At 38.2% G+C, this 72,089-nt stretch overlaps 1 protein-coding gene and 1 pseudogene across 2 annotated transcripts; one reads left to right on the forward strand and one right to left on the reverse strand.

Moving 5' to 3' along the window:
* Positions 1–9,930: 9,930 nt before the first annotated feature.
* LOC112415850 (SIN3-HDAC complex-associated factor pseudogene) lies at positions 9,931–10,729 on the reverse strand (annotated as a pseudogene).
* A 2,735-nt stretch (positions 10,730–13,464) lies between these two features.
* Positions 13,465–54,693, forward strand: SLC25A36 (solute carrier family 25 member 36). 2 transcript variants are annotated; one of them, XR_003006389.1, is made up of 8 exons: positions 13,465–14,019; positions 31,057–31,221; positions 35,242–35,319; positions 37,431–37,531; positions 41,443–41,545; positions 45,539–45,605; positions 48,472–48,761; positions 50,790–54,693. XR_003006389.1 is itself a non-coding variant. In XM_024769019.1 (7 exons), the coding sequence occupies exons 1-7, from the start codon at positions 13,979–13,981 to the stop codon at positions 50,981–50,983; spliced, it is 936 nt and encodes a 311-aa protein (XP_024624787.1). In that variant the 5' UTR covers positions 13,798–13,978; the 3' UTR covers positions 50,984–54,693. The 2 variants fall into 2 exon arrangements, 1 of the variants encoding a protein (XP_024624787.1); XM_024769019.1 differs by lacking the exon at positions 41,443–41,545 and having other exon boundaries at positions 13,798–14,019.
* Positions 54,694–72,089: the final 17,396 nt, after the last annotated feature.

Genomic DNA, 72,089 nt, shown 5'->3' on the forward strand with positions numbered 1-72,089 from the left:
ACTCACCATGATGATGAATCTTGGTTGAAAACTACATTTTAATGAAAGGTATCATGGACTTTCTTCATCCTCCCCATTCCCCTACTCTCCCCTCACCCCAGCCTACTCACTACTCCTGAGAGTGTGCACTCAGTCCAAGCCACCAACTGCAACAGACCCCTAAGGCATCTCCTGTTTCCTTTCTTGCCCTCCTTCCACCCAGCCTCCACACATTACCAGAGTGATCTTTTGAAATTGCAAACTGGGTCCCTTAACAGATACACACTACTATATACAAAACAGATAAGCAACAAGGACCAACTGTATAGCACATGGAACTATATTCACTATCTTATAATAACCTATAATGGAAAAGAATCTAAAAAAGAATACATAAATATATATACATATAACTGAATTACTCTGCTGTACACCTGAAATGAACACAACATTGTACATTAACTATACTTCAATTAAAAAATGGTTAAGAGAAAAAAGACATAAAATACAATTGATGTTTTAAAATAATCTATATAGCTTTCAGTAAGAAAATTATTCAATGTATATTGATTGTATGCTTAGTTTATGGCAATTACTTTAGGAGGCATAACTGAAATTATCATGATGTAAGGTGAGTATTGATATTTCATTTCTACATTTGAAATAGCTGAATGTCACAGACTGTTAATTAACTTGCTTGATATCACAAAGTGGCAGAAGTATAATTCAAACCCAGATCTTTCTAATTCCGAAGTCTGTATCTTTATTATTTCCCTAACCAAGTGGCTCTATTTGTAAGTTTGCAGGGTGGGGCAATGGGGCAGGGGAAAGTTACATAAAAGATAGGAAACTGACTATTCAAATAAAATGCAGTATTTGACTCTGAGCCAAAATAAAGAAAGGAAAAAGAAAACTGGGTCCTTGCACTACTGGTGCTTAAAAGTCTCCAGTGGGTTTTCCTCTCACTTAGAATATGCAGACAAAAAATGTCGCCTGCCATATCAGTAAACAAAGGATGTTGCAGCCATCAAGCCAGCAGCCACTACCCCCAATTGTGCACCCTGAGGGGATTCAGGATGGAAAAAAACCAGGATACTGGCCCTGGATAGTGAAGGTGCTTATCAAAGGAATGATTTCAATAAGCCCAGACTCTTGCATCTTCCCATACACAGAAAAGTGCTAAATTCATTAAGATGTCCGGTTTTCTTTAATTAGCAGTAATCTTTTGATGTCTGACTACCTGTTTTTTGTTTGTTTGAACTCCTGCATATCCTGGCCCCTCCCTTATCTTTTCGGAGCAGTTCCTCAGAACTCTCTGAGAGGCTGAATCCCCAGGCTTAAGTCCTCAGTAAGGCTGCTGAATAAAACATAATTCTCAACTTGTAGGTTGTGCTTTTTTTTTTTTTTCGGTCGACAGACCTACAGGTGCCTGCCTGAGCTGGCCCCTGTCCACCTATCCATCTCCATCTCCAACCTGTCTTTTCTTGTTCACTCTGCTCTGCCCCACTGCCTTCCTTTTTCCTTAAACTCACTCAGAGCCTTTTCACTTGCTATGCCTAGAAATGCACTTCACCCCTGTTACAGGCTGAATTGTGTCCTCCCAAAATGCTTATGTTGAAGTCCTAACCTCCAGTACCTCGGAATGTGACTGGATTTGGAGATAGGGCCTTTGAAGAGGAAATTAAGGTAAAATGAGGTCATGTGGGTGGGCCCTAATCCAATAGGACTGGTGTCCTTATAAGAGGAGATTAGAACAGGGACATACACGGACTGGGAGACATTCATATGAGGACACGATGAGAAGGTGGCCATCTGCAAGCCAAGGAGAGGCCTCAGAAGAAACCAAACCTGCCAAAACCTTGATCGCGGACTTCGAGCCTCCAGAACTGTGAGAAAATAAATTTCTGTTGTTTAAGCCACCCAGTCTGTGGTATTTCCTGATGGCAGCCCTAGGGAACTAATACAACCCCCATCTTCACACAGCTGGTTCTTTTTTATCCTTCTCAGCAGTCAACATAAAAGCCATGTCCCCAGAGAGTATGTCCATCACCACCCAGTCTAAACTACATCTTCCCATCACTTAATTTTCTTCATGGTAAAATATTTCCACAGCATGAAATTATTTGATTTGTTGACCAGTGTATTGTCTGTTGTAAAGTAGAATATAAACTCTGTGAGGGCTGTCACCTTGTCCGTCTCGTTGCTCTGCTAGGACAGTACGTGGCACAGGGTAGCCATGTGGAAAATATTTATTTAATGTCCACGATGCCAAGTGCCCAAGAGGCTACAAAGACAAATATGAAATGGTTCCCAACCTGGGGAAGCGTGGGGCCCGCGGTTGGCCAGGAATCCTGGCTCTCAGGGAGTGCACGAGCCTGCAGGGTGGACAGGGCACGGTCTGGAGAGGCCAGCACAGAGCTGTGCAAGCACACAGCAGAGGAGGGAGGTGTTGGGACATTTCTGAAAGCCCAGAGGAGTGAAGCAACTGTGTGAATGTGGGCAACGCCAGCAGTTCAGTTGGCTTAGAGGGACCTGCGCTTATAGGAAGGGGTAGGAGAGTAGCGGGGCGGTAGACAGGGACTTCACCATTAAATGCCAAGCTAGGGGAGTTGAACTTTCTTCTCTCTCCTTTCGCTTCTGTCTCACTCTCTTCCTCCTTCTCTGTCTCTGTCTCTCTCTCTCTCTCTCTCTTTGCCTCTGTCTCTGTCTCTGTCTCTCTCGTTTTTCTGCCTCTTCCTCTTCATCTCCTCTCTCTCTCTCCCTCTCTCTCCCCCCTCCCTCCTTCCCTTCCCCTTTTCTTTTTTTTTCTTTTTTTAAAATAAATTTATTTATTTTTATTTATTTATTCTGGGCTGCATCGGGTCTCTATTGCTGCACGCGGGTTTCTCACTGCGGCGGCTTCTCTTGCTGCGGAGCACAGGCTCTAGGTGCGTGTGCTTCAGTAGTTGTGGCTCGCGGGCTCAACAGTTGTGGCTCGCAGGCTCTAGAGCTCAGGCTCAGCAGTTGTAACGCACAGGCTTAGTTGCTCCGCGGCGTGGGGGATCTTCCCAGACCAGGGATCAAACCCATATCCCCCGCATCGGCAGGCGGATTCTTAACCACTGTGCCACCAGGGAAGTCCCCCCCTTTTCTTATAAGCAGTAAAAAATAAAGAACTCCAACCTCATAGGTGTGCTGTGAGGACAGAATGATATCATACATGGGAAAGCATCCACCAACATGTCAGATCCCTAACTGATAAAAACTTGTTGAATAAAAGTCAGTTGCGTAACTGTAATAGATAAGTGCATCAACTGGAATAACTACCTAGGGCACCGTACATCCAAAAGCGCAGAATGCTTCCAGCTTTCTCCATCCTGAATTCCCCTCAGGGCACACTGGCACTGTGGGGTGTGACTTAATTCTCTTTATAAGGGGATGATGAGCAATGCTCTTTGTTCTTTTTGTTTACAGTTTTATATATATTTTTTGCCTGGATTTTCATATTTCTGATCCCTGTTACTCCATTTTGTTTGAAAGTGAAAGTCTTACAGAGCCAAAATTATGGAAAAGCTGGGAAAACAACTTTAAGTACTTCCCAATCAATGAAAAGAGGAAAAACAGTTTCGCTGTGGCCAAGAAATTGGATGGCGATGGTTTCACGGACATCCTGAAAGAAGACATTAAGGGATTAATTGAGGAGCAGAGAGAAACATAAAGTAAAAGAAGTTCTTAGTACCTCATACTTCTGGGAGATTTAAAGGCTTTTCCAAGGTAATTCTGACTACAGGCTGTGGGGCTTTCCCCGACACTGATCTTTGACCCTAACTCCAAGGTCAGTGAGACTTCCCAGTCCTGTTTTCTGTTTCTCTTCTGTTCACCCAACTACTAAGCAGGGTAAGAGGGCATGGCCTGAGGTCAAGGATGGAGAAGGTGGAAAGCTGCTGAAGCAGTTCTGGGGTGGGGCGTGAGGGGGGACCCAGACTCAAGGCAATCGGCCACCTATGAAATAAAACTGTTATCACTCTCTTCGCCACCAAATATTTGCCAAGTGCTGCTTTGCACAGCGTTGCTGCCAAACCACAAGTCTATCCTTTTAACTTTCGGCCATTGACTCTGGGTATTGACCCAGTGCCAACTTCTTGCCAGGTACTGTTCAGGGGAGAAAAAATCAACTATACTTTTTGGCTTTGGGGGCTGAAAGACCCAAACCAGCACACGAGAAACCGTTAAAGAACACTCCAAGGGTGAATTCTAGGTTTTCATTTACAGACTTAAAAGGCCCATAGGGTACCCAGCACAATGAATGAACAGACTACACCACCATCATGGTACTTTGTGGTGAAATTTCCCAAAACCAGGGATAAAAGAAAGATCCTAAAAGGTTAAAATAGCAAAAAAACATGTTCTATATAAAGACCAGAGCTACAAATGGAGTCAAGCTAAGCTTCTCAATATTAGCCCTGGATGCTAGAAACCAATGGGGCAGCGACTTCAAAAGTCAGAGTGGGGGAACTTCCCTGGTGGTGCAGTGGTTAAGAATCCACCTGCCAATGCAGGGGACACAGGTTCGAGCCCTTGTCCGGGAAGATCCCACATGTCGCAGGGCACCTAAGCCCGTGTGCCACAACTACTGAGCCCGCGCTCTAGAGCCCACGAGCCACAACTACCGAGCCTGTGTGCCACAATTACTGAAGCTCGCGTGCCTAGAGCCCCTGCTCCGCAACAAGGGAAGCCACCGCAAATGAGAAGCCCACGCACCGCAACGAAGAGCAGCCCCCACTCGCCGCAACTAGAGAAAGCCTGCACGCAGCAACGAGGACCCAACACAGTCCCAAATAAGTAAATTAATTAATTTTTTTAAAGTCGATTAAAAAAAGTCAGAGGGAAAATGATTTTCTATCTAGAATCCCACACTTAGCCAAATTATCAAATATGAAGATAAATTAAAAGCATGCAGAATCTAATAATAACGCCTCCTATGCAACTCTTCTTGGGCAGCTGCTGAAGAATGTACTTCAGCAGAATGAAGCAGCAAGTAAAGAAGAAGAACAAAAACCAAAAACCAAAAACCATGAGATCCAGAAAACAGGTAAGGGGATGTAAATCCCAGGATGACAACTGTGCAGCCAAGAGAGTAACTAGAACTAGTTCAGGATGGGGCAGGAAGATGGAAGAATCCAGGAGGGAGGTCTCCAGAGGGAGGTGGAAGAAAAGGGGATTGACAGACTGATCTTAAAACATTTAGAAAATAATATTTTTAACCATTGATAGATAGATATGATGTAGTATGTGGAAAAAATTAGGACAGGTAGAGAAAACTAACCAAATAGAAAAAAAAAGGGCAATTGTTAACCAAGAAAAGTAAAAAGTCGTGCAAGAACAGCATGTACACCATTTGGCTTTGCAGTGGACAAAATTTATATAGCCATAAGATGATAAATAATTGTCAGTTTAACTAAAAAATCATGATACAACTATTAGGAAGATGAAGCAGGAAAAATGAGTTTAGGAGTGGAGTAAGAAAGATAAATCTGCATCTCTGATAACCTGGAGTGTAATGGATAACATGTGAAATTAATAAATCAAGAAAAACAGCATGAATTGCTATAATTGAGAAATCTGGAACTAAAGAAAAAGTTGAAAGTGGCTACCTCTAGGAGCAAAAATGAGGAGACTGAGGAATCAGTAGGAAGTCTGAAAGTTACTATAACTTTTCTAATACTATATATTTACTTTACAACCATATGCATTGCTTGAAGTATTTTTTTTATTCTGGTAAAATTTCCATAACATAAAATTTACCATTTTAACCATTTCAGAGTGTACAATTCCATGGCATTAAGTACATTCACATTATTGTTCAACCATCATACTATCCCACTCCAGAACTTTTCCACCATCACAAACTGAAACTTCATACCCACTGAACACTAACTCCCCATTCCTCCCTTCCCCAAACCCCTGGGAACCACTAGTTTACTTTCCTTCTCTATGAATTTGACTATTCTAGACATCTCACATACGTGAAATCCTATCAATATAATTTGTTGTTTATCAGCTTATTTCACTTTAGCATAATGTCTTCAAGATTCATCCATGTTGCAGCATGTGTCAGAATTTCCCTCCTTTTTTAAGGCTGAATAAATATTCCATTGTATATAACCATATTTTGTTTATCCATTCATCTGACGATGGACACTTGGGTTGTTTCCACCTTTTGGCTATTTCGAATAGTGCTGCTATGAACATTAATGTGAGTGTATCTGTTTGAGTCTCCGCTTTCAGTTTTTCTGGGTACATACTTAGAGGTGGAATCACTAAATCATGTGATAATTCTATGTTTAAGTTTTTAAGAAACTGCCATAGAGTTTTTCACGGGAGCTGCACTATTTTACATTCCTACCAGCAATGCACAAGGGTTCCAATTTCTCCACTTCCTGGCCAACACTTGGTATTTTCTGATCTTGTTTGTCTGTTTTGTTTTGTTTTTATAGTAGCCATCCTAATCAGTGTGAAGTAGGATCTCACTGTGATTCCGATTTGCGTTTCCCTAATGATTAGTCATGTTGGGCATCTTTTCATTCTCTCTGAAGAAATGTCTATTCAAGTTCTTTGCCCATTTTTTTGAATTGGGTTGTTTGTTTGCCTTTATTACTCTGAGATAAAAACAAAGCATTAATGTTAAAAGCAAGATTCAAATGCCAACAGGCAAGTTGGGTTTCAAAGCAGGGACCCTGGGGCTGCCCTGGTGGCACAGTGGTTGAGAGTATGCCTGCCAATGCAGGGGACACAGGTTCAAGCCCTGGTCCGGGAGGATCTCACACGCCATGGAGCAACTAAGCCCATGCGCCACAACTACTGAGCCTGCGCTCTAGAGCCTGTGCTCTGCAACAAGAGAAGCCACCGCAATGAGAAGCCCATGCACCACAACGAAGAGTAGCCCCCACTCATCCCAACTAGAGAAAGCCCGCGTGCAGCAACGAAGACCCAATGCAGCCAAAAACAAATAAATAAATTTATTTTTTAAATGTATATATAACTAAATCACTTTGCTGTACAGCAGAAATTAGCACAACATTGTAAATCAATTATACTTCAATTAAAAAAAACAGAAAAAAAAAAAGCAGGGACCCTTGGTAAGGCCCTTAGATGGTTTCTTAAATGGGAGGCAGGGCACAACTTCTGCATTACCACACACCGTTGAGGTCCCAGGCATTGTCCACACAAAAGTGTGTTACACCCTATCTCAACAAAATCTACGCATTTCTTTGCAAGGTGTCACTACCCTTCTAATACTCCTGTCCTGGAGGGTAGGAAAAGTCGTATTTTGTTTTTTTGGGTTTTTCTCCAAGCCACCTGGGACACATTCCTAAATTGCTCCCTGGTGGACAGCGTTTCCAACAAGCTAACTGAATCCTTCTGGGGGAAATCCATTTTCTACCAGCTCCTTATATATTTCCAGTGCAAGCTCTGCTTATCACCTGCGTATCTAGGGAGAGCCTTTAACCATGACTGAATTGAAATGTGACACTGAGTAACTGATGTTGCTGATGGGAGAGGTGGCTCAATGGGACATGAAACTTGCATTTGGGAGCCACTGCCCTCATGACTCCATCTGGGGCTCAGATAGAAGTATACATTTTGTCCTCTGGGCACCACATCTCCTTAAGTTCTCTCAAAAGCCCCCTCTCCCCCACCCCACCCCACCCTTTTTTTTTTAAACTATAGCTAATATTCTCATTCAACCAATGAACAATTGAGATGGTGAAGAATAGAGGATGAGAGTACAGATTCTGTAGCCCGACTCCCTAGGTTTCCATCCCAACTCAGCTACGTGCTAGTTGAGTCACCTTGACAAATCCTCTAACCTCTCTGTATCTCATTCTCCTCGTCTATAAAATGTCCTTCATTGGGTTCTCCAGTTAAAATACATGAAAAGTGCTTCCAACAAAGCCTGGCACATGGTGAGTACTGTACACGTCTGAAGCTCTTTGAGATGATTACCATCAAGGCATCAAGTACCCAGGAGGACGCTTACCCAACTCTTACCAATGATGTCCTCTGAGGAGTAGGATTTAGGAAGGGAGGCTGAAGTGACGATTTTAATTTCTAACTCACGCACTTCTGTATTGTTTGAATGTATTACTTTTTATTAATAGCAAAATAAGGAAAAAAATTTAATGGCATCTGGCTGAGAATAGCAAACAATCTCTCCAACCTCCCACTAAAAGCTAAAAAGACACAAAGATTTTTTAAAAAAATCTTACCCAAATATTTAAAACTAATGTTGCCAATCTAGAACCCATATGAATTTTCTGTACCTACAAGACCAACAAAGGCTAAGTGGGGGGAAAATGGCATCGGTGGTCCATCTGTGCTCCACTTCCCCACAAATAGCTATTAAGAACTTTTTTCAGCCCATAGCAATTTAAAAAAATTGTTTTTAGTAGAATTTTACTTTAATATAAAATGAAAAAACCCCACAAAAACCCAAAGCCCTAATAGGTTAAAACAAGTCAAACAACCATTCTACACAGATAAAACCTTCACAGAGGTCAACTGAAGTAATCCAGACCTAAAAGTGAATTGTGCAGATTTTCAAGGAAGTCACCAGTCATGCAACATAAACAAATTATTTACACACTTGCAAGCCCTCTAAGAAATGTGCCCCAAGAAGCACTAACTTTGTTTTATCGTGTGCCATCCTGAAGACCTGCGCATTTTATTTTTCAGATAATTTAACATTTTTAATAGAGTGTGTTCTCTACCAAGTGGTAATGCTTTGGTACTATTCATATAGGACTGCTTATCCTAAAGACTTGACATTTCCCCAAGAGGAACTTCCGCTTTAGAAGTTTCATCTAAATTAAAATCTTTATCAAACATCAATATGGAGGGAGGTGACACGGGATGCAACATATACAGTCAAGTTACCTCTGTATATTTAGAAATTACTCTTTCAAGCTATTCGCACCAGAGAGCTTAGTCTGCCCTGCTTAATATTCAGTAGTACAGGTTTGAATCATCAGAACCTTGGCAAGACCTTAATATTTCAAAGTTATTAACAACTACCTATAGGGGCGAGTCCATGTTTACTGAGTTATGACAAATTTATTATAACAAAGGAAAACAAGTATAGCCAGCCATCTTAAAAAAATGCTCTAACCACTGCTTCTGAATATAGAAAGACTAAAACTACATACATTTATCATAAAACAAATCCCCTCTGTCCCCTGAAATTCCCCTAATTTCATTCATTAGAAGGGGTTTTTTTTTTTTTAATAAATGGATACTAGGAAAGCCCAAGGGGATTTTTTAAAAAGACTTAAAAGCACTTTACAGCCGCATTCAGCTTTCCTATGAAATACTCAGCATCTTAAATATTGGGTTGGCCAAAAGGCTCGTTTGGGTTTTTCCATGACATTGTACAGAAAAAACCCAAACGAACGTTTTGGCCAACCCGATATTATGTACATTTTTTTTTCTTTTAGTAAGCTAGACACTGGCTTCAGAGTTTGTGGAACTGAAGGAAAACTAACCTACTCAAAACTATCCTAAGGGCCTCCCTGGTGGCACAGTGGTTAAGAATCCACCTGCCAAGGCAGGGGACACGGGTTCGAGCCCTGGTCCGGGAAGATTCCGCATGCCGCGGAGCAACTAAGTCCATGCGAGCCTCTGCTCCACAAGAAGAGAAGCCACTGCAATGAGAAGCCCGCGGACCGCAATTAAGAGTAGACCCCCGCTTGCCACAACTAGAGAAAGCCCACACACAGCAACGAAGACCCAACGCAGCCAAAAATAGATAAATAAAATAAATAAATTTTAAAACTCTATTAAAAAAACCAACTATTCTAGAAATCGTCATTTGGCAGAATAGCAGGTATCCAAGTTAAAAATAGGAGGGTCGTTTTGTTGCTTTGTTTTCCAAAATTTAAATTGTTTTTTGTTTCCTTTCTACATAAACCTCAGTCACCACGCATGAGTGGAGATGGGCAGAGGCTCTGGCCCCTGTGCCTCTGGCTTCTCAGCAGCTGCTTTCTCATTGCTGCAGCAAGACTTGAATAGATGTGTGTCAGATGAGGACTTCCCCAAGACAGCCTTTATAGATAATGCCACAGCATATTTTCTGTCTTATCCAGTATGTGAGATCCAAAATGGAAAACACTGTTAGAGCCAGAAGCCATCTCTGTATCTGAGCCATCATCTGACTGGTTACTATAACAGGGAGATTGGGCTGGAAAGGCACTTGAGGTGGTACTGTGAGCATCAGAATTACGACGTTTAAATTCCTTTGGCAGTTTGCTGATCTGGTTGCTTTTTATCCTGTTTCCAGATAAGAGTTTTCACTTTCTCTGGTTTCAGTATAGTCTTTAGACTGCGTCCTGCCCTTGCATCTACCACGTGATTCCAGGTTTTTGTTTTTGTTTTTTTGATCCTGATGGTAATTTCTTCCATCTTTTCACAGCAGGACACGGGCATTACAGATGTCTCCTGATCAAGTCTCATGTAACCGACAGCAGCTCTGGAAGTCCTTTTCATAGAGTTTACTGTCAGTGAATCGAGAACTGGAGGATTTAGCTCTGCAAATACAGCAGCCCTCTCTACTTTGGTATATCTTTGGCTTGTGAAAACCAAACACCTCTTCTTCTGGGCAATACTCTTCCAAAAGCAGCTGATCCACATGCAATAACGTTCTGAGGTGTGGAGTGCAGGACTGCATACCAAACCAATCCCCCCCTCCAATCACTCCCTCCTCCTCAACTGCCATGTCTAGAACGATTGTCTCCTGCAGTTCAGCGGCAATTAAAATTTGAGGTTAGTACCAATCAGGAAATAAAGTAGCAGTCTCCTCTACTTCACAATGAGCTTATTTGTTTGTTTTGAGCCAAGCAACCAGTTGTGGCCACCCACAGTTTCCCCATCAGTTTCTCTTTCTACATTCAGTTAAAAACTACAGCTCCCAGAAGACCCCCTCGGTAGGAATGGGGGTCTGGAAGAGGTACAGGTGTGCCTGACCCTAAAGCAAGCTCATTTAGCCCCACCCACCCTGCCTTAATATCATTCTGGAAAAGCACCTAGAAGCTTGTTTGTTTAAGGGGCAAGGGCTCAAGAAACCTCATCTTGTGCTGGTCCTGAAGGAATCACTTAAAGATATTAGCCAACAGCAATGAGGAAGGAAAATTATAAAAGATCTGGCAGATGGCACAGTTCAGTGGAACCTCAACAAACATGACAGCCAACTAACCCTGGAATCCCCACAAAAATGAAGGCCTCAGCAACCACACCCCGGTGGGCAGCCCCAGGGGCTACAGGACGGAATGTGCAGGGGGCAGAGTCTCCTTCCACGATGCCATCTGAATGAGGTTCCAAAGTAAACCGTCACATTATGAATTGCTTTTGCTCTTACAGGAATAATTTACTCCACATAAGAACTTGGGCTCCCTCCTTACCAGTTTCAGAAGCTTCATTAAATGTAATTACCACAGCATTCACTATGCCAAAAACATGGAGCTACAGCCATTGTCTTTAAAAGAAATACATCTAAAATGGTGCAGGCACTCTGGTAAACAGTCTGGCAGTTACTCCAAAAGTTAAACATTGAATTATCATATGACCCAGCAGTGACACTCCCAAGTGTATTCCCAAGAGAAGTGAAAACGTATCTGCATGCTAAAACTTGTACACAAATATTCATGGCAGGATTATCCATGACAGCCAAAAAGTGGAAACAATCCAAATGGCCATCAACTGAGAATGGATAAACAAAATGTGATATAGTCATATGACAGACTATTATTCAGTCATAAGAGGGAATGAAGTACTGACGTGCGCTGCAACATGAATGAACCTTGAAAACATTATGCTTAGGGAAAGAAACCAGACACAAAAGGCCACATATTGTATAATTCTATTTATATGCAAAGTCCAGAGTAGGCAAATCCATAGAAAGTAGATTAGTGGTTGGCAGAGGATAGGGAGAGAGGAGAATGGGAGTGACTGATAACAAGTGTGGGGTTTCTTTTTGGGTGAGGAGAGTGTTCTGGAATCAGGTAGTGGTGATGGCTCTACAGCCATCAGAATATATGAAAAACCAAAAAAAAAAAAAAGAATATATGAAAAACCACTAAACTGTACACTATACACAGGTGAATTTTATGGTATGTGAAAGATTCCTCAATAAAACTGCTGTAAAAAAAAAGATAGAACTAACCCCCCCACCAAAAGTTTGGGGGAAGTATGGCCAGAGTGTCAATTTTTATTCCTACTTTTTGGAGTTTCGTTTGTTTTTTTTTTTTTTCAAAATTTCCCTCTCTAATGTGCAGCTATTACTTCAGTAACTGAAGCTCTGGGATCAGAGAGATTCTGCTGGATTCAAATCCAATCTCTTTCTGGATGAACTGGATAATTTGGGGCAAGTCAATTATTCTAAATCTCAGTCTCCTCATGAAAAATGAGGGGAATAATATCAATGGCTTCATAGGGCAGTTGTGAGAGTTTAATAAGAGAATGCTGTAGATAAGAGCCTGGCATATTAGTAAGTGCTCAAGCAATACTAGCTGCTGCCAGTTTTGCTATTAAGAATACAATGCAGTAAAATAACATTACTAATTATCATAGGTAGCACTTACATAGCACTGCTGTGGTGCTTTACATAATTTTAAGGTGTTTAGTCCCCACAACTGCCTTGTGAGGTAGGTATTCTTATGCCCATTTTACAGATGAGCATTTACTGTGGAGTAGATGCACACTTGCCAGTGACATGCAGTCTGTACATTTTGTGGGAATTTAGGAGCAGGTAATGAGCATAGAGAGCTAAGGCAATCAGGGAGGACTTCGTGAAGGAAATGGCCCTGGAAGGAAAGGAAGGTGAGCCCTGGATAACCCCACATGGGTGGGAAAGTGTGGTGAGGACCCTGCAGGTGAAATGGAAGTTACCAAAGAGGCGGGAAATATCAACATTTGTTCATTGTGGGTGATGAATACAGATTATATTATTTCCTGCACTTCTGCACCTTAGAAATAATTACTAATTAACCAAAATTTAAAATATTTAATCATGTTGTAGAGGGATAAAACATTTTCCTTCCCTCAGTCTTTGACTTTCTTGTATATACATATAAGAAAAAACTTGCTGGTTAGAAAAATAAGTAAATGCCAGTTTCTTTATTCTTTCTAAAATAAAGAATATTTATTCTACACTAATAGTATACTATACTAAGCATTGCTTGTAAACACCATACTGTTGTTTGTGATCCTGTACGAGTGTCTGTATAAGCCTTTCCATGCACTGAGTGCTACTCTGAGGTAGACACCAGGAAGCATAAATGCTGGGTCATAGATCCAATTATTAAAACGTGAATCAAGCAGGGGCCAATGGGAAATTTCTGTACTTCCCTTTCAATTTTGTTATGAACGTCAAACAGCTCTAAAAAAAAATAGTCTAAAAAAAGTAAATCAGAGACTGGGCAGGCTCGCGTCCCAACTCCGCTTGCTTACCGGGCATCCAGGTCGTTTCTCACGTGGTCGGGGCCGGGAGCGTCTGCGCGGGCCCAGGCGGCAGCCGGTGCAGCCCTCCGGGACGGAGGACTAAGTGCGAGGACCTGGTGACCCACTACCCTCCGGGCACGCGCTCTAGCCCCGCCTCCCGGCCCCTTCCTTTGAGAAACCCCTTAGCAATCACGTGAAAGAGGCAAGCCGGCTGCTTGACGTCACGCAGTGCGGACCAATGGTAGCTTCTGTTTATATCGCGGGGGGGGGAGGGTAGGAATATTCACGCCCCCGCTGCCGCCGAGTTGCCCTCTATCGCGGGTGGTGAAACCTAGCCAGGGTGGGAGGCGGCGTGGCTGCAGCGCGGCGGGGAGGGCCCCGCCGGTTGCCTTCTGCAGCCGCGTCTCCGTCAGTTCCCGTCGCCGTCACTGAGGCGCCGTGCGGCTCCAGTCCGGGGCGGAAGCTGCGGCCGTCGCGGCGGCCGGAACCGCGTCCCGCCTCAGCGCCCGGAGGACATGCGGGAGAGAGAATGAGCCAGAGGGACACGCTGGTGCATCTGTTTGCCGGAGGGTACGACCCAGGAGGGGCTTGCAGACTGGGGCTGAGGGCGCTGGGCTGAGGCCGAGGGCCGTGGCCTGAGACGCGGGCGAGAAGGGAGAAGGGGCTTCAGCCCCGGGAACCGAGTGAGGCCCGGGCGGGGAGGGGTGAGGGGACTGGGGCCGGGGGAGCTGAGGGAGCCCACGGGACTGAGGCCGAGGCGGGGAGGGGTGGGAGGGCGACGCCGGCAGGACGTCAGGCTTTGGGCCCGCGGAACCGGAGCGAGGCCTAGAGAGTGGCCGGCGGGGCTGGCGTCCACGCAGGCCCAGTTCACGCGCCGCGGCCTAGCGGACGTCGGGGATGCGGGGCCGTGTAAGGCCAGTAACTGCAGGCTTCACGTAGGTTGCTCGGCCGGGGCGGCGTTAGGGGGGAAAGCGGGAAGTGCGGAGGCCGAGGACAAAATGGGCGCCGGGCCTCCTCCTCCTTCCGTCCCTGGCGCGCGGGCTGCGGGGCTGCCTCACGTCGCTCACGCCCCGCCTCGGATCTCCGGCAGCTGATTTCCGGGCCCTCCTCGGCCCCGGTGGGTCGTCAGGGGGCTTCCGGCGCCAACTGGAAGGCTTTGGGGTTCTGTCGCCCGCAATAGCTGTAGGTTTCTAGGTCTTGGAAAATTTCCTTTCTCCAGGTTGCGAGATGCGCTACAAAGCGACAGTGCTTCTGGGGTCGGAGTCTATTCCTGAGAACCAGGCGTCTTGTACACCCGCTGCTTTTCGTCTGCTTAAAAGGAGAAAGTGGGGGGTAGGGGAGAAGTCAGAAGCTTTGGCAGTAGTTACTGTGTGTACAAGATTAAGACTAAACTTAAAGTCTCAGTTCCCTGATTGCCAACTTGAGTACTACAGATCTTTTGTTCACCCAGTTTAGTCTCCTTTTTAGGTTGTTCCTTCCAAATTATTTAGAGAGTCGTAACAATTTTAAATTTAGGAGTTACTTCTTATCTGTAGGATCACAGTCTTATCAAAAATGGCTACGGTGAATTATGCTGAGACGCTTTGCTGCCATTATGACCATATAAAGTCGCATCCCTTTAAAGCATACAGTTTGTTTTTAAATCGACTACTTTAAGAATATTAAAGTAATACATAGGCGGTTCTATTCACAGTGGCTTGATTGGAGTTAAACGTGTGGACTCTACTGCCAGTTATGACAGTACTTTCCTTGAGTTGGCACATTCATTGAACAAACATTTATTGTACACCAATTATGGGCCAGGCACTGTTCTGGCATTAAAATACTTTTCATTTAATACTGTTCATTTAATTCGTGAGACAGGGTTTAGGCAGGGTTTGCTTTCTATATTTCTGATACGAAAGAATAATCTTGGCAAACGAAATCATTTTTTAAAAACGATTAGCCATGTAGATGTTCTTGTAAAGATGTGCAAATAATTGGGTTCCCTCCCATAATTAGATCATAAGGTAATTTTTGAAAGTTAGGATACCACACATCTACTTCTGGCCACTATTTTGAGCGAAAAATGGACGCACTTTTTGATTTTAAATCATCTTCATCTGTAAAATGAAGAAGTTGTACTAAGTGATCTCTAAGGCCCTATTCTAGGTCCTAACATTTTTATTGCTCTGCATTCAAGATTCAGATGTCAAGTTTTGTTTAAAATTTATTTGAAATGTTAGCTTGATTGCACTAACTTCCCAGTTTGGATTAGGATCATCAGCCACGTTGTTGTTACTAATGCCTGTCAAGGCCCTTATGGTTAGCGTTTTCTTTAAAAACAGAAATGGGGCATTTTTGCAGCATCTAAACCCAAATAGATTTAGGAGCCCCTCTACCCCCGCAAAAAGAACCTAGCATATGCAGGTTTTTTAGAGTATTAAATGAAGTACTTGTTTATAGGTCCTGACACAAGATAGGGACTCAGCCTTATAAATTTTCTTTTCCATCCCATTTCGATTTCATGTTTATATGTGGTCTCATAAGTCATTTCAGTAAAACTTGGCTTACCTTTTTTAGAGAAACAGTAGAACTAGGAAGGATGGTAAAGATCATCTGGTTTTGCCCCTTCAAAATATGGGAAAATACCAAGGTATAAAAAATTTACCCAACATTAAACAGCTTTTCATACATGTAAAATGAGAGTTAAAATAATCTCTGAAGAACCTCCCAGCTCTATATTAAATGAAATCATTTAGAATAGATTTTTGTATGAAATTTCTATAGAATATTCTGGAAGTCTGTATGCTAAGCATTATGGAAATGCAAACTGAGTTGTGAGTAACATTGTTCTTAATTGAAGATGTCTAGTATATCTCAAAGTTGCATATTTAGGCAATCATTTTTTGGACGTTCTTCATAGAAAACTAGATTTCATTTTTTTATCATGATAGAATTATGTAAATTAGGAGTTAGGAAACTTATTTTTTACTTTAATAATAACAAGATAGAGAAAAGGCGAGAGATCTTTTTATTAGCCGTTGTGCAATAACCAATAACATTTCACAGTGGCATTTAATCTTTAGACAAAAATTGTCTTAAGGTGGAGCCTTTGGTTTGTTTTCCTGATGGTTATAATCGTATTTATTCAAATATGTGTTTATCAGGATCTCAGATTTCTAGTAGCCTTATAGATGTATTATTAAATCAGGAAAACTTGAAACAGACTAGCACTGGACCTTGGGTCTGGGTGACCGACTCACATGCATAACTCGTGCTTTCTTTAACACACCCTTTGGTCCCATTATGTTTTTGTCAGGGTTAATATTCAGAGTTTGTAAGGTCATCGGTTAGGTTGATTGAGTTACGGAGGCTACTCACAACTGCCCCAAAAGGGTGTAAATATGATTTAATTTTAGCTATGCTTTTAATAACACTATATGTTTGTGTGTGAAGACGTAAGCAGTATGTTTTTAAATTCTTTTATAGATCTACATTGTTTAGTTGTGTGTCAGCTGCATATGTCCACCAAGAGGCAGTTTGGGTTTTTTTCCATTTGAGAGAGAGATTGCCTCAAATGGGAGGAATAAACCTTCAACATTTAAGTGGATGAATTTCATTCCTTTGTAGCTCCTGTGACAGCGAGAGCTTAATACATACAGTTAGTAATTTCAGATTATCTAAGAAATGGTTTATTTTTATATCCTGGAATTAATCCATTCATTTATCAAATCATTTATTTTTCATTTATTCAGTAAGAAACTCCATTTGGGTGTCAGATAATGTTGATTCTGTAGAAATTTTGTCATAATATTTGTTAAATTACTTGCACCTGTTTCCTTGTAAAATCAGGGCAGAAGTAGACTACTTAAAAGTATAATGTGGTTTATTTACACTTTGTCTACATTTTTTATTAGCCTTATTTCCATAATTTTTATAACCTTTTTCTTTTTTTTCTTTTTAAAAATACATTTTAATTCTTACTAATAGATTGCAAGACTAAGGTAATTTGCTTATCCTGATGTATTCTCAAACTTACTTTCCTGTAAGGGGATTAGTGTAGTATAGCATTGTGGGTCAGGGACGCCTGGGAGTTTCCAAGACCTTTTTGGTGGTCTGAGACATTAAAGCTCTTATAAAAATTATAACACATTATTTGCCTTTTCACTGTGTTGACATTTGGACTGATGGTGCAAAAACAATGACTGGTGAAGCTGCTGTTACCTTAGCATACATCAAGGCAGCATCACCAGACTGTGCTAGTAGTCACTAGCACTTGCAATTTAAAAACACAGGGTCTCTTAAGAATGTTCTTGAAGCAGTAAAAATTAATGTTTTAAATCTTGACTCTTGGGATTTCCCTGGTGGTCCTGTGGTTAAGACTCCACGCTTCCACTGCAGGGAACGTGGGTTCAATCCCTGGTCAAGGAACTAAGATCCCACATGCCACATGGCACGGCCCAAAAACAAAAAATCTTGACTCTTTGAGTACACATCTTCATTTCATATTCTGTTTGGCAAATGGGAAACATGAGTAAAGCATTTCTACAATTGTTTCATCCTCAAGCTGAACTAGCCTCTTTTTTCATGAGAACCACTCTTAAAAGAACAATTGATAGAGAGACTATGACAATTCAGACTTGAATATTTGGCAGATATTTTCTCAAAAAATGAAAGAAGTGGGCCTGTTGGTTCAAGAAAAACCACAACAGATGATAACATTTGTTGCCATATGATAAAATTTGAGTTTTCAAGCAAAAATTAGAATTTTTGAAATCTTTTTTTTTTTTATCGTTTATTTATTTATTTATGGCTGCGTTGGGTCTTCGTTGCTGCATGCGGGCTTTCTCTAGTTTCAGTGAGCGAGGGCTACTCTTCATTGTGGTGCGCGGGATTCTCATTGCTGTGGCTTCTCCCGTTGCTGAGCATGGGCTCTAGGCACATGGGCTTCAGTAGTTGTGGCTCGCGGGCTCTAGAGCGCAGGCTCAGTAGTTGTGGCACACGGCTTAGTTGCTCTGCAGCATGTGGGATCTTCCCAGACCAGAGCTCAAACCCATGTCCCCTGCATTGGCAGGCGGATTCTTAACCCACTGCGCCACCAGGGAGGTCCCTTGAAATCTTGAATAGATAGAAAATGTAATTTTTAAAATATTGTATCACAAAATGTATCTACACTTGGAAGACCTGTATAATCCAGTGAACCAATATTTTTCAAATAACCAATGCATGATGTTATAAAGTAGTGCATAGGTAAAAGATTCAGAATGTAAAATAAAGCAATGGATTTTAATGTAACAATATGAAAAGTTTATTGGTATAGTTCAGATTCCATATTGCAGCTAATTTCAAGAGCCTACCACATGCCCAGTTTTACTGTAATATTGAAAAATATCCACAGTTATCTGAAAGGGGGCGTTGAATTGTTACACTAAGTAAATTATATCATTAATTAAAAGATTTCAGTGCCATGGTTGGGGAAAAAGTGGGGTAGGATAAAGGGGAGTAATGGGGCTGCACTGTAGTTCTAAGTAGGAGGATAGTGGAGTCTTTTTGAGAAGGTGACTTTTGAACAAAGACTTGGAGAGGAGAGAGTTAACTATTCAGAGGGAACAGGCAGTGAAAAGATCCTAAGTAGGGTAGGAGCACTGAAATGAGGCAAGTATAGCCAGAGTAGTAGGCCATTGTTAGGCCATTGAAGATCTTTGGCTTTTCTGAAATGGGAAGAGTCATTGCAGGAGTTTTAAAGCCAAATTCTGGTCGTACCATGCTTAGAATAGACTGTACATAGGGCAGGGCCAGAAGTAGGGAAATGATTTGGCTACTGGAGTAATCAAAGTGAGAGGTAATGGTTCTTCAGAGAAGGTTGTAATGTACTGTATGTGGTGTGTGAAGAAAAGTCAAGAATAACTCCAAGGTTTTTAGTTTAGGCACCTAGAGGGAGGGAATTGCTGTTAACTGAGATGGGGAGGTTGTGGATGGCATACGGTTGGGGGAAGATCAGTATGTAGTTCCATTTAAGACGAAAATTTGAGAAGTAGAGAAGTCAAAAAGCCAGTTGTTTAGGTGGCTGGTTATATTAGGTAACTCCAGGTAGGAGCTCTGGACTAGAGATAACACATTTAATAGTTAGTGGAACATAGATGATGACATGAGCCTAGACGAGGTCAGTAAGGGAGTGAATATAGAGCAGAAGAGAGGAAATTTCAGCAAAAGAGATCAGAAGAAGAGCAGGAACCAGCAAAGTAGACTTAAAAAGTGCCCAAGAAAATGTGTTCTGAAAGTCAAATGAAGAAACAAATATACAGTATTTAGGAAGGACGTATGTTATTGTCCATTAAGATGAGGTCTGAGAGCTATTAATTATTGAATTTAACAATTGTGGAGACCTTTGGTTACCTTGACCAGCAGTTTCCAAGGCAGAGCAGGGGGAAGGAAATCTGATGGGAGTGGGAGAGAAATTAGAGACAGTAAATAGGATTTTGAGATTTGTTACAAAGGGGGATCAAAGAAACAAAAGAGTAATTTGGGTGGGGGGTGTTACTTTTACTAAAACTACCACATACCTTCAGCATATTTTGCTTCTGTAGTGAATTTTAGTCTTGATATCATTGTTTTTCCTTACATTGAAGACTATACATCTACATCTTGGGCTGTATGATAACGGCTTTTCTCTGTGTTTCCATGTTTATCAAAGTTGTTGGTTAACATTTTCTTTTTTTTTCAGTTTATCAGTGTTTTGATTTTGCTTTAGTATTTCAAATAAGCCTAGCTTGTTAATTTTTTTCCTGCATGAGAAACACTACATGTACCCCCCCAGCCAAATACCATTATTTTCAACCACTCTTATATTTGACTTTTCATAAGTTAGTCTGTCGAGTATGTAGAATATGTCCTTCATTCTTCAAGAACTTGTTTCTTGCCTGAACGTTAAAGCTTCAGAAGAAATAACCTCTACAAATATACTATCAGAGAAACAATCTTTAGTAAGACTTTCTAAATGATTTTTATGGAATTTCAGAGACAGGCTACATGTTTTGAGATTGCAAAACTCTATAGGTAACATTTCTTTTTTTTTTTAATTTTTAAAATATTTATTTATCTAATTTTGGCTGTGTCGGGTCTTAGTTGCAGCAGGAGGGCTCTTCGTTGCTGCACGCGAGCTTCTCTCTTAATTGTGGTGCCCAGTCTCCAGAGCATGTGGGCTCAGTAGTTGCAGCACGCAGCTTAGTTGGCCCGTGGCATATGAGATCTTAGTTCCCTGACCAGGGATTGAACCCTTGTCCCCTGCATTGGAAGGCGGATTCTTAACCACTGGACCACTAGGGAAGTCCCTGTAGCTAACATTTTAATGAATCTCTTTCTTAGTGGTATTTCTTAATATGACTAATGCCCTAATTAGGAAATTACAGGGGAGTGTTACCTGCAGCAGAAAAATGACAAAATATTTTAACCTATTCACTTTGCTTTACAAAGCTAGACACTGCAGTTGTCTGACAAAATAGTTTTGTTTAATGTTAACAGAAATATATTTCTAAAGTACCTGCATATACATATATATGTGTGTATATACGTACATACACATACACAAATATTGTGGACCCAATCAGAATAGATTTTGTCCGTTTATAAATTAACCTTGCCTATTCAGAACAAGTGTCCTGATCCATACATGCTCAAAAGGTCAGAATCAAAGATATGTGTGTAACAGCCACAGTCTTAGAATCCCATTTCTTTTCCTTGACCCATCCTTTCCTTAGCAGAAACCTGGGGCACCTTAAATTCCTCCATAGGTGTGCTTAGTTAAGTTCTCTAAAGCCAGGGGAGCTGAATCTAGTGGTTCAGGCCCTTGGGGCTATCCTGCTGATCAGGTTTTGCATCTGCACTGACTAGGGATTTATGACTCTTGGCATAATGGCTGAACTGATCTGCTTGTTACTAATATTTACTTGGTGAACAATTTCTTTTTCCCCTTCACTATCTTCCCCCAACCTCCCACATTTCTGATTCTTGTGTTGCTGTAACTTGGGTGAGGGAGGGTATTTTAGGGCCCTCAGAGTCCTTTCTCTTTCTTAAAGATCAATTTTCCCAGATTGTTTCGTTTTGTTTTTTTTAACCAGTTTCTTGGTTCCGTTGTGCCTAGCTTCAAAAAAAAAAAAAAAATTTCCATTCTAAGCAGCTTTTAGCCATTGCTTTACTCAAGGGATCCATAGCCCTTGAGTAGTTAGAACCCCTGACGTGTCAAAAAATTTTATCTTCATTATATACAGTAAACAAGTAGAAGCCACACTTGAAAGTTCTGAGACATTTACTCCCAAATTACCATAGGCTAAAAATGTGTCTACATTCCAGTAAATTCCTGGGGTGACTTGATTTACTTATTGTATAATTTCTCAAACATCATGAAAATAGAATAGTTTTAAATGTCTTGTAAAGGTGTTTCGTGATAACCATGTCAAACAATTCTTAAATATTCTCTAAAATCAATGCATAGTTATATGATAACCTGACTCTCACCAAGCAACCTTGGCCTCATATCTTTAAAAGGTATGACATTTGCCTTTGAAACTTTAAAATTGGCATTGATCCAAATAGTTTTACGAAGAACACATAGTTGAGATTTTCTAATGTGGATATACCAAGGGTATAGGGGCATTTTACAGTTTTATTTGATTCATAACCTTAGAAACCCCCTTTCTAGATTTTTTTTTTTTTTTTTTTTTTAATTTTTGGCTGCATTGAGTCTTCATTGCTGTGTGTGGGCTTTCTCTAGTTGTGGCGAGCGGGGGCTACTCTTAGTTGCAGTGCACGGGCTTCTCATTGCAGTGGCTTCTCTTGTTGTGGAGCATGGGCTCTAGGCGCATGGGCTTCAGTAGTTGTGGCATGCAGGCTCAGTAGTTGTGGCTCACGGGCTCAGTAGTTGTGGCTCACCAGCTTAGTTGCTCCACGGCATGTGGGATCTTCCCAGGCCAGGGCTCGAACCCATGTCCCCTGCATTGGCAGGCGGATTCTTAACCACTGCGCCACCAGAGAAGTCCCCTTTCTAGATCTTTGAAATTACAGAATAACACATTTATATGCTCTTCTGCTCTCAAACTTGGCTGTTCTCTCCTTGGAATTCTTTGCTAATTGAAGCATTTAAAGCAAATGAATGAGAGACTTTGAATTGTAACTTTTTCTTTTAACAGTAAAGCATCCAACTTAGTACTTTCTTTAGTAGCAAATTATATTGGTGACACCTTGCAATTGATCTTGACACATTGGCCACATCACTGGATCAGAAGGGACTCAGGACCAGCTAGAAGGCTAGAAATAAAATGAGGCCCTGCTTTAAGGCACTTGCAGTGTGGATGGTGAGGGGAAATATAAGAGGAAGTTTAGAATGTAGAACCAGTGAGACTTGAGGATAGTCGGGTATCAGAAGGCCTCTTTATCCTTTGATCTCCCTTCGAACTGATGATTGTTAGCCTCCAATACCGCAGGAGCATGCTTGGTGTGTTAAACTCTAATAATTAGAATTAGAGCAGAGGCCAGTATGGTTGGAACAGAGTGAGTGAGAAGGTGGATAGTAGATGAGATCAGGAGGAATCAGGGAAGATCAGATTGTGTTAGATCTTGTAGGCCATTGTGAGGACTTTGGCTTTTATTCTGAATGACATAGGAAGTCTTTGGAAAGTTTTGAGCAGAGGAGTGACTTAATCTGACAAGATTTTAATATAGTCACTCTTATGTATTGAGGGAGTGGGGTAAGGGTAGAAGAAGAGAGACACTAATTAGGAGGTTAGTCCAGTAACTTCGACAAAATATTGTGGCTTAGACCAGGGTGGAAATGGTGAGAGGTGGTCAAGATTCTGGATTTATTTTGGAGTTCTGAGTCAAAGACACTGGCGCAAATACATCATTTTTTCATGGAGTCCATTGGGTCCCAGAAACATCAACCACATTCTCCAGTTAAAAACCCGTGCTGTTTTTAAAGGATACTTACTGCTAAAATTATGATTAAATATTTATTTAAAAATAAAGAAGTTTATACGTATAGTTTTTAAAAAAGCTGCTGAAATAAAAACCAACGTTTCCCTGCTCCCTTCCCCCATGTCTCCTTACCAGCGGGAACTTCTTATTTTATCTACTTAATAGTTAGGTTTGGCGCAGAATTCTAGAATAAGTAATCTTCTGCAGTTGTTGAGTAATGTGATGCTATTATGACTTTTCCTGTGTATGCGACCTTTTGTTCTTTCTAGAAATTTATGAGATCTTTGTCTCCAGTATAATGAAAGATTGCAATATTGTAACTTGATGTGGGTTTTTTGCATCCATTGTACCCGTTAAACCTGAGCTCACAGTTTGAGTTCATGTGCTTCAGAAAATTAGCCTTCTGCCCTGGAATACAGTTTTACCCATGGTGGGGAGGAAGAGAATACCACCTGGTATCCTAGCTTTGCTACATTACCCGTCAGCCAGTCCTTCTGTTTTAAATTCTTAGCCTTACCTCCATCTTGAGTACTTGGTGCACTTAGTCATTAGGCCTGTTGTAAGGAGTTCAGCAGGGCAAAACTGTTTGCTTCTCTGCTTGAAATCGTGTTAATTTCTCCTCTCTTTGTCCTTGTGGCATTTTCCTTTAGACAGTGAGTTTTGACATGGTGAAGAGATAAATCTAATGTAATTAATCCTGCTTTCATACATAGAGATTTTTAAATGTTTATTGACAGCAGTAGTTTTGTTCTCTGCATCAATTATGATGATTTCAGTGTACAAAATAATTACTTTAAAGTGACTAAGATAAAAAGCAGCATGAGAAACACTGGAGTGTCACTCCTGTACTATATACCTATTGCATTTTATAATGTAAAACTGCTTCAGGACAGTGTAAGTGCTTGTGTATACACCCACTTACACCGCCCTCCCCCCGCAGCTCTGTACAGTTTATATCGTCATGTATTTTATTTATTGAAGTGTTTTTTTTAGGAATCATAGTATATATGTCTGTCGTCTGCCATAAAGTATTTGTAATAGTTCTGTTAAAACATTTAGTTGCTGGGCTTCCCTGGTGGCGCAGTTGTTGAGAGTCCACCTGCCAATGCAGGGGATACGGGTTCGTGCCCCGGTCCGGGAAGATCCCACATGCCGCGGAGCGGCTGGGCCGGTGAGCCATGGCCACTGAGCCTGTGCGTCCGGAGCCTGTGCTCCGCAACGGGAGAGGCCATAACGGTGAGAAGCCCGCGTACTGCAAAAAAAAAAAATTTTTAATTTAGTTGCTATAATCAGTAATAGATGCTGACAACTTCAGTAGCTAATGCTTATTGAGTACTTTCTATGTGTCATGTCATGGGTTATATCATTATCGTAAATTATCCTTACAACAAGCCTGTGAGGCATAGATACTGTTCTTCCCTGGTAGGTTGGTTGGTTGTTTTCTTTGTGTAATGTGTTTATTCTCTCGGAACCAGGAATGACTGAGTGTGATATAGGTGGTCATTCCTGTGAATGTGCTAACTTTGCTTTTTGCTTGTTTTTGTTTATTTTAATTATGTAAGTAATTCATGTTCAGTGTGAAAACCAAGGACATATTCTTTAGGTTTTACAGAATATAAATTTGCATGTTTATTACAAATTTGGGGTCTATTGGGGTTTATGTTCAATAAGCTTACGTAAATATATTAAACAGCTTTCAAAAAGCTAGGCAAATTTGAATTAAAAACAAATATGAGTTACTATAAATAAATCACTACTGTAGTGTGAATACAGTGTGGTCTACCATGTAGGCTCTCTTGAGTTCTGTAGTATGTACTAAAGTGTATACTGTGATGATTCATATCTCTTACTACGTAGCGTCAACAATCAACATAAATAAACTATGGCTTCTGTTTTTAAGACTCTCCTTGGGCCTTATATATAATTAGGGGTTTTTGTTGTTGTTGTTGTTTTTAAGATGTTGGGGGTAGGAGTTTATTAATTTATTTATTTATTTTTGCTGGGTCTACTTTTCTGTGCGAGGGCTTTCTCTAGTTGTGGCAGGTGGCGGCCACTCTTCATCGCGGTGTGTGGGCCTGTCACTATCGCGGCCTCTCGTTGCGGAGCACAGGCTCCAGATGCGCAGGCTCAGTAGTTGTGGCTCACGGACCTAGTTGCTCTGCGGCATGTGGGATCTTCCCAGACCAGGGCTTGAACCCGTGTTCCCTGCATTAGCAGGCAGATTCTCAACCACTGCGCCACCAGGGAAGCCCTATAATTAGGTTTTTAAGCCTATTTCATAGCTGCTTAAAAATATCAATTTCTTATTCATTGAGTGTAGAACTCTCCCTTGGCCTGCTTAATTTTGTTTCAGATCTTTTATGGCCCTACTATTTGTCTAATTGACGCTTGATTTCTGAAAATATAATCATGGTTTTGATCTTTTCTTTTGGGGGGATTAAATTTTTTAATTTCCTATTTAAAGTCATAAATGGAATTTTTGAGAAATACTAATTTTTTGGTTTCCCAGTACATATAAAGGTTTGCTTATACTATACTGTAGTCTATTGTGTTCAATAGCATTATGTCTAAAAAAAACAACATATATACCTTAATTTAAAAATACAGATGACCCGGGGACTTCCCTGGTGGCGCAGTGGTTAAGAATCTGCCTGCCAATGCAGGGGACACAGGTTCGATCCCTGGTCCGGGAAGATCCCACGTGCTGCGAAGCAGCTAAGCCCGTGTGCTACAACTACTGAGCCTGAGCACCACAACTACTGAAGCCCGTGTGCCTAGAGCCCGTGCTCCGCAATAAGAGAAGCCACCGCAATGAGAGAAGCCACCGCAGTGAGAAGCCCGCACACCACAACACGGGTTTGAACTGCACAGGTTCACTTATAGCCAGATTTCTTTCAGTAAATGCATACCATAGGACTACACAACCCATGGTTGGTTGAATCCACAAATGTGGAGCCACGGATACAGGAGGGCTGACTATATAGTTATACGTGGATTTTTGACTGTACAGAGGATCGGCACCCCTAACACCCAGGTTATTCAAGGATCAAATGTACTTGATTGCTGGGAATTCCCTGGCTGTCCAGTGGTTAGAGCTCCACGCTTCCACTGCAGGGGGCATGGGTTTGATCCCTGGTTGCGGAACTAAGATCCTGCAAGCTGCGAGGTGCTGCCAATAAAATAAAATTTTAAAAACCCAAATGTATTGATACTTGATTGCTAAAAAATGCTAACCATCATCTAACAACACAGCGTTGCCACAGACCTTCAATTTATTAAAAAACGCAATACTTGTGGGACACAATAAAATGATGTATGCCTATACTATAATCAAAACATAGGACATTTCTGTTATCCCAGGAATTTCTCCATGCCCTTTGCGGTCAGTTATTCCCACCTCAGCTGCCTCTTGGTGACCACTGATCTTACTTCTGTTCTAGTTTTTTTGCCTTTTACAGAATGTCATAAAAATGAAAATGTTATAAAATGAAAGCCTTTTGTGCTGTTTTTTTTCAGTTAGCATAATGTTTTTGAGATTCATCCAGGTTGCTGCTTTTTATTACAGAGCAGTAGTCCATTGTATGAATAGACCACAGTCTGTTTATCCTTCATCAGTTGATGGACATTTTGGTTGTTTCCAGTTTTGGGCTATTAAGAGTAAAGCTGCTGTAAATGTTCATGGACAGGTCTTTGTGTAGACATATACAGGCATAGCACGTTTTATTGCACTTTGCTTTATTGTATTTTGAAGATAATGCGTTTTTTTTAAAAAAAAACAAAGGTTTGTGGCAACCCTGTGTTCAGCAAGTCCATCAGAACCATTTTCCCAACAGCATTTTTATTTCTTTGCTCATACCCTTTTTCTGTCCTATCACATTTTCCCATGATTTTCCATTCTTCATCAAACCTAGCATAAAAATGCTCAGTTTTAGCCACTTCTTAGGGTCTTTGTTTTCTTATAAAGTTTTACACATAAAACTTAAATGTATGCTTTTCTCTCTTTCTTTTTAAATTGAAGTATAGTTGATTTACAGTGTTGTATTTGTTGTGTTCGGCAAAGTGATTGTTATTTTTATATATATACTTTTCAGATTCTTTCCCATTATAGTTTATTACAAGATATTGAATATAGTTTCCTGTGCTGTACAGTAGGACCTTGTTGTTTATTTTATATATACTGGCTTGTATCTGCTAATGCCAAACTCTAATTTATCCCTCACTCTCCCTTTCCCCTTTGGTAACCGTAAGTTTATTTGTAAGTTCATTTGTAGCATTTTTTTTAGATTCCACATAGAAGTGATATCATATATTTGTCTTTTTGTCTGACTTCCTTCACTTAGTATGATAATCTCTAGGTCCATCCAGTGTTGCTGCAGATGGCATTATTTCATTTTTTTTTTCATGGCTGAGTAACATTCCATTGTGTATATAATACCACATCTTCTTTATCCATTCATCTGTTTATGGACATTTAGGTTGCTTCCATGTCTTAGCTATTGTAAATAGTGCTGCTATGAACATTGGGTGCATGTATCTTTTTGAATTAGAGTTTTCTCCAGATACATGCCCAAGAGTGGGATTGCTAGATCATATGGTAACTCTATTTTTAGTTTTTTAAGAATCTCCATACTGTTCTCCATAGTGGCTGCACCAATTTACATTCCCACCAACAATGTAGGAGGGTTCCCTTTTCTCCACACCCTCTCCAGCATGTATTATTTGTAGACTTTTTGATGATAGCCATTCTGACTGGTGTAAGGTGATACCTCATGGTAATTTTCATTTGCATTTCTCTGATAAGTAGTGATGTTGAGCTTCTTTTCATGTGCCTGTTGGCCCTCTGTATGTCTTCTTTGGAGAAATCTCTATTTAGGTCTTTTGCCCATTTTTTGATTAGGTTGTTTTTTTTGATATTGAGTTGTATGAGCTGTTTGTACATTTTGGAAATTAATACCTTGTCAGTTGCATCATGTGCAAATATTTTCTCCCATTTCTGTAGGTTGTCTTTTTTTTTTTTTTTTTTTTTTTTTTTGTCAAATGTCCCTTTCCTGTTTTGTGACTCATGGGCCCAGCTGCTCCGCGGCACGTGGGATCTTCCCGGACCAGGGCACGAACCCATGTCCCCTGCATCGGCAGGCGGACGGACTCCCAACCACTGCGCCACCAGGGAAGCCCTGTAGGTTGTCTTTTCGTTTTGTTTATGGTTTCCTTCACTGTGCAGAAGCTTATAAATTTGTTGTTTATAGAATGGATAAACAACAAGGTCCTACTCTTATAGTACAGGAACTGTATTCAATATCTTGTGATAAACCATAATGGAAAAGAATATGAAAAAGAATATGAATATATATGTATAACCAAATCACTGTGCTGTACAGTAAAAATTAACACAACATTGTAAATCAACTATATGTCAATAAAATAAATTTTAAAAAGAAACTCATCTGTTTTGTCAAAGCAAAAAACTTATAAGTTTGATCAGCATTTTTAAAAATTAAGATGTACTTTTTTTAGACATAATGCTATTATTGCACACTTAATATACTACAGTATAGTGTAAACATAACTTTTATATGCACTAAAAAAAAAAAATTCATGTGACTCAATTTATTGTGGTAGTCACTGTATTGGGATGGTCTGGAACTGAATCTACAATCTCTCTAAGTATGCCTGTATGTGTTGATTTTTCCCACGTCAACATCTTAGTTGCTCATACAACTCAATATCATCTTAGGGATGTACGGCAGTAATATGTTTAACTTTGTAAGAAACCACCAGACTTTTTCTCAAACTGTGACTTTTTTTTTTTCCTCCAAAATCTACCATTTTGCGGGAATTCCCTGTGTTCCAGTGGTTAGGACTCTGCACTTTCACTGCTGGGCCGGGGTTCAATACCTGGTTAGGGAACTAAGATCCTGCAAGCCACACAGTGTGGCCCCCCCAGAAAAAAAAATCTACCATTTTGCATTCCCACCAGCAGTGTTTGAGGTTTCTAGTTGCTCTGTATCAACACTTGTTATTGTCAGTCTTTTTAATTTTATCCATTAGTAAGATGTGCGGTGTACCTCATTGAGGTTTTAATTTGCATTTTCCTGATGAAAAATGATTTTGAAAAATCTTTCTGTTTATTTGTATCCATATATCTTCGTTGAAGTATTTGTTCATCTTTTTTTAGTTGTTTTTATTTTTGAGTTTTGTTTCTGAATATAAGCATTTACAAGATAAGTGTTTTGCAAATAGTTCTCTCAGACTGGTTTGTTTTTTTCATTTTCTTAACAGTTTCGTTCAGAGTGTGGAATTTTAAACTTTGGTGAAGTCCAGTTTATCAGTTTTTTTCTTTTATGATTCATGCGTTTGCTTTTTGTTGTTCAATCTAAGAAATGTGTGCCTAACCCAAAGTCAAAAAGATTTTTCTCCAGATGTTTCCTTCTAGAAGTTTTGTATAGTCCATTTTGAGTTACTTTTTAAAATATGATAAGAGATAAGAATCAAGTTTTATTTTACATGTGGGTGTTCTCTGTTTTTCATTTGTTGTGTTAATTTTTCACTTTTATTGGATAAAGTTTGTTTCAGTTTTATTTTCTTGATGGCATGTACTGTTAAATTAATATGAAATACTCTTATTAATGATTTCTTGTCTTAACTTTTTTTGGAATGGTATTGTTTTCATGCCTGCTTTCCTTTTATTATATCTTTTGTATATACACATTTTTAAAATTCTATACGTAGAATTGTTTAGTATCTTTCTGTGGTGAGCTGTTTTTCTTCTTGCTCTAATGCCTGTTTTGGAGGTCCAGGTTACTTCTGACTCAGTCTGCTTTTCTCTTTCAATGCAGTAAGAGGTCTCTTGAGTGATTTTCCTCTGGTTAGAAAACAGTTCTCAGAACTCCATTGAGTAGCTATTAATGCTTTAAGAGAAAATTATTTTCCAGTCTTGCATTTAAAAAGAATAAATTACTCAGCCTCTTATATACTTTCAAAAAGTTTAAATAATATCATTTAAGAGCTTTTATTTTGTTGTTGTTTTGGTGATCAGTCCTTATATTTAAATTGGATTCTTCTAGCTAAGCCTACCTACTTTGCACAGATTCCCATATGGTGGGCCTAACATACAGATTTTGAGACTCAAATTCCGTATTTATTTGTAGGTGAAATGCCTCTGAGTATTTGGATATTTAAAATAAGGGGACATGTATGATTATCCATCAGTGGTTTATTTCATATTGCTCTCAAGACCATTTCTTGAATTTTGAAAGATAAGATAGGAGTTTGAGAAATAGGATATACTTCAAATAATGGTCTAGGTTTCAACACAAGTAATATCTGGGCAGGGAGTACCAAATAAAGCCCTAGAACAGTGTTTAAAAGCTATGATGTGATGTACCAGTAAATTTCAGTAGTAATACCCACTGTTTGGAATCTTCAGCTAATTATTCTTGCTAGGTAGATATTAAGCTCAGTTACTTTTAACTACTAAAGGTGTTTGTATACAGTCAAATAAGTGAAACATTTAAAAAATTACTTAGTCTTCTAAAATCAAAAATCGTAAATTTTAGTACCTTCACAAAGCCCCAGTTCATTTGTTTCTTAGCTCTGCGCATGTGTACTAATTTGTGAATTAAGTAGATAAGTTTTGTTCTTTGCATTTTTTTGTAGATGTGGTGGTACGGTGGGAGCTATTCTGACATGTCCACTGGAAGTTGTAAAAACACGGCTGCAGTCATCTTCTGTGACACTTTACAACTCTGAAGTTCAGCTGAACACCATGGCTGGAGCCAGTGTCAATCGGGTAGTGTCTCCTGGACCTCTCCATTGTCTAAAGTGAGAGCACAGTATTCATGAATTTTTTTTGTCGGCTTTACCTTAGTGATGCCCATGTTTGTTTATTTATATTCTGCCATACTTAAAAAGGTTTTTACAAACTTAATGACAGAATTACTCCCATAAATTCAGTAGAAACAATAATCCCTAATGGAGAGGAACAGTAAATTGGATAATATGTACATTGGATAAAATGTAATATTGTTTCCAAATCATGTGTATTTGGAGTATTTTTCTACATTTATCCAGTGGATTTATTTTCTCAAGACATTATAGGTATTTTGTTTTGTTTAAATAAATTCATTTATTTTTGAAATGTGATCATGTTAAATGCTAACTCTTTATGTGTATTTTTAATTTTCAAAGTGCTCACACAAGTAAGTACATCCAATTAATGTCAGTCTGATTTTTATATGACCTAAATATAACTAAGGTTTAAAGCAGAGTTCTACTGATTTTAAAATGTACTTCAGTGATAGGCATTTCTTAATGGTTTGAAAAAGATGTGTTTTTACATTTTACCATACTTCATTGTGTTACAAATTAGATTTGAAATTTCAAAACTATTGAAATTGAGTTTTATATGTTTAAACTTAGATATGTAACTGAATGCCCTGGGTGTCTGTCTTATCAGCTCAGTTGGGACATAATCTATTTGAACTTAGTTCAGTGGTGTTTATTTTGTAGTAGCAAGTAAACTCATACTGTGTGTTTTTCACTACCAAAAGATTTCATCACTCTTTTCTTTTTTCAAATTTACTTAAGTACATGAGTAGGTAGAATAAAATTGTTAACAATTTGGGGTTAAAATGCCATTGTTGTAGATATATACTTCTATCTGCTTAATAATAGAGTATTTTAATATCATGATTTTGACAGTTATTACCGAATGTAATGCTCCTCTTCTTAAAATTCTTCCTTTGACCTTTGTGACAATACTATATTTTTTAAATTCTATTTTTCAGTGGTTTTGCCTTCTCTGACTTTCCTCAGAGGAACTGTAGGAATCCCTCTGGGCTCTGTTTTAATTTCTCATTTAAGAGTCAGTTTAATGTTTCACCTGTCATCGGTGTCCAGATGGCTTCCGACTCTGCATTCTCTTGCCTTAAACTCTGTTGACTCTTATTCCCATTTTTTCCTTATTTTGGGGCTCTGTCCTAATCAACCTGTTTCATGGTTTCTTCCTCTGGTTTTTAATTTCCCAACATCTCTTGAGAGATAATTTACATGCCATAAAATTCACCCATTTAAAGTGTACAATTCAATTGTTTTTAGTATATTCACAGAGTTGTTCAAACCATCACCATACTCTAAATTTAGAACATATTCATCACCACCACAAAAAGAAGCCCTTTCCTGTTAGCAGTCACTCCTGTTTTCTCCTCTTCCTCTCCCCCAGCCCTAGGCAACAACTACTAATCTACTTTCTGTCATTATAGATTTGCATATTCAGGACACTTTACATAAATGAAATTATATAGTATGTGGTCTTTTACTGGTTTCTTTCATTTAGTATGTTTTCAAGGTTCATCTACATTGTAACAAATACCTTTTTGTTGCCAAATATTCCATTGTATAGGTACGTACCACATTTTATTTATCCACCCATTGGTTGATGAACATTTGCATTGTCTCCCCTTTTGGAGTATTACGAGTAATGCCATTATAGGAACACATGTTTTATTTTTCTGGGGGATATACTAGGAGTGGAATTGCTGGGTTGTATGGTAACTATATTTAACACTTTAGGGAACTGCCAAACTGTTTTCCAAAGCGGATACATCATTTTACATTCCCACCACCAATGAATGAGGTTTCCAGTTCCTTGCCAAAAAATAAAATAAAGTGTAAAATAAAATTCCTTACCAACCTTTGTTTTACTCCATCTGTCTTTCTGATTATAGCCATCCTAGTGGCTCTGAAGTGTTTCATGGCTTCTTAACCTGGAACTTTAGGAATTCCCCCCAGGCTTTGTCAATTTCTTAGGGGCTCTTGGATGAGCTTCAAGAGGTCTGTAAATTAGGTGAAATTGTATGCAAAATTGTGAGTGTTTGCAAATGTGTTTTTTTTTAAAGGACACTTACCTTTCTTTTACTTCTCAAAGGGATTATTAACAGAAAGGGCTAGCAAACACGGAAATTTTCAAAATGTGCTCTACAATTTGTCATTCTTAATTCTGCTTCTGTCTAATCTAGTTTTATCAAAAGTGCTTCTGGGGACTTCCCTGGCGGTCCTCTGCACTCCCAATGCAGGGGGCTTGGGTTTGATCCCTGGTCAGGGAACTAGATCCCACATGCATGCTGCAGTGAAGATCCTGTGTGCTGCAACTAACACCTGGCACAGCCAAATAAATTTTCTTTCTTTCGTTCGTTCTTTTTTAAGTGCTTCTGTATCACCTGTGTCAGTCATCTGGTGGCATGGTAAAAATGTAGATTGCTGGGCACTGTCCTGTACCTGCTGAATTAAGAATACTTTGAGGGTGGGATCTAAGAAATTTGCATTTTGAACAAATGCTCCAGTAATAATGATAATAGTAAGAGTTATCAAGTGCTTACTGTGAGCCAGGTACTCTTTTAAGCTCTTTTTTTTTTTTTTAAATTTATTTATTTTTGGCTGCGTTGGGTCTTCGTTGCTGCATGCAGGCTTTCTCTAGTTGCGACGAGCGGGGGCTACTCTTCATTGCCGTGCGCAGGCTTCTCATTGTGATGGCTTGTTGCGGAGCACGGGCTCTAGGCACATGGGCTTCAGTAGTTGTGGTGCTCGGTCTCAGTAATTGTGGCCCACGGGCTCTAGAGCGCAGGCTCAGTAGTTGTGGTGCACGGTCTTAGTTGCTCCATGGCACGTGCGATCTTCCCGGACCAGGGCTGAAACCCATGTCGCCTGCATTGGCAGGCGGAGTCTTAACCACTGTGCCGCCAGGGAAGTCTTAAGCTGTTTTTTTTAATTAACTTATTTATTCCTTATAGTAACCACCACTCTACCTGCCCCCTTCCCCCAAAAGTACTGTTTTTCTCTGTTTACTGCTGATGAAAATAAGGATAAAAGTCATTACTTACCAAAATTGAGCTCTTTATATTGGGAAGTCAGGCCCCACAGTTCAGGCCCTTAATTAACCATTCTGCTCAGCTGCCTTTCAAGAGATCATTCTTAAGCGTACAGGTGCTTCAGAACCACTGGCGCAGTCTGTTAAGTCTGAATTAAAATACCTACTCTTCCTCAATCTTTCTTTCTTACTCCAAAACTTCATTTAGTAACTCACCTTCAGAAAGCCTTCCATGACTTGGACATGCCTCTGTTCCTTTTCCTACTGGGCATATATATCTAGCTTGTATAGTATTTGCTTATTGATATGGTCTGTTAAATTATTTATTTCAATATAATTCTTTTTTCCACGACTGGATAGCAGACTTCTCAGTGGCAGGGGCCTTACCCTCTTTTCTGTCTCCTTACTCTGCTTAGTCTTTATACAGTACCTATTCAATATAGTAAATGTTAACTAAGTAGAGGAAGGAATAGTAGCAGACTAATCATTTTAGTACCCTAAAGGATGTTAGGGTGATGAATTTTGCCATGGCGTTTCACTGGAATGGTTGGATAAGATAATGCTGCAGTATGAGGGAGTTGTCCAATATCAAGGAAAGGACCTCAAATACTAGGAGGGAACTACATTTCTAATTGGGAATTGAATTTGCTGGTAAAGGTAATAAAATGGAGGAGATTGAAGATAAGAGTAGCATGATCATATGAAAATAAATGTAGAAATCTATATTGATAATTATGTCTTGAAAACTTTTAGGAAACAATCTGAAAGGAGTTCTTTTTATTATTGCTACTAAATCTGTTATCAATCTTTATTAATTTATACTTTGTCAAGAAAAACAGATTTTTATAAGTGAGCAACACTGACAAAAGAGTATAACATAGTGCAAACATGGGGAATTTAGACTCTACATTTGCTATATAAATGAAGTACCACACGTTGGAGGACATTTCTTTCTAAATAATATTTTTCTCTTTCAGGGTGATCTTGGAAAAAGAAGGGCCTCGTTCCCTGTTTAGAGGATTAGGCCCCAATTTAGTGGGGGTGGCCCCTTCCAGGTAAAAAAAAAAATACATTTAAGTTAATCAAATTGTGGTAGTGTTTCTTGTTTCAAGCTTCATGAGGGGGGATCCTGAAGAGAAATCAAGATAAAGCACTATGGTATAACAAATGGGTATCAGTAGCCATCTAAAAGGATAGGCAGATTGTACCGTGTGCAGGTGCAGAGGACCTCTGAGTGAGATCATTGTGAAGCAGTTTTTGCACCAAGTTCAAAAAACCAAGAAGGCCTTAATATGATGAAAGGCCAAAAGGCCTTTCTCTGTGATTTCTTTTTATCTTAGATTGACTTCTTCCATGATAGAACACTGCAGAGTTCACATGATAGAACACTGCAGAGTTCACATTCAGAGTGAAAATGTGTACCCAGCTCTCTGTATTCAAACAGTGTAGTAGATCCATATCTTATTTATTGGGTTTCAACTTTTTATGGGCTCTTTCATTTTTAAAAATGATCCAAAATTTCATTCTTATTGTAAAGACTAAAAAAAGTGTAGTGTAAAGGTTGACATATTACCTTAAACCCATCACCTCTCACCGTGTGCACCTTTCCACAGTTACTCCTCTTCCCTCCCCATACATAACCACCATTGATAAGCAGTTGGTTTAGAGTCTTCCATTAATTTTTCTGGCTTATGCACATAAAATGCATAATATGTAGACTTATTATTATTTACGTAAATTGAATCATGTTTCACCAAATTTGTTTTGAAGCTTTCTCCATGAAAATAAGTGAAGCTTTTAAAAATTGTATAGTATGACTGATCCCTTATTGATAAACCTTTAGATTTATTTCCAGATTTTTGCTGTTAAAAACAATGGTTTTGTGAACATAGCTGTACCTTTATCCTTGAGTATTTAAGCAAGTATTTTCCTTTAGGATAGTTACCGAAAAGTAGAATTTCTGGATAAAAGGGCGTATGAACATTTAAACTTAGTGAACATTACTCAATTGCCTTCTGAAAAGGCATGCCATCTTTTTATTCTCAGATAGGGAATTAGTTGCTCTTTATCCACATTTTACCAATGTTGGCTACTATCAGTGTCTTTTAATACTTGCCAAATAGACTAAACATGATTTTTCACTGTTTTTTTTAAAAATATACACTTGTTTTATTTTGGTGCTTTCATGTCCTCCTTCTTGTAATTATTTGTCATTTGTATCTCTCTTCTGTGAATTACCTATGTATATTCCTTGCCCATTTTCTCATTTAGGATGCTTTTTTTTCTTATTCATTTCTAGTAATGCATTATTTATTCCCCTTGCTAATTTGGTATCATTCAATGTATCCTTTTTTTTTTCTTTTTCATGAAGTAGAATGTTTCATTTTCAGTCATATTAACTTCCTTTTTTTCTTAAGCACATTAAAAAAGCACAGCAGTGATACTCTCCCCATTTTTACTTGTTTGTTTACTCTTCCCCTTATTGGACAGATAATCAGGATTGTTGGGCAATAGCAGGATATTTGATACAGCAAGCAACTCATGCCTGGAAAGCTAAACAGTGAGGAGGTAGTTGGGATGCATGAAGTCACAGTCAATGAGTTAACAGGGAAAATATTTATAAATTTAGTGGAATGTTTACAAATGTTAGAAAACAAGATCTGACCTGATGGGACTGATTTCTTTTGCAATTGTTCTTTTAAAGGGTGCTGTGAACTACTCTTTGTGTAGTATAGGTTGGTATATAGCACAGTATCTCACAATTGTTTAACATATACTTTGATCACTTCAAAGTGATCAAAACCTTCCTCTCTTCAAAAAAACATAAAGTACTCATATCACGTTTACTTAACTCAGTGTATTTAACTTAGCCTTATTAACATTATATAGGCCTGCCAAAGTCTTATACTTTTTCAGTTAGTTGCTGTCGGATTATTGGGGTAGGACTATCTGAGGATGCTTTATCTTTAATGAGTTGATACAAAAAGTACTTCATGGTCTTCATGAAAAAATATGTATGTGATGTTACATGAGAATGTAAATAAAAACTAAGGCATTATGTTTTTAGATTTCTGGACTCTGGAATAATAAAGATCAATTTATATGTCTTTTAAATCTTATGAATTAAGCAACGTGCTTATTGACAAAATTTAAATCTTTATTTTAGAGCAATATACTTTGCTGCTTATTCAAACTGCAAGGAAAAGTTGAATGGTTTATTTGATCCTGATTCTACCCAGGTACACATGATTTCAGCTGCAATGGCAGGTATGAATATATGATATTAAAAGACAAAAAATTTTCTGACACCTAGAGACTTAATATTGAATTTTGATGAATTTAACCTTGTAAAGTTAAGGCAGTTAATGTGCTTTTCATTGATGAGCATCTGTAAACATGATTTTTACATTTATTAGTATACAATAAATTTGATTAGGTGGTATATGTAAAATCTTGTCCGTTGGCATTTTGGTATTTAGGAGTTTGTGATAGCATGCAGGTAATATAATATTTACATTGTCTTGTGTAGTACACTGAATATTTAGTGATCACTTTTAACAGTTTTAAGAATCCAACCATAATTACACTTACAAGTTACAGAGCTGTAATTTACTCTTTTCTCCTCAATTTCTGTTAGTGCCTTTTCCCTTTTTGCTGCATGTTTTGGCTTCTGTCTGAAATGTGCCGGCAGTTCTTGGTAAAGTATTCATTTTGTCCTGTGCTCAAATGCTGAAATTTTTGTGAGTGATATATTATTGATAATTCAGAGTTATTGTAACGTATGTATTGAAAAATACGTTTATCATTCCACATAAATCGCACTAAGATAACACTCAAAATGTAGGTACCAGATATGTGTACATGCTTGCTCTAGAAATGTTTCCAGGAACTCTTCTATCATCATTGATGAGACCGTATGATTCTGAATTAAAACAACTAGTCCTGGGCCTCTGCACTGCCTTAAAGATAAACTGGGAGATTGGTTTGACTAGTGTGGTTCTGGAATCATTTGCTGCCCTGCATGTTAGACAAAGCCATGACCTTTGGTTCTCATTAGAAAAATTCTCTATACTTTTCTGAGATTTGTTGTATATTTAACCATGTCTCATATTTCCAAAATATGCTGTGACTTTATAAAGCAAATTATAACTACGTTTGTCAACTATTGATCAGTATATTGAGTTTCAATTAGATGCTTAATAATGAGTGCCTTAAACTGTTAACCATTTTCTGTTTAGAAATAAATTGGATCAATTTCAACCACATACTTAACTAAGAGTAAGTTTGAAATACTAATTTCTGAAAGGTCAATAGCCATATAATAAATCTAGCATGTACCTTAAAAATTATTTTCATGGCTTTTTATATTTAGTAATTGTTGACTGACTCATTGAAGTTTTAAAGCTGGAAGGTAAAGCTTTAAAGATCAAGGTGGTGAAATACTCTTTACCAATGAAGAGAGATCTTGGGCAAGTTAGGTAATTTATGTGAATCTCCATTACCTTATTCTTGTAATGAGTGGGTTGCTCTACATAGGTTTATGTTTTGAGAATTAGTTCTTTAATACCACAGAGATCATCTAGTTACAACTAGAATTTTTTAATGTACTTTTACAGATGTTGAATACAACTAGATATGATTTTTCCCTCTACAAATTTGAGTGTAAAGTTAGTGGCTAATTTCAAACTACATGACTACTGTATTAGGGTCTTTATATTTCTGGATTACCAGTGTTCATGTTTTTGTTTCTTAACCCCAGAAAATTGTAAAGAAATGTTAATCTTTCTTTTTTGAAAGAATTGATGCCAAGAAAGTAGGTAAGCAATTATTTTAAGTTGAGGATAGTTATATATTCAGTATTACAAATTTAGAGTTTCAGAATCTCTTAATTCCCACTGGAACATCTTTTTTCATTGGCATATCTAATCAGAATTTATTACTATATTTGTATCACATTGCAGAGAATTTCAGTGGAATTGCCATTTTGTATTTTTTCTCAAATGTGTACAAATGTTAACTCATAGTTTTCAGTTTTATTTATACATTGATACTATTTCCCAACTTGAATTTCTTGAATTTTGGTAAATTGATAGTCTTATCCTTGTTCAGAGAGTCTTGCACTATTCATTTATTGTGTAATTTGAAAATACTTCTTCCATTTGTTTGCAGTTAGATTTTTCTGAGAACTATGCCTTCAGAGCTTCCTTGCAGTATTCATGAGCAATAACATTTAGCTTTGCAGTTTTTATACATAGCTACATGGTTGGTGAAACTGAATGGTCCCATGCAGACTTAAGGTAGCCTTTTGCTCCCTTCATTCTTGTAAGAGTCTAGACCAGACTGCATTGGTTTTTCTTCAGGATAATTTTTAGAGATCTTCAAAATGTGAATTGGGGATGCAAAGTGCTTAGAGGCAGTCATGTGAAAACTTGTTTTTTAACTGGCTGTTCAAAAAAAAATGCTAACCTTGTCACTTTATCGTTAAAAATGCACTAAAATACACCATTAATGATAGTGTCTGCAAGATTTTGCCACATCAAGTAGCACATGTATTAAGCTTTAGTAACATAGCTTGTACGTAGTTTTTATTCCAAGTAACCTCAATTTAGTTGTATTTTGTATTTTATTAATATGAACTTGAGTGTTTTAGATACTAAACCTTTTTAATTAAAAGGACAGTTTGTTTAAAGGCCATCTTGTTTTCTTTTGTTTTAGTATTTCAAGGGAATAGTATAAGAATTTGTAAACCTCTCAGTTTGAGCTATGAATTTTCATACATTGAAAATTTTTTTTCCAGTTGTGAGGCTATTTAATCAAATCAAGTAATGGTGACTCTGTTTTACCTGCCTTCCCCCCACCCCCTCCCCATATGACATTTGCCAGACTAAGTGTGTCTTAGCTATTGAGGGTATTTATTTTCTTGAGAGTTTCTGTGTGTATTTGTTAAAATGAACTTGCGTATCCCTCTGTATACACTTGGACACAGGCGTGTATACAAAAAAAAAAATAGTATTACATTTCTTCTTTATAGTAACTCCCAATTTTCAGAAGTTTTTATCTAGGTTGTATATACTTTTCTATACAACGGTACAGATTTAAAAGAAATGAATTCTGATTTTTATTGGATTATATATTAACACAGTGATTGCTTAATTTTTTCAATACCAACAATGTAATTGTTTAACATTTACTACATACCTAGTGGGTTTTATTTGCTTATAGCATTCACTGTTATTTTTCAGGATACATTTTCTATTTGACTTATTATTAAAGGTTAAATTTTTACTCATTAAGTAGAAATTTTGTCTTGCATTATAAAATATTCTTTTAAATAATTTGTCCATGGCAGTTTATTTAGCCAAATGGATGGCTAGACGTTTTGTGTGTTTGTATGTAAACATTCTTCCTGTTTTTTTATTTTGTAGAGCACAAGAAACTGAATACAAAATAATCCAAAATATTTCATAAAAATGGATGTGCAATATTACTGATCATAGTGCAAAAGGTGAAAGGTACTATTGTAGCCACCTATACTTTATTTTTTTTAAAAAATTGCAGTTACAAAATGAAGTTACTTGAATTTTCTATTTTTGTTTTATTTATTTATTTATTTATTTATTTATTTTAATTTTAATTCTTTTGGCCATGCTGCGCAGCTTGCAGGATCTTAGTTCCCCCACCAAGGATTTAACCTGGGCCCACAGCAGTGAATATGTTGAGTCCTAACCATTGGGCCACCAGGGAACTCCCCTGTTTTTGTTTTTGTTTTTTACTAAGTAGGCTGATTGTTAAGGAATAGAAAATTGTGATTTCAGCTCTGAGCATGGTAGAATGGTAGGAAAATGGGATATGATAATCCCCTCTAAATATTTTCTTAGATTCCCCTTTGACAAGGTTAGCATTTTTTCTTTAAGGCAAAATTGATCTTATTTTAGGTAAGTATTTGGACTCTGAAACTGCTACAGATGGCAGAATTTTCAGTACCCGGTACTTTTTAAAAAAAATTATGGCCCATTCTTATATTCCTTTCTTTTTCTTTTTTAACTTAAAATTTTCAAAAAGTTAGATCTCACAGTAAATATTTCTCAAATCCTTCCAATGGGATTCATTTTGTACACATGTTTCTGATGAGGTCACTGCTTGTTGTTATGATACAGAAAAGCCTGTGTCTATTTTAGGCATTTACTGTACATTTCTCCCGAGAAAAGAGTGAGATCGTGTCATCTCATGCTCCCCATCCGCAGGTCACTTCCTGTAGAAATATGGACTAACTTAAACCTCGTGAGTACTGATCTGAGCATCTCTTGCAGCCTCTAGTTATAAGAAACACACCCTGGGAATTTATAATAGCTGTGGAATTAATAGAAGGCGGGAAATGAATTTTTATTTCCTGAATTTGTGTGTGCATTATCTATTTTATAAAACTTTAATTCTGATTCCTTTATAATATTCCTTCTAGAAGGAAGAAATGGGTAACTTTTCAGTCATCGTGTACTAAAAGCTTGGGGTCGTTAGCTTGGCCATAGTAGCCTTGACCTCCAAAGAATTCCTTAGCAGTATTTAAGATTTACGTAGCTATTAATGGTATCATGCCGTTCGACAGCTTTTAGAAAAAACAGTAGTTCTCTTCGCTTAGCATAACGTTTTAAAAGTCTAATACAGTGCTTTCTATTCTCTTGTCTGTTGATACTTGGCTTTCTACTTTCTTACAAAAACATTGATCTTAATACCTACCATTACTTTCCAAATATGGGACAAGAATATATGGGATCTTGTTTGTTTTAATTAGGTATTTTTGGGGGTTTTTTAGTAGTTTTAATATATTTTTCTTAGAAGGTTAGGTGGGTTTTGTTCTTACAGAAGTTAATTGAAATAAAAAGAACTGAAAATGCAATACTACAGGTATCACTCACTTAATGAAATAGACATTTTCAGCAAGTTTACTATAACCAGGATTTCTGTTAATCTGGTTTTTAATTGGTTTACATTATCAGATGGAATATTAGATGAAACAGAACTTTAAAAATTGCATTTTAAAAGTTTTTTTTTAACTTTCTAATAAACTATTAACTATACTACTAATAGTATGGCCAGTATACTGCCATTTTGCTTTAACTGACTGTGGAGCAGCAACATTAATTCTTCTTAACCTACAGGTAGATTCTTCATATACTTCTAAATCAGTTTTAATGTTTAATGGGGTGCTCAGAATATTAATATGAAATAGCATATTATCAAAATGTCACAAAATTTAAATGTCAAAATAAAAAGTAATAGGAAGTTTCTAAATTTCAGGGGCACCATCCCCAGTATCTTTGTTTGTCTTAAAAGGAGTAGGAAGATACGTTTAACTTTGACTGTTTGTCAACTTCAGACTGCCTTACCATATATATAATTCTAAGCTAGTAATAAATTTTTATTTCTTCCTGCTTGTTTCATGTTTTGAATTAATAGATTATATTTTTCTAGATTTAATTAGCCTAGTACTGTCTCCATAAGTTTATACTTAGAGTGTCTTTGGTTAAGAGGATGTAATAGCATAAAATCCAAGGACCAGAACTGGTAAAGGACCAATAGCTAAAAACCTGTGGATTATGCCTTGATTCTTTTGTCTAACTTAATGGTTTGCTAGCAGTTAGGCTAGTGTCTTTATTAAGAACTAGCTTGTTACTGGGAGAGTTGAGCCCCAACTGTAGTAAGCACAAGCTGTATAGATATAAGATGATGACATTCTCTCACTTACCTAAATTTTAATGTGTCATGTTCCATAGGTCAATCTGTGTCTGGAAATGAATTTTAGTTAAGTGAGAAATACCTGTTGTTTGCTTCCTGTTTAGTTTATTAACATGTACACAGCATTATGGGTATTTAAAATTTTATTCCTAGTAATATTTATAAATATGTGTTGTAATATTTTAAAGTTTACACATATGGGGTTTTTTTCAGCCTCTAATTGAGGAATTTGAGACTTAGAAGAGTGTTAATGAGCTTGGGTCCTGAGCTTATATTTTTAGACATAGAACTTGTACTTTTTTTAAAAAAAAAGCTTTGATACTCATCTTCTTTTCAAGTAAAGTATAATAAATTGAATGAGATTTTTACCTAGACAGACTGCTTTTTTAAAAGTTGTGTATAAGCATTCCCAGTTTTAGGCTTTCAAAATTTAATAAAAAGCAAATGGTTTTTTCCTAAAATTTCCACATAATAATTAATAAAAACCATTGTGAGTAACGCAGAGTGTTTTGTTGGTTTGTGCTGCTGAGCAGCTTTTTACTAATAAACTCCTAATATTACTGTATAGACATTTAGCTAATGCACATATTTAAGTTTAAAATAAAGAATCATTAAATTAGGCTTATGACCAGAATTCTGATGTCAGGTGCACATTTGCTTTAGAATATAATTTGAATATCTTTAGTTTGACATTTTCACTGAGAATAATGGGGCTCAAGAGAAAAAAAATTGAACTCCATAACTTTATTCTCAGTTAAGCCAACATGCAAGAAAAATCTTTTCCAAACAAAATATTTAAACTGATCTGGTTTCATATTTTTCTTCTCTTTCCTTTTATCAAGAATATATGCATGAAAAGAACTTTTTATTTGAAACATCTTCCTGACACCCTGTCCAACACATTAAATTTTTATTATTTTAGTACTGGCTGATGCTTACAAAATTGTCGGTCCCTTCCTAGTTTTATATTATGTATGTATGTAGTATTAAAAGCACTTGAGAAATGGAGACTATATAATCATTACAAAATTATTGAAGGAGTTATTAAACCAAACTTATTTCAGTTATTTTGCTTGATAATAGAGTCAGTCTGAGCATCTGTGAAACATCTGGCTGTTTCCACAGTATTAATATAGTGGATTAAGGGAGTAAAATTTGAGTTAGCTAATTATCTGACATTATAGAAGGGAGAAGAACCTGTGAGACTAAATTCTACTTCGTAAACAATTCAGTAAAATTATTTTGCCTTTGTAGATATACCCATACTAACTTTGAAAGCAAAAAAAGGTTTATGATTAGTTCTCCACTATATGTTAACTAAAAAAACAAATTACTCCTAAGTGTACCATAGCATTTTTGTTCCTGAAAGTACTTTACTAATATTAAGTGCGCTGGTTATATTTCAAAACCTTTCTAAAAATAATGTGCTTGACCCGCTAGTATTTGATAGCAAGTATTAAAAATTAAGATCCTTAGACATTTCTGCATGTAAGTTTTCACTGAATTTAAAGGCCAAATGAATAAATGTAGGTTGATGTAAGTTATATCAAGTTTGTGTAGTGATCTTAAGTGTTCACAAGTATTATATGAAAATCCTGTTTTGTATAGATGAAGCAATCTTCATAAATTTCCATCATCGAGATTGCATTTCATGTGCTGCTATTTTCCCACAACACTAGGAAGGTAGCAAGTAAAAGATATGCACTAGCCTAGAAACATACTGTTCCAGAGATCTTACTTTACTACCTGGAATGAGCCATCTTAGGGGACCACCCTTCTTGATAGTTAATACATAGTTCTTTAGTTTTAAAGTAAGATAGAACTACCTTCTACTTTAAGTTTCTCTCTTCAGTGTCTATAAAAGTAAGAGGGAAGTTCTGATTTGTAACTTTTTGAACTTTTAAGTTTTTGTATGTTTTTAAGTGCTTGGATGAAAAATAGATCTGTCCTATTAACCCTAACAGAAACCTTATCTCTGTGATACCATTATTTTAAGACTATTAGTAATTGTGTGCTTATATAAAGTATTCACAAGGCCAAACAACAATTCTTTCTGTTGTACAATCAACTTAAGATCAGATATTGGTAAATGCTGACGTTTATGTAGACTCCATTTTGAACATAGTGGTTTGTGATTTAGTTGGATCCCAAGTAGCTATTGTAGAGTTTGCATGCTAAAAAGCCCTAGAATACACAAAATTTCTATGTTTCTTTGTAGAAATGGGTTTCTGAATTTAGCTTAGAGAGTAGAGAGTGCCACCCATAGGATATTCTGAATATGTTGGAAGAGGAGTTTATATATAATCATATTTTGCTCTTAAAAGAATCTTAGTTATGGTCAGAATTAGAGACTGATTTGGAAATAAAAAGTACAGATGTTCATGGTTGAATAGATTTGTAAAATAAAAATGTAAAGCATACATCAGTTGATAGTTTAAATATTTATTTTCTTTAATATAGATTTATATAGTTTTAAAAATCTTGAAGTTAATAGTGTGTTCTTAATTTTTACCAGAGTTCATTTTAAACATGTTTGTTTAGGTTTTACCGCAATCACAGCGACCAACCCCATTTGGCTTATAAAGACTCGGTTACAGCTTGATGCAAGGTATGTTAATTCATTAAAACAAAATTTGTTAAAGTTGGCTTCAACTAAATTTCTTCTATAAATTTGTATCAATGAGATCTAAGTGCCAGGTATCTAAACATTTTTTCCCCTCATTTGCTGCTGATTTGTTTTGTTTTGTTTGTTTTTTGGTTTGGTTTTAAAACTTGGCTGTACCATCAGAGGCAAAAGTGACATTAATAGTTGGCAGTATGACAGTTTCTAGGAAAGAAAGTATATTGTACACTGTGTTTTTCAGTAAAGGAAGAAGAAAGAAAAACAACTTATTAATCTAGCCCGAGCTGTGATACTTTCATTCACTCCATGTGTGATTATAATCGGCCTCCTGACACCTAAATAAACAACATGATCAATGAGTCTAGACTGAGTCTTTAAGGATCATTGCTCAAACTCATGAACCTTGTACCCAGAGCATTCTGGCGTGGAATTTAGCTCTCGTGTATTCATGGACTTCATCTGTTACCGCCAGCCACTTTATAGCACAAGATTATTCATTCAGTACATCTATAATGGGCAGGTACTGGTAGGTTCTAGAGATATCCCAGGAAACAGTTGGGACCAACTTTAAATGGAATAGTCAAGGGATGGTTTTTTGAGCCCATTTTTAACCAGAGGCAATAGTGCAAATCTCACATATCCTAAGTTTAGGGCCTTTGACGTGTTCTGGCAGCTGAGACAAAGCTAGAAGCAGTGTGGCTTAGAGTCCTGCCATCTCAACTCCTGTTGGCCTTCAGAATGGAGGACAGGGAAAAAGTAACACTTGTAAGTAGAGCAAAATGACCTTATCTGATGTATTATAATAATAATAATCACATTGATAGTTTTGAAACTGTTTAGCCTTTCAGTCTGGAGTAGACTGTGTATAACAATTTCCACTGTTTTTTATATTTTAGGGTTTGGGAAGTCTAGTGTAGATATCATAGATTATAAATAAAACTGATCTAAGAAATCATTAACAATTATGCCTGCTTAAAGCTCTGTTTTCCACATCCTGTCATGTGGAATTGTATGCTATTTGGAGACTTGAAAAGCAGTGTCTAATTCTTGTTTCATCTAGAATAATTTTTAATGAAATGTTAAGTTGTGTTGCAGCAGGACTCAGAGTTTATCTCCTAAAGCCAGAGATATGAAAGGTAATGGTAGGTAAGCCAACCCAGAGGTTAAAAAGTGTGAGATGCCAGTCCCTACTGTACTGTGATAAACTACCAGGGGCATGCTTCAGTATGCTATAGGGTAGATTGTAGGTGATCCCGGAAAAGCATGGATTAAAACTCTTTAATGTTGTAAGTGAAAAAAATAATAATCAAGCTAGAACAATTTCCTAGGCTTAGGGGTGGGGAAATGGGATGGGGCTGGGGTAGTAGTGAAAGGTTGATTTGAGGACGCTCCCTTACAGCACAGATCTGGAACAGGGCTGATGTGTTTGCATATTGACCTTGAGGACTCACAGCCCTTGACTTCCTTGTAAGAAAGGATTTGACAGCAGAAACTAATTACAGTTGGTTGCATGGATCATTCAACTAAGAAGCTATTTATTCAGTACCATTAGTTGAGGATAGTCATTGATTCAAGACAATTATTAGTTTATAAAATTGGAGGAATCTGTAGGTTATCAGGTAGGTGTCTTAGTTGTGGTTTTATTTTGTTATGTTATCCAGTTGTATATAATTTATAAATAGTTAAGTTTTCTATTTCTTTTCCCGTGGGTGGCATTTAAACCCATTTCTTACAGATAAAGTTCTATTGGGGGAATCATAATGAAGGTAGTAAATACTTTTACAAACTCAAAATTATATACTTGTAAAAGAGTAGATGCTGCACCCTTAAGTAGCACTAAGAAAGTTTTCTTGGGCACAGTGCTTCATAAATACTTGATAACTGTAGAAGTCCTCATTCACTATTTACTGAGGTGAAAGATATGGCCATTACCTTCAAAGGATCATAGGAAATTTGATTTAAAGTCACCCAGTCACTTTTGGGGAAGAACTGGGTGGGCTTGGAAGAATCCCCCAGGTACACAGAAATTAGCTTAATTATACTCCTTGCTTTGTGATATTCTATTATCATTGGTGTCTCAGTCTTTTTTTTTTTTTTCCCCTATATTGGGTCTTTGTTGCAGTGTTCAGGCTTTCCCTTGTTGCGGCGAGCAGGGGCTACTCTTTGTTGCAGTGTGCGGGCTTCTCATTGCGGTGGCTTCTCTTGTTGTGGAGCACGGGCTCTAGGCGCGAGGGCTTCAGTGGTTGCAGCACACGGGCTCAGTAGTTGTCGCTCGCAGGCTCTAGAGCGCAGGCTCAGTAGTTGTGGCGCACGGGCTTAGTTGCTCCGCGGCATGTGGGATCTTCCCCGACCAGGGCTTGAACCCGTGTCCCCTGCATTGGCAGGCAGATTCTTAACCACTGCACCACCAGGGAAGTCCCAGTCATTCTTTTTATATATTATTAAATGCGAAAAAACTCAGCTTACTTAGAACTACATTTAATATAATGTGCGGGGTTTTTGTTTATTTTGTTGTTTTTATCTTGAGCTGCAGTCACAGTGTGTTTGAACACAGTCACAGTGGATTTTGTTGCTTATTCATACAGTCAGACTTCAATGAAACTGAAGATTCAAAGTAGTTATTTTGCATTCAGTAAAATAAACTATATGTTACCTGTCTAATATGACAAATTTGGGACAGAAGAATAGGAAATCTAAAATGAATGTTTTAAAATTCTGATTTTACTTCCTCATGAATTAAAGAGGGCTATTCTTTAGTAGAGTGGCATATTTCTATATATTTCATTTACTTTATTTAAAAACCTATACTGCTTTATTTTTGTTAATAAGGTTTTTCCCTTTTGCTTTTCAGGAACCGTGGGGAAAAGCGAATGGGCGCTTTTGAGTGTGTCCGTAAAGTGTATCAGACAGATGGACTTAGAGGATTTTATAGGGGCATGTCTGCTTCATATGCTGGCATATCAGAGACTGTTATCCATTTTGTTATTTATGAAAGTATTAAGCAAAAACTACTGGAATATAAGATTGCTTCTACAATGGAAAATGAAGAAGAGTCTGTAAAAGAAGCATCAGATTTTGTGGGAATGATGCTAGCTGCTGCCACCTCAAAAACGTGTGCCACAACTATAGCATATCCACATGGTAAGAGGACTTGAATGTATATGAGTAATCTTCTGTTAAATCAGAAATATTTTCCCACCCCAGCCAATGGCCAACTTATTAGAGTATTTATAATTTTACTGAATTACAGTATAACTAAATACAGTTAACCGTAATGGGATTAAACCTGTGTGAGTCACGTAAGGCTGTTTTAATAGGTCAGTGTAGGTATGCTATAGTAGCATGGCGGCGATTAGGTATGGGCTCTGGACAGTCAGATTTCAGCCCAGAGTCAGATTCCAGCCAGGTGACTTGGGCAAGTTTCTGTTTTTTAAAAAAGTATGGATGTAGGTGCCATACTAGATGCTTTATTACTACGTACATATATACCGTATACATTATTGCTAATCTGCACAAAGATCGTGCAGAGTACTTACAAGTCTAGAGATAATGCCAGGACAGAACCAGAGTTGTCTTCATTTTCAGGTGGGAAACCGGAAATGTTAAGATAAGTAACTTGCTCAAGGTCACATAGCTTAATTACTCAGTGGTGGAGCTCAAATTTGAATTGAAGTCTATAATCCCAAAGACCCAAGTTATTTTGCATTGTTTCATGTTGGCAAATAAGTATATATTAATGATTTTTAAAACTTCCGTTTTTTAAGTTTTATAATATTAGTCTTTTTCATTAATAACTAAGAAGACCACTTAAGAATTTCTCTGTAACACGCTGAGGGTTTTTTGGTAACATTTTTGTTGTTTTGTTAAAGTGTAAACTTTGATTTTGGTATGTTTGAGGGTTTAGTTTGGTTTGGGTTTTTCATCTAAGTGCTTCACTTTTGTTATGCTGATTAATGTTTACAGTCACCTTTGTAAAGCTAAGGCTATGTGATTAAAGCTCTGTCAGGAAAAATGAAATACAGCTAGAAAATGAGTATTTGCTCTAAAACGTAATTTATGAATAAAAACAACTCTTGAACAAAATGGGACTGTCAGCTTAACTCCAGTTTCCTGAGGGCCATTCCTAACTTCTTTAAGAGAAATCAAAAGAGGACAGTGCCAGCAGCATTGGGTAGGTTCTGGCCTCCTATGGGACTGTGACCTGCTCAGGTGAGAGAGAGAGAGAGAGGGTTTTGGAATTGCAAGCACCCTGTCTCTTCAAGTGAGATGATATCATTATAAGAAGAGGTACAGTTTATAAACAGTATTTTGGAGTGAAATATATAAATGACATGGATATTTAAGGCAGGACGTAGGAGATTTCAAATGTTAACATTTGCAGTGAAAGTTACTTTCAACCGTTTCCCTCAGGCCCATCAGGAGCATTGTGTTGAAAAAGTTCGAAAAATAATGGGCATGGAAAGAACAGATTCTTCAGTTTAAACTCTTAATTCTTGTCCCAGCCTCTGCCTTCAGCTGACTAAAACTTCTTAGTAGCCCCCATTTCTTTCTTTACCTTTTAAAATGAAGAAAAATTAGACTAACCTTTAAGATCCTTTACAGCTCTAAAGGTTTATGATTTTTGCCTGGTTGCTTCCCAGATGTGGCCTTTTAGCTGACACTAGTATTTTAAGCATTTTCAGACTTATCCACATGAAATTTCATGTTGGTATATGTGGACCATTGTGAATAAATTAATAATTCTACTTTTTCATTGTAATGTCCACTTCTTAAAAATCTTTCCTGCTTGTTTCTCACTGTATCTTTTTGTATTCATCTTTGATACCACCTCTGTTCTCTTTCCGACTTTACCTTTATTTATCACATCTATTCTCCCTTTTATCTATATCCAGTATACAGCTGATATTTTTGTTTATTCTGTCTTTTACCATTCAGGAACCTATGAAATTTTATAATTAGTATATGTGATTTTAGCCAGCTAGCTTAGGAGTTTGGTGAAAGATATGGCTATGGTAACTAGTTTCAATAAGTTGCACATTAAAAATTACTCCTCATTTATCCTGAGCTTACACTTACAGTCTGATAAATGAGATGTGTCCGGTATTAGGAGGGGTATAAAGATATCACACTGGTGTTTAAATAAAATGACTTTATTTTTTTCCCATACAGAAGTTGTAAGAACAAGACTGCGTGAGGAGGGAACAAAATATAGATCCTTTTTTCAGACACTGTCTTTGCTTGTTCAAGAAGAAGGCTATGGGTCTCTTTACCGTGGTCTGACAACTCATCTGGTGAGACAGATTCCAAACACAGCCATTATGATGGCCACCTATGAATTAGTGGTCTACCTGCTCAACGGATAGCACCACCAGGCTGCTGTACTATAAAGAGGGAAGACCAAAAGATACAGTGGACCATGGAGTACCGAAGCCAGCTTGGTGGACAGAAGGAAAATAGTGTGGGAACATGGAACTATACCTAAGTGGAAGTTTGGTTGTAGGAATTAAAGTAATCATAACCACATTACTTAGTCTTTTTAGTAATGTGAAAAAAAACCTTGGCTGCCTCCAAGAAAAAGCCTTTAGAAGCGCTCGTTCTTCAAAATTGCCATTTTCTCTACCATGTCCACAGGACACAGTTGGCATTTTGTTGATTTATGGCAATCAGAGTATAGTGTTTATTCCGTGAGCACTTTTCCAGTTTTCTAGACAGAGCCATCTGTAACTGTATAACTATCCAAAGATAGTATTGACAGTCATAAATTTCTAATTTCTGCATAATTCCTATAAAATTGAAAAAGAACAGTGATATAGTATTTTCACATTTCCTTGAGAGGATCTGGCACTATATTTTAAAGTTAATCATTTGGGATTAGTAGTCAGTGTTTTTGACGACAAATGAAGTAGTGTCTAAACATGTTTATTTTTAGCTTTAAAATGTTTTGGTTTCCACTGCTCACAGGTGCTTTATGTTTAGCATAATGTGAACACTTAAATTGTTTGTTAATGTATCAATTCAAATGGTAATAGTTTGGGACACGACCAGTAAAATGTTGATTCTTGGCCATTTCAGTGACTTGAGCATGTCCTCTTATCTTTTCTAACCTAATGATACATGAATGAATGCAGTGTCTTTTCAGTGACTTATTAATTATGAACTTGAATTATCCCCTGCCATACCTAGGTATCATTTTCTTAAAATGGAAAACATTTACTGCTTCTGAATGTTTCTCTATTTGGTTTCACATTAAGAATTTGAACCTTTGAATTATTTCCAGAAGCTCTGCATACATTGCATTTATTTAGTAGAGAAAATGGTAATTTTTAGCTTTGTCCTTACAAGGTGTTTTCTTTTTTTAAGATGATGTTATAAATACCTGGGGCAGCATAAACATTATAGACGAAGGGCCCTCTGCAATCTGATTGGGCAGGTAATGATCCTAATTAACTTACAGTTTTATAAATGAACAAACTGCTTTGGACAAGGAATTTATTCCATCCGAATTTCTTGAATGGTAAATCATAGAAAGATTCAAGTTAATTCAGATTAAGCGTGTTAACAGGATATAGCTTTTACATTTTGCTGTTGAGTTCAACTGCACCTTTTAATACTTTAAATGTATTATATGTATGGCCCTTATGAAGATATTTGCTGTAATTCAATTAAAAGACTTTCGCTTATGGATGTTGCTATACTGGTGTATGAAACTTATACAATTAAACTCCAGTGTGGTAGTCATTTCAGTATACATGAACTGTACATTTTGTGCAATGGCTTTATCTTAAGAATGACTTTTTGTGAATGCACTTTGTGGCCTTTTTGGAGGGAGAGTGAGAGTAGGAGAGAATTCCCAAGATTACTTTTTTTAAGTATTGGTTATGTATTAGGCAGAAACAGTGTTCATAACATTTTTCTGGGATTTAGGTATATTTTGGAGATCTTTACTATAAATGTTTTAAGTATTCTTATGTACACTGTAGTGCCCCTAACATATAAAAAAATCATAGCATGTCATTGCAAGCTTTCTCCACTGTCACCAGTGAGACACAGTGCCCTCTTAAATTCCTATACCTTAACTTCCTTGCAATCAGCAGTAACTGGATGTTTTTGAGGTGCTTCGATTGGAATTTAAAATATTCCAATCTCTTTGGAGACCAAAGGCAAATTCAGTTTCATTACCTTTGGGATTATTAATACCTTTTATGGTGAATTTCAGCTTTGGCATATATTGTGAGGAACATGCCCCCCACCCCCCCCCAAAAAACAGTAATGGGGTTTGTAACTTAAATCTGTAAAGAAAGTGTCAATATATAGTGTTTTCATTTTCATGTGCCACTTATACTGCCTAATACAGTGCAATTTGCCTTGTGAAGATCTGTAAACATTAGTTGTATTGAATGTCAGACAGAGACTCTCTAATCTTAGTGATCTGAATACCCCACAAATGATTAAGAATGATATAAAAACCAGCAGCTAAGGAACATCTTATTTAGTTGTAGCAAATTCATAACAAGTGTCCTTCAAGGATGAACTCGTATTCTATTCCTGTTTGTATTTGTATTGACCCTTTAGTGCATTTTTTTCAGCTTTTAAAAGTGAGTATATTTACGTGCTGGAAGGAAAAGATCTTAGAGTCTCAGACTTTGTTTCTTTGTGCGACAACTGGAAAGGAGCAATGAAGTTTGTTTTTTCCCCCCAAAGTACAATCTGCTGTAGTTTATGTATGACAAAGATAATTTTAAAAGAAAACTTTATATAAAAATTGTACATAAAGTTTGTCTTTGAAACATTTCTTTGGAGATTTTTTTTTAATTGATGCAAACGTTTAAAAAGAAAAAAAAACAAAAAGCATTGGTCTTCTTTTTTAAACTGTGTTTTATTTTCATCTGTTTTCTATCAGATAGCTTTTTATTTCTAGTGTAGAGGTAGTCAGCACTCTTCAAATTGGTATGTACTTTTATTGGAGAATTGTCTCAGAAAATTGAACTTTTCAGGTTAAAGTGGTACCTACTGAAAGAACATACTCATAGAGCAGCAGATAGGAACTCTGGTACTTGTGGCTTACAGAAACAGTTTACTAGATTTCAAAGTCAAAAATCTGAGAATGACCAACCTGTGATTGTGGGGTACCATACAGTGCTTTTAAATCCAGGGAAAAAACTGTATCACCAAAGCTTTTGTCTTGGTTTTCCTTATGTATGTAATTTCGTGGAACCAATCTTACTAGATGGGACCCTCAAGCAATTGATTTTTTAACTCTGACACCAAGAGAGAATATCATTAAATTATTTAATCCAGACTTTTGTCTCCTAAAACCAAATGCCCATTGTGGAATAGCATTATTCTATTAGGACCAGCTGAGTTTGGGTTGTTAGGAATAATGCGTGTTTACTCTTTACTGGAGTATAAATACGTCACCATTTTTAGATTTTGTTTTAGATCACTACAAATACTGATTTGATCTTGAAGGACTTAAGTGCTAGGAATCAGTTTATCCTTTACCCTTCCAGCGTTGTTCGTGCTGTCTTTTGTTGTTTACATGCTCTTCTGCCTGGACTGTTAGCAGTATAGGGACCCCTTTGGGGCTGGTAAATAATAGTTCAGCCTTTTTCTCCTCTAGTATTGATCATGACTTTAACATTCCTAAGAATATAGATGTTTCTAAATGATTTAAATTGGAAGGGGATTTTAACTATATAAAAGTATTTAATACAATGTACTAACTTTCGGCCCACACAAATCTCCATTGTGCCCTTATATTTCTCAATCTACACTCTGCTTTTTATGCTACTCCTTTTAGAAACTGAAAATTCTAGTTTTACTCAGTTTTTGTGTTAATAAACATTTTGAATGTGTACCCCTGCATATGTGAACCATTAAATTATGACCTGTCAGTCATAGCTAAATAATCGACTTCAAAGAGTTGATATCCTTTGACCATTTATGTGACATTTGCTATTGAATTCCTGTATGTGGCTGTAAATTATGTGCATTTACTCTGTATTTATGTTAACTAGCTGAATTTTATTTGAATTGTTAAAATTCCAAAAATTAAAATATGCATATGAAAATCCGGTGTTCGTTTTTCAGTTTTTCTATAATGTATCCTAATACTCTGGTATGGTGAGAATGTAATCGTACTTTCTTAGGATTAATGTGTAGAACAAAAGTGCATGGCCATTTTTTTCAAGTTAAGTGTTAGGGTCCTACCTGCTAGACCTAGTGATAGATACCTCTAGGAATTGAAAGGTCAAATAATCCCACTCCCTCATAGTTCAGGAAGAAATTTCTTTTCTTGCATATTTTCCACAGGTTTGTTGATCTGTAAATCCAGGACATTTCATGTATCAAAATATCTAATTTGCAAAGAATATTTGAGAAATTGGAGCCTGATTAGGTTATTTGATTGATTCCTTCCTAGCTTGTAATTTTTTTTTTAACAGTAGGAGCTTTTGTTTGTTTTAATTTCAGCCTTTGGGAAAGCTAAGAATATTAAAGGTAAAGAGCTGGAAACTTGTTATAATAACCAAATGAATCCACATATGATAGATTGAAATACAAGTGACACAGGTATAAGTGTTATGTAGTGCCTACCCACTTTATATTTTGTCTGTTTTGTTTTTTTAGGTTTTCCCAAATTGTAGTAACCATCAAACCACCTAGTTTTGTTAGTAAGGAAACCAGGACAAATTTGTCATGTTCCATTTGTCAACATAATGCTGAAATTGGCCTCCTGACAGTACTCTTTCCACTGAAGACTGAAATGGTGGGTAGAGTGAAGATACTGGCAAAATAACGGTATGACTTAGCTCAAGTGTCCCAGGTGTAAATTGTGTGGATGTGTGTTCGTTACCAAATATCAGGAGCTGTGATAGAAGAAGGAATCTGTGAGTTAACGATTTCTTAAGGTTCAAGTGTGACATCTGTACAACTGATACTCAGGCAAGCAAGCAAAGTGTAGTTAAATGATTTCCTTTGTTAATTTTTTGCATTGCACAGACCCCCTGACTACCTTTATGTATGGAGTCAACTCAGTAAATTTGTAGAGTGCTGTGTTTATACAGTGATTTCATGTGATTTCCCAAAAGCCTGTATGTTGGGTGAATAGACACATGATATTTAAAGGGTTGTTAGTTACAGCTGGTCTTTTTCAATTTGGGTGTTCGTGTTTACTCACTACACTAGGTTATTCATCAGCACTTGAGATGACACTGAGATGATTTACAAAAAAAAAAAAAAAGGCTTCCCCTGGTGGTACAGTGGTTGAGAGTCCGCCTGCCGATGCAGGGGACACGGGTTCGTGCCCCGGTTCGGGAAGATCCCACATGCCGCGGAGCGGCTGTGCCCGTGAGCCATGGCCACTGAGCCTGCGCGTCCGGAGCCTGTTGCTCCGCAACGGGAGAGGCCACAACAGTGAGAGGCCCGCGTACCGCAAAAAAAAAAAAAAACTAAAAGATAGATGGGAATTGGCTTAGAATGAAACATTGGGGAGTCATGAGAAATGGAGCTCAGTAAGTAAACTGGAACAACATGGCCTGTCTGTCTTTGAAACTGATCTATATAGAGCTTAGATTACGTCCTGAGGCTACTGGAACAGCAGTGGATTTTTTTTTTCCAAAGCATCATAGAAAATCAGACTTAACAAATAGGTTCAGTTTGTCTTAGATGGGCAGCCCTCAATTATACTACCTGTGAACCTCAGGAATGTTGTATTTTCTCTGAAGTGTCATGGTGATTAATTCTGTTAGAAAAATCTGGAAAGGCTGCCTGGAAAAAAATAGTATTTTTACCCAGACTTTGAAACAGGGATGGAAATATGGGCTGATACAGGAAGGGGTGTTCCTTGAAGTAAAGATCAAAGTTTTCTAATAGCCCATTAGGAAAAATAATTTATTCTTTCCTGGGAACTGATTCAAAAGTAACTGTCTTGACATTTTGAAAACTAGTGGTAGATCCAGGATTCTAAACCTAGTCAAATTCAAAGGAGCTCATTACATCTAGCCCAACAAAATTTAGTGCTAGACCCTCCTTTTCTGTTACCCAGTTCCCTACTCTTAAAAGCACCTCATAGAGGCTTCCCTGGTGGCGCAGTGGTAGAGAGTCCTCCTGCCGATTCAGGGGACGCGGGTTTGTGCCCTGGTCCGGGAAGATCCCACATGCCGCGGAGCGGCTGGCCTGTGAGCCATGGCCACTGAGCCTGTGCGTCCAGAGCCTGTGCTCCGCAACAGGAGGGGCCACAACAGTGAGAGGCCTGTGTATGGCAAAACAAAAAAAAACAAAAAAAAAACCACCTCATAATTCCTCCTTGAGTCTCATTGTCGAGAATAGTCCATTTTCAACTGCTACTTCTGAACCTTAGCTTTCAAGATTATCCAATAAGATTGATGAAAATTGTATGAACTGTGAGTTTTAGTGGCCCAGATTATTTGATCTATACCTTTCTAAACTATATACTGATTTTTTGTTTTGCTTTTTGTCTCCACACCCCTGATAAGTATGCTAGGGCAACTAGACAATAATATGAATAAAAATGAACAATTACATCACCATACACAAAAGATGGATGATAGGTCTAAAGGTAAAAATTAAAATTGTAAACCTAGAAGAAAATATCTTTGCAACCTTGGAGTAGGCAAGGATTGAAATTTACCAAAAAAAGGCACTAACCATTGAAGAAACATCAAAATTTAAAAGACACCATTAAAAGTAAAAATGCAGCCACAGACAAAATATTCACAGTATATCTGACAGGACATTTAATAAGGAAAATTTTTAAGGTAAAGACCTGAACAGCCACTTTACAAAAAAGTAGGCATATGAGAAGATACTTAACATGATTAATGAATTAGAACCAAGGAAACCCTACAGTGCACCCTGTACAATGACAAGTAAACATCATACCGAGGATGTTCAGACAACTGGGACTCATACATTGTTGTTTAGAGTGTTAAAATGGTACAGCTACTTTGGAAAGATGCCATTTCTAGGAAAATTTAAAACTATATCCACTGTATCACCCAGAATTATTACCAGGTGGGGAGGAAAAGTTTCCCAAGAGAAATGAAAAGTTGTCCTCAAATGTTCATAGCAGCTTTATTACTAAAGGTGGTCATCAAGAGAAGGTCACTTTATGTTCATACACTGCAATACTGCACAGCAAAACAAAAAGCAAGATGTGAATTACTGATACATGCCATAGCATGGATGAGTATCAAAAACATGTTAGATGCAAGAAGCCTGGCACAGAATAGTATATCCTCTGTTCCATTTATGTGAGGGTCAGGAACAGGCAAAGCTACTCAACATGATAGAAGCCCAATTAATGTTTACTTGAAGGTGTGGGGGAGGAGCTGACTAACAAGGGGGCCTAGTGGAACTCTGGAATAATGGCCATCTCTCACATGTTGATTTGGGTAGTGGTTAAATAGGTGTGTACACAATATGAAAATCATTAACTGTACATTTAATATTTGTTCACTTTAAACGTATTTAAAAATAACGTGAAATAAAGATACTTAAGGAAAAGAGTAAATTTTGAGTGAAAGCTACAGAATGAAACCCATGAAGACTTGAGATACTGGAAGTATCAAAGTACAGTTCATAAAGTAGTCATGCTTAATATGTTTCAAGAAATATATAAAATGGAGGTTTCACAAGTGAATATCTGATTGTGGTATCATGAGTAAGCTGGACCTCTGAGCAACTCACCTCTTCCGTGACAGCTAATCTTAGAACATGCTTCTTAAGGCATTGCTGGCAAAAAAATAGAAGGGTTCCCCAAGGACTTTTCCCCCTCCACTCCTCTACCCCAAGCCCAAAGCTAAACTATTAGAGTAAATCTGGATTAATCAGGGTAGGGACTGGTGCTGCAGCTTGATGACCAGGAGCAGTTATATTTGGGGTCTGGGGCTGAAGAGTAGGGGAGTCAGAGCAGGCTGAGGTGCTTCCAGGATGGGGATACCAGTAGAAGTAGAATCAAATCGTTAGAGGAAAACTTTCCAAGTTAGGCCTACAGAATTCTCATAGCATTACTTGATGATCACTGAACACGTTAAGACCAGCCACTGTGAGTGATTACAGAAACACGGAAACAACACATTTAACACTGTTAAACACTTAATAGGTTCCAACTGTCAAGAGAGAAAATGCAGAGTAGCTGTAATTACTAAGATGAGCATACAATAAGAAACATAAGGGATAAACAGACCAAAAGTTAAAATACAGGAACTAACATCAACTCAATAGATAAGTCAAAAATGGACTAGACATAAGTGAAGTGATTTAAACTGTAAGGTATATCTAAATCATTGACCTAGAAGACAGCAAAGAGAGAGAAAAGGACTGTATGAATGAGAAGTTAGGAGACATGGAGGATGGAATGAGAATGTCTAATACTACATTATATTAAAGTAATGAAGAGAATAGAGAAGAGGCAATATTTTAAAAGGTAAAATCCACAGAGTTGATAAACATGGATCCATGATCCACGAATCACAGTGTATCCTAAGTAGGATTAAATCATGCCTATACACATAGTGAAACTGAAGAACATCAAAACAAGGTGAAGATCTTGATTTCTGCTACCTGCATAATGGGCTACGTTTTAGGGCCAAAGTTTCTAATGGGTGCAATTAAAATACTAGATAAAATACTTCAAAAATCTTATCATCCTAGAGTTAATATAATAATGAGGAACAAGCAGGCCAAAATCCAAGATACAGCAAGAACCTATAAAATTAATAGGCACTTAGACGTGTTTGCTGATCTGACTATAATCTTGATAGCCTTTCAGAACAAGGGAGACAGAAGCAGATGACCAAGCAGGCCTCCCCTAAGTTGAGGAGCCTAGTAGACCCTTCCCGTTAAGCTGGGACCCCAGAAGTACATTTGGATTCTTTTTTCTGCCCCCTTGGGACCAGACAAAGTTTCCTTGGTGCTGAGCAGAACTGAGAAGAAAAATTGAAAGAGGAAAAGAGCCTATCCCTGAGACTGTAGATAAGTACTGACCCTTGAGCAGAATTAAAGCCCAAATCTGCATTATTAGAGTGGGGAGGGGGACCCTCGGGTCATGAATGAAAGTGGTTCCAGAAATATAAATCTCAAGTGCACAACAGAAGCAAATCCCATTCATTCCTGGAAAAAGCAATCCTCATCCCTCATCCCAGGTCGTGGTAAAACCACATCCAGAGTTTTCCGAGGCCTATGAGACTGCACCACTGGGGAAAACCCTCAAAATAGAAGCAAAAACAGCCTGTCCTCCCCCCACCAAAAAAAACAAAAACAGATTCTGGAGTTATCAAATAAAGATTGCCAAATGCAAACTAGTACACTTTTAAAAATATAAGGCCTACTTGAAAACAGAATGGGCCGCTTAAAAATGGTAGAACAGATTTGAAAACCAAATATAACTTCTAGAAATGAAAAACAAAATTTAAACCGCAGTTGGACAATGTTGAAGGAGAATTGTGGAACTGAAAGATGGAGCAGAAGAAATGCAGAATGCAGCAAAGGGGAAGAAATTACGAGAGAGTAAGATGCAGGCAGGATACACAGCAAGTCCAATAGATGTTTGATTGGTGTCCCAGAGAAGCAGAGAGAAAACGGATCATAGAGATCATCTGAAGCTACAAAGGCTAAGAATTTTCTCAAACTGATGAAGAACAGTACTCCACAGATTCAAAATCCCAGGTAATCCCAAAGAGAATAAATAAAAATGGGCCCCTATCTAGACACAAAGTCGTGAAATTAGATAACCAAAGGCAAAGGGAAAAATTTGAGAAAAAACATCCAGAATTTTTCCTTTGACAGAACCTTCAAAGCAATGACAGCTAGGCTGACAACTAACTCCACATTAATAACAGAAGACAATGGAACAATTCCTTCCAGGGCACTGCCAAACTAGGATTTTATACCCAGTAAAAATCTTTCAGAAATGAGAATAGAATAAAGAAATTTCAGAAAAATTAAAACTGGGAGTTTGCTATCAACAGAAGCTCACCAAAGGAAATCCTAAAAGATTTAGGCAGAAGGAATCTGAGACCAAATGGAAGGCCTAAAATGCAAGATAAAATGGTAAACAAAAAAGCAGTAAGTTAGGCAGGTAAATGCAAAAGGTGTTTAACCATATGAAAGAGATAATTGTGGCATTTTTTTTAAATAACAGAAAAATACAGCATATTACAATTTTTTTTTAATGTTTTAATTTTTGGCTGCATTGGGTCTTCGTTGCTGTGCGCAGCCTTTCTCTAGTTGCGGCGAGCGGGGGCTACTCTTTCGTTGCGGTGCGTGGGCTTCTCATTGTGGTGGCATCTCTTGTTGTGGAGCACAGGCTCTAGGTCTGCGGGCTTCAGCAGTTGTGGCATGCGAACTCAGTAGTTGTGGCGCACGGGGTTAGTTGCTTCGCGGCATGTGGAATCTTCCCAGACCACAGCTCGAACCCGTGTCCCCGGTGGGATTTTCCCAGACCAGGGCTCAAACCCGTGTCCCCTGCACTGGCAGGCAGATTTTTAACCACTGTGCCACCAGGGAGGCCCCAAGCCCATTACAATTTTATGAAGGTGAGGAAGGAGGTAAGTGGGAGTTTGAACATTCTATGAACCTTGTATTAACCAGAAGGAAGACAAAGATTTTGATTCATTTAAAATTTTAAATATACATTGTAAGACATAGGATAACCAATGAAAGGCCTCTTCCCCATACTAGTAGAAGGGGAAAACATGAAATTCAGTTAAAAAGAAGGCCAGAAAGGAGAGACAAAAAGCATGAAATACAGATAGTTTTAAATCCAAACATATCAGTAGTTACATTAAGTGGAAAAGGACCAAATGTTCCAGTTTAAAGATTTTCAGCCTGAATTTAAAAACAAACAACAACTTTGTGAAAGACATGGCTAAACCATAAGGGCATGCTAAGGTTGAAAGTAAAAGAATTGGATAAGGTGTAAAAATACTACCCAAAGGAAAATAAGTGTAACTATATTGCTACCAGAGAAAAAAGACTTTCAGGCAAGAAAACATCCCTAGAATTCAAGAAGGTTAGTCACCACGTATTAATAAAAGATTTGTTTCACCAAAACACAATGATTCAATGATTCAAAATTTTCATGCATCTAATGACATTTTCTCATTGTATAAAGCCAAAATGGAAAGAACCACAAGAAGAAACAGACAAACCCACAGCAATAGAGGTAGTTTTTGACAAAATTCACTCAGAAATTGATAGAACAAGCAAATAAAAACAGTAAGCATATAGATTTCAACAAGATGATTAACAACTCTGACCCAGTGGGAACACCGCATTCAACATCTACAGAATATGCGTGTTTTTTCAAGCATACACAGAATGTTGATAAAAATGGATCCAACAAAGCGAGAGAGAGGCATGGACATATATACACTACCAAAAGCTCCGGACACACAGGCTCCGCAGCATGTGGGATCTTCCCGGACTGGGGCACGAACCCGCGTCCCCTGCATCAGCAGGCGGACTCTCAACCACTGCGCCACCAGGGAAGCCCTGATTCACTTTGTTATAAAGCAGAAACTAACACACCATTGTAAAGCAATTATACTCCAAAAAAGATGTTAAAAAAAAAAAAAATGGACCCAAGCAGTCTCATCGAACTTCAAAGTATTAAAGTCATACAGAGGAGTTTCTGGGACCACAAAGCAATTAAACTGGAAATCAACAAGAAGACTGAAGAACTTTGTAAGTTTGGAAATTGAGAAACATGCTTCTAAAGAATCCACAAATCCCCTCAGTCAAATGGACAAAATATTTTAAACTGAATGATAACAAAAAGTCTGAATGTCAAAACTGATAACTTTTTAAGCAGTCCTTAGAGAAAATTTTACCTTTTAAGCCCATATATTATAAAAGGAAAAAAAGGCTGAAGATTAATGAGGTAAGCATTTATATTAGTTAGGGTAGGCTAGGGCACAGTTTAGAGACTCAAATACGTAATGGCTCAACCTAATACGAATTTATTGCTTGCTCTTTTAAGGATCTTGGGCTGAGAACAGGTTGGTTCTGCTCTAACAGTCCTTTAGAGACTCAGCTAACTGAGGCTCTGTGATTCTCAAAACTCCCCTTCCAAGGGTACACTGGGGCTGTGGTTCTCATACTTCAGCATATATCCAAATCATGCAGACAGTTTTGTTTTTCTGGTGTTGTCATTGTTCTTTAAAGTGCAAAATGTTACCTATCTTAGAGAAGCTATAAATCGGTAGGCAAAATTCCATCATTTGGGGAAATAGTTCAGAGAATAGAACTTTTAGATGTATTTTCCCCATACTATTACAAAAATATTTTCCCCCCAGCCTTATTGAGATATAGTTGACATATGACATTGTATACGTTTAAGGTGTACAATATGATGATTTGAAAGTACACTTTTGTGTGCAAAATTGTTGCAGGAAAGAGAGTGGGGCACGAGAGGATGGTCACATCCCAGGTCACCTCTGAGTCCCTGGGATAGCCACCAAGTGTGGGTTCTTGGCTTCACACAGGAAAGAATTCAAGGGCGAGCCATAGCAAAGTGAAAGAAGGTTTATTCAGGGAGAAACACACTCCATATGTCAGAGTGTGGGCCATCTGGGAAGGTGAGAGAGGCCCCAGGGTATGGGGTGGTCAGTTTTTATAGGGGTGGGTAATTTCATAGGCTAAGGAGTGAGAGGAGTATTCCAGCTATTTTGGGGAAGGAGTGGGGATTTCCAGGAATTGGGCCACTGCCCACTTTTTGACCTTTTGTGGTCAGCCTTGAAACTGCCATGGGCCTGTGGATGTATCATTTCATTTGCTGAAGTGTTACAATGAGCATATACTGAGGCTCGAGGTCTAGTCATCTGCCATCTTGGACCTATTTGGTTCTAATCAGTTTATGTCATGTCCTCGGGCTATGTTATTCTTTTAAAGGTTGTGCCCTGCTCCCTTCCTTTCTCAAAATGATTACTACAATAAGGTTAGTTAACACCTCCATCCCCTCTCATAATTACCATTTGAGTGTGTGTGTGTGTGTGTGTGTGTGTGTCTGGTAAACCATTTAAAATCGGACTCTTAGCAACTTTCAAGGATATAATACAGTATTGTAAATATCGTCACCATGCTGTGCTTTAGATCCCCAGAACTCATAACTGGCCGTTTGTACCCCTTGACTAAGATCTCCCCAGATCCCCTCAATCCCAGCCCTTAGCAACTACCATTCTATTCTCTATTTCTATGAGTTCAGCTCTTTTAGATTCGTATGAGATCATACAGAATTTGCCTTTCTCTGTCTAACTTATTTCGGAAGACGTTTTAGTATGGTGTAGTCCCACTTATTAATTTTTGCTCTTGGTGTCATATCTAAAAAATTGTTGCCAAGAACAATGTCAAGGAGATTTTCCCCTATTTTCTTCTAAAACTTTTACGTTTCAGGTCTTACATTTAAGTCTTTTTAATCCATTTTGACTTAATTTTTGTGTAAGATCGGAGTTCAATGTCATTCTTTTGCATGTGACTATCCAGCTTTCCCACCACAATTTATTGAAGATACAATCTTTTCCATATTGAGTGTTCCTGTCTCCTTTGTCAAATATTAGTTGACTATATATGCATGGCCAGTATCCTGTTTTTCTCCATCCTGAATCCCCTCAGGGTACACCAGGGAAGGAGTGGAGGGCAGCGGCTGTAGTGGCTGATAGCTTTAAGACCTCCAAAACATCCTTTGTTTACTGAAATGGCAGGCGACACTTTGTCCACAGTAGATTATGACCAAATTGGGATAATCCCAACAACACAAGGCTAGTTTAACATAAATAATGTATTAATGCAAATTTATCACATCAGCAGATTAGTGAAGAAACACCATACAATCATCACAGATGTGGAAAAAGCCTCCAGTGAAATTTAATATTCAGTCATGAATTTCAGGTCTTACATTTAAGTCTTTAATCCATTTTGACTTAAATTTTAATCCATTTTGACTTAATTTTTGTGTAAGATCGGAGTTCAATGTCATTCTTTTGCATGTGACTATCCAGCTTTCCCACCACAATTTATTGAAGATACAATCTTTTCCATATTGAGTGTTCCTGTCTCCTTTGTCAAATATTAGTTGACTATATATGCATGGCCAGTATCCTGTTTTTCTCCATCCTGAATCCCCTCAGGGTACACCAGGGAAGGAGTGGAGGGCAGCGGCTGTAGTGGCTGATAGCTTTAAGACCTCCAAAACATCCTTTGTTTACTGAAATGGCAGGCGACACTTTGTCCACAGTAGATTATGACCAAATTGGGATAATCCCAACAACACAAGGCTAGTTTAACATAAATAATGTATTAATGCAAATTTATCACATCAGCAGATTAGTGAAGAAACACCATACAATCATCACAGATGTGGAAAAAGCCTCCAGTGAAATTTAATATTCAGTCATGATAAAACTCTTCACAAACTAGAAGTAGAAGGTGAGTTCTTTAACCTGATAAGAAACATCTCCAAAAAACCTATAGTAGCCATCATACTTAGAAGTGAAATGTTACTATAGTTCCTTTGAAATCAAGAACAAGTCAAGAATACTGCCATTACCACTTTTTGACCTTGTACTTAAGATCCTAGCCAGAAACAATTAGAGAGGAAGAGACTAAGTTATTATGATTATCCACATGGAAAATTCAAAAGAATCTATACATTAATTTTTAGAATTAACATATGTTTAACAATGTTGCTAGGTATATAGAAATAATTGTGTTTTATTGAAGCAACAAACAAAATATTACAAACTTTAAATAATACCATTTACAATAGCAACAGTGAAAAATAACATAGCTGGACCTAAAGCTCAGAAAATATGGAGAAAATGATACAAAATGATACTCTTTTGGAAAACTATTAAAGAAGTCCCAAATAATTGTAGAAATAAAACATGTTATGGGTAGGGAAACTTAGAGCAATAGTAATTGTCTCCAATAGACCAATGGATTCTATATGATTTAAGATCAACAGCATTTTTCTTAGAATTTAATTAAAGTAATCATAAAATGTACATGGTAAAACAAAGGACCAGAATAACATAGATGCTTCTAAAGAAGGATAAGATAAGGTGACTTTTTTTTTTTTTTTTTTGGGGTACGGGGGCCTATCACTGTTGTGGCCTCTCCCATTGAGGAGCACAGGCTCTGGACGCTCAGGCTCAGCGGCCATGGCTCACAGACCCAGCCACTCCACGGCATGTGGGATCTTCCCGGACCGGGGCACGAACCCGTGTCCCCTGCATCGGCAGGCGGACTCCCAACCACTGCGCCACCAGGGTAGCCCAAGGTGACATTTTTATGATAAAGTTGGAGTAATTAGGACTTCTGGTATTGGCACAAGGATATACAGCTGAAACAATGGAGCAGAAGACAGAGCCCAGAAACAGACACACACCTAGACAGAGACTTGATTGTATCTGAGATAGCATCACAAATCATTGAGAACTGGATGGACCATTCAGCATGGTGCTGGTTCAAGGTTATCCATATGAAAAATTGTAAAATTGGATATTCATATCCAGTTGGTGGATACCTTATGCCATACTAAAAGAATCCATTTCAAATGGATTAGATGTAAATGTGAGAGGCCAAAATTTTACAATTTTAAGAAGAAAATATAGGAGAAAATCTTTATAAACTAGTGGGAGAGAAAGTTAAGCAAGACACAAAAAGTGTACATCGGATGGGAAATGATTGATAGATTGGACTACATTAAACCTTATAACTTCTTTTCCTCAAAATACTTCAAAAAGAATGAAAAGATAATGCCAAACGAATATATTTGCAACACATGTAATTGACAAGGTATAGTATCAGAATGTATAAAGAACACCTGTGAATCAATCAGTTAAAGACAACCCAATAAAAACCTGGACAAAAATCATAAATAAGCATTGTGCAGGAGAATAAAACCTGATCTGCAATAAGCATGTGAAAAAATGTTCATCTTAGTAGTAATTAGGGAACTGCAAATTAAAATCACAAGAGGTCATTTTACAACGATCAAAAAGGATGTAGAACAGAGGAATTCTTCTGCACACCAGTTGGGAGTGTAGAGTGGTATCATCCCTTTGGAAAACATTTTCATTATATTATAAAGTTGAAGATGCTTATACCTAAGCAGCCCTCCCACTCCTACGTGTCTACACCAGAGAAACCCTGGCTCACATGTTCCAGGAGTCATGCCCAAGAATGTTCACAGCAGGCTGGTGGCAATAGAAAAACACTGAAAACATTGTAAGTGTCCAAGGACAAAAGAGTGGAGAAATTCACATCAGTGAAAATGAATGAACCACATGATCAGCATGGTTCAGTCTCAGGAGCTTAATTTTGAATAAGAAATGCAAATCACAGAAGCATACGTGTAACTCGATTTATATAAGATAAAGTTCAAAAACCTGCAAAACTCAACAAAATGTGTTTAGGCAAACATATATGTGTGTTTTTTAAAAAGCAAGGGATGGGCTTCCCTGGTGGCGCAGTGATTGAGAGTCCGTCCGCCTGCCGATGCAGGGGACACGGGTTCGTGCCCCGGTCCGGGAAGATCCCACGTGCCGCGGAGCGGCTGGGCCCGTGAGCCATGGCCGCTGAGCCTGCGCGTCCGGAGCCTGTGCTCCGCAACGGGAGAGGCCACAACAGTGAGAGGCCCGCGTACCGCAAAAAAAGACAAATAAAAAAAAAAGCAAGGGAATGTTAAAAATGCTGGATGGTGGTTACCTCTGGCAGGAGAAAGGGGAAGAGGGTGGGATGGAGAATAGGCACAGAGGAGACACTGAAGGAACTGATGCTCTGTTTCTTCAAGCTGCTGATGGGTCTGATGATTTAAAATTTTTTCCTTCCTATCTATCACTGCATCAAATTACGCCTACACTTTAATAACTTAAAGCAGCAAATACCTACTGTCTCACGGTTTCTGTGGGTCTGCGTCCTTCATCCCAGGGACTCACGGGGGGCTGCCGTGTCAGCTGAGGCTGCAGTCAACTCAAGGCTCGCCTGGGAAAGGATCTGCCTCCAAGCGCACTCGTGTGATCATCCACAGGATTCAGTTCCTCACTAGTTCTTGCACTGAGGGCCTCAGATGCTTGATAACTCTTGACCAGAAGCCACTCTCAGTTCCTTGCTACAGTGCAGTTCACAACAGGGCAGTTGGTTTCATCAGAGTGAGTGAGTAACGTTTCTTTCATTTCAAGCGTGTTTCTTTCTTTCTTTCTCTCTCTCTTTTTTTTAACATCTTTATTGGAGTATAATTGCTTTACAATGTTGTGTTAGTTTCTGTTGTATAACAAAATGAATCAGCTACATGTATACATATATCCCCATATCCCCTCCCTCTTGCATCTCCCTCCCACCCTCCCTATCCCACCCCTCTAGGTGGACACAAAGCACCGAGCTGATCTCCCTGTGCTATGCGGCTGCTTCCCACTAGCTATCTATTTTTGGTAGTGTATATATGTCAGTGCCACTCTCTCACTTCAGCCTCCAAGCGCACTCGTGTGATCATCCACAGGATTCAGTTCCTCACTAGTTCTTGCACTGAGGGCCTCAGATGCTTGATAACTCTTGACCAGAAGCCACTCTCAGTTCCTTGCTACAGTGCAGTTCACAACAGGGCAGTTGGTTTCATCAGAGTGAGTGAGTAACGTTTCTCTCATTTCAAGCGTGTTTCTTTCTTTCTTTCTCTCTCTTTTTTTTTAACATCTTTATTGGAGTATAATTGCTTTACAATGTTGTGTTAGTTTCTGTTGTATAACAAAATGAATCAGCTACATGTATACATATATCCCCATATCCCCTCCCTCTTGCATCTCCCTCCCACCCTCCCTATCCCACCCCTCTAGGTGGACACAAAGCACCGAGCTGATCTCCCTGTGCTATGCAGCTGCTTCCCACTAGCTATCTATTTTTGGTAGTGTATATATGTCAGTGCCACTCTCTCACTTCGTCCCAGCAAACCTGTTTCTAATTGAAAAGGCTTCAGGAATAGAACGAGTTTAAGACTTACATAGAAATAAGGCATCTTGCCCCTCCCGAAGCTCTAGGGGGCGCCCGGCAGCTGCTGTAGGGCTCGCAGCCCGGTCTGTCTCCTGGGTTCTGCAGGGGGTTCTTCCCCTTTGAGCCCAGCAGCTGGCACTCAGAACCCACGGAACCTGGAAACAACATGCACCCACAGAGGAGTACCCCCAAAAGTTCATTGCAGTAACATTTTAGGAAACTCTGGGCGATGGTTAAGGGCCCGGTAGATTACAAACATTAAAACATGGAGAGAAATACAGAATGATTTTATAGTCTTCTGTGATGATAGAGAACAAATTAAATGTAATTTGAATAAATATTTTCACCATCAGGTATTTGTCCTCTAAGAAAGACACAATTTGGTACTGGTTATATATGTCCAAAAATGGGCTGCGTCTTAATAATTTTATGATTTAATGGTATAATTTAGCCAGAGTGCAGTTACGAATTTGAAAGCAGCAGCTGGGTACTCCTAGAATCTCTACCCCATAGGGGCATCGTATGCAAAATATTGACATTGTATCTTTAAAACGATTCAAGATACAATTCTTTAATTGTATCTTTACAAATCTTAAAAACTGATTCTAATTGCAGTTGTGATAAATGCCCTCTTTTTACCTCCCCCTAGCCCTTCTCCTCTTGGGGCATGGGATTTTATGCTGACTTGAGTGGGCATTACAGTAAATACTTTGCTGTGTTATACAGGAAATCAAGGATTTAAAGTAATATTGTGTTTTTTGGTGCAATTTCCTCTTTGTTCCCGGAGGGTTTCCCTTTAAAGTAGGTGGGACGAGGAGAAGAGCCAATGACTGCAGTTGGCCTGTCCCTGCCGTTCCCTCGGCCCCCATCACCGAGAGTGTGTTCACAGTCTAGGGAAGCACAGAGCACATTCATCAGTTTTCTTGTTTATTTGTTTACTAATATTCAGCAGTGTTTACTGAGTTACAGAGAAATCCTGGCAGAGCTTGCTTGAATTTAGAACTTCCTTCAACGGTTCTTCATTGTTTATGAAAGACCAATATAATTGCACTCAGTTATATTTGTGGGAGAGACAGAACTAGGAGAGCGAACTGCTTTCCAAAGGACTTGGTAGGTAGAATTTGCATTTACAATTGCGCCCCTGGAGTTTCCGATTTGGAGACGGAGACAGAGTCCCAGCGCAGAAAGTCCAGCTCGCTGTGCCCCACAAAATAATTGTGCCTGATGGGCAGTGAACGCCCTGCCCCAGGTAAGGAAGTAGAGGAGGGCAAAGCTGTTCAAATGGGGAATTATCAAAGGGGGTGAGAGAATCACCATGGTTTCCTAGCACAGACAGATCTGGGCTCAAATCCTGAGTCTGCCCCCCGCTCTGGGAACTTAAGTCATCTTCTCCTATTTTTCCCATCTATATAATGAGAATTGTGATACCTGCCCCGACAGGACTGCTCTGAGCACTAAATGTGAGATACACTTGTGAGTAGGCCTGCTACCCAGTAGAACGCCAATAAGTGCAGTACCCCGCGGGGCATTCCATTTTGCCCAAAGGAAAGCTGTCAACTCCACCTTTATTAAAACCCTTTATCTGCCTGACCTATGCTTCGAGAAATTTCTGCCAGTGTCAGTCTTTGCTGTCTCAAGAAAAAAAGTAGAAACTTGTGTGCAAAGGAAAGAGTTGGGTAAAGAAAGCATTTTCCTTTATTTTAAAATGAAAAACATATATGAAAACAGTGAGAGGGGCTATGTCAGTAAGTTGAGTTCACCCAGTGCCTACAGAGAGAAGGAGAGAAATCGTAATATAAATGTGCCATGCCCAAAGTTCTGCAAAACCAATCTGGTGTTAGAAGACAAAAAAGTTGGCAAGTTTTTTGGTAGAAGAAATATGAATTTTGGTGTATTTCGTATTGATTCCTCTCATGTTACGGTTCTTGGGAGCTCATATAAGGTCCTTCTTGTGACTATCAGGCAAGGGCTAGCTTAGGACTGTGAGTCTAAATCTCCTGCTCATCCCTGTCGCATTTCAGGCTGAGAGCTCGGCGGAAAGCTGCCACAAATGCGTTTCCTCTCTATTCTTATGCTGCAAGCAAAGCATGGTTAGATTATAATTTCACATCATCTAAGGATTAATTAGCCAACCCAATTTAATCGGCAAGTGTCTTACGAGAAAAATGTGCAGCGTTGGCTTGGCTAGGTGTTTGTGTATAAAACAGAAGTGTGTTGATGGTTACACTTCTTATCGTTTGTTAGCTCTTCTAACAAAAATTTAGGATTTAAGTCGTCGAGGGGCTCAAGGCTCAGCTCTTTTAGCATGGGCAATTTCCCAGTGTCTACTGCCTTTTCATCCAACAAATGGGGACAGTGATTCCCCGACCCCAGCCTTGGAATCCAGCAGAAACCTGAAGAAGAAAGCACAGCCCTCATTGTGGTGACTCTGCTCTCGTTGTGGGGCTGCAGAGGCCATTTTTTCAGCTGTGCTGCCAGCAGTCCTCAGCCAGGACAGTCCCACACACTAGGGAGCGCTTGCAAAGTGCTCTTAGCGCCCAGGTCCGCTGGAGGGGTCCACTGTCTCCTGCAATGTGTGGGACAGCTCCAAACCACAAAGCTGTCCTGCACCCCACACGAATTCTCATTGTCCTACCAGAAACTCATGTAGATGAAAAACCTGGTCCTAATTAGCTCATCCTGGAACTTTTTAATATAAACACATAGTATTTTTTAACATCTTTATTGGAGTATAATTGCTTTACAATGGTGTGTTAGTTTCTGCCCTATGACAAGGTGAATCAGCTATACATATATATCCCCATGTCTCTTCCCTCTTGTGTGGTTTTAATATTGCGTTTTCTAGAAATGCATCTAACTGTGTAAATCGAGGTACGATTATGCTTTGTTTCATTCTGATTGAAACTTTACTGAGGGTTTTGCCATTTTAGAAAGTTGAAACCACTCCTGTATTTGAGTCACTAAGAAAACACACGGGTTAGCACAGCGATTTTAGGTGTAGGTATTAGCATCTAACTATATACTTCATGGTGTCTGCTGGTATAATTGCACAAGCATTTATATATTGAAATACATATTTTTACAAATTACTTTCTTTTCGTTTCTCCTAACATAACATTAGAATTGGGACATTTTACTGATTTGGATATATTACATGTGACTGATTTTTATTTCAAGATGATAAAGGGAACTTTGCAAGATATTTGTCATATAAAAGGAAAGTTTTCTCGGGAAAGCTGATAGCCTGTGAAGCAGGGCATCACTGAAGATCCGGAATTCTGCAGTGCTTCTGCGTCTGACGTTGTTGTTTATATCTATTTGGATTAGGCTCATCTACCCTGAACAAAATACCCAAATACATGGCTTAAACAAGATAGAGTTCTGTTTCTCTCTCCCATAAAGGAAGTCCAAAGATAGGTGTCAAAAAACAAATGATTCATGACATTCAATCAAGACTGTAAGGAA

This window comes from Neophocaena asiaeorientalis, unplaced genomic scaffold, assembly GCF_003031525.2.
Source record: "Neophocaena asiaeorientalis asiaeorientalis breed wild unplaced genomic scaffold, Neophocaena_asiaeorientalis_V1.1 scaffold118, whole genome shotgun sequence".
Classification (NCBI taxonomy): Eukaryota; Metazoa; Chordata; class Mammalia; order Artiodactyla; family Phocoenidae; genus Neophocaena; species Neophocaena asiaeorientalis.

Bases quoted from the DNA above. Each gene is read 5' to 3' on its own strand.
- SLC25A36 (XM_024769019.1), top strand. From the start codon at position 13,979: ATGAGCCAGAGGGACACGCTGGTGCATCTGTTTGCCGGAGG. The intron at 31,222-35,241 runs GTGAGAGCACAG...TTTCTCTTTCAG, and splicing joins GGACCTCTCCATTGTCTAAA to GGTGATCTTGGAAAAAGAAG. The intron at 37,532-45,538 runs GTATGAATATAT...ATGTTTGTTTAG, and splicing joins GATTTCAGCTGCAATGGCAG to GTTTTACCGCAATCACAGCG.